At 48.9% G+C, this 72,089-nt stretch overlaps 1 protein-coding gene, 1 long non-coding RNA gene and 1 other non-coding gene across 3 annotated transcripts in view; 1 reads left to right on the top strand and 2 right to left on the bottom strand.

Moving 5' to 3' along the window:
* LOC119961499 overlaps nucleotides 1-6,181 on the bottom strand; it is an 8,256-nt gene extending 2,075 nt beyond the window's left edge. The window contains exon 1 of the long non-coding RNA XR_005459672.1: nucleotides 6,073-6,181. This is a non-coding gene — a long non-coding RNA (uncharacterized LOC119961499). The remainder of the gene's footprint in view (nucleotides 1-6,072) is intronic.
* A 40,562-nt stretch (nucleotides 6,182-46,743) lies between these two features.
* Nucleotides 46,744-46,816, bottom strand: trnak-cuu. Its single transcript has one exon. It is a non-coding gene; the product is annotated as a tRNA-Lys (tRNA).
* A 15,986-nt stretch (nucleotides 46,817-62,802) lies between these two features.
* LOC119961496 (gastrula zinc finger protein XlCGF49.1-like) lies at nucleotides 62,803-63,865 on the top strand. The gene is made up of 2 exons (XM_038788849.1): nucleotides 62,803-63,333; nucleotides 63,498-63,865. Exons 1-2 carry the CDS (start codon nucleotides 63,111-63,113, stop codon nucleotides 63,863-63,865), a joined length of 591 nt encoding a protein of 196 aa, XP_038644777.1. The 5' UTR covers nucleotides 62,803-63,110.
* The last annotated feature ends 8,224 nt before the right edge of the window (nucleotides 63,866-72,089 follow it).

Raw genomic sequence — 72,089 nt, 5'->3', positions numbered from 1 at the left:
GAAAGCGGGCAGCATAATCTCAGACCCCTCCCACCCAGCTTACTCACTCTTCCAACTTCTTCCATCGGGTAGGAGATACAAAAGTCTGAGAACACGCACGAACAGATTGAAAACAGCTTCTTCCCCGCTATTACCAGAGTCCTAAATGACCCTCTTATGGACTGACCTGATTAATACTCCACTCTTGTCTGCTTCACTCAATGCCTTTGTCTATATATCAACATTGTGTACCTTGTGTTGCCCTATTATGTATTTTCTTTTTAGTTTCCTTTCTTTTTATGTACAAAATTATCTGTTTGAGCTGCTCGCAGAATAATACTTTCCACTGTACCTCGGTACATGTGACAATAAACAAATCCAATCCAATCCAAATCGAGGGAGCAATCTGCCTCTCTTGCATTGGTGCACTGCATTTCCCCCATAACACAGTGGCATAGAAAGGTGACAGCACAAACAAAGGCACTCAACAAATTGTATCTGTGCCAACTTTCTGCAACAGTCACAATCCCCTGTCATTGGCCCTGAACTCTGCAGATATTTTTCTCCTCAAAAGATACGAACAGATGAGCAAGGAGCTGGAGTTGGCTATTCGGCCCAGTCTGCTCCACCATTTAATATGGTCATGGCTGATCTGATAGTAACAGATAGTTGTCCAATTCTCTTTTCAAGGCATCAATTGAATCTGCCTCCACCACATTTCCGAGCAGTGCATTCATGATCCCACATGCAGCACAGAATGTTTTTCTTCACATCATAAGACATAGGAGCAGAATTAGGCCACTCGGCCCATCGAATCTGCTCCGCCATTCAATCATGGCTGATATTTTTCTCATCTCCATTCTCCTGCCTTCTCCCCATGACCCCTGATCCCCTTAATAATCAAGAACCTATCTATCTTTATCTTAAAGACACTCAGTGATTTGGCCTCCATGGCTTTCTGTGGCAAAGAGTCCAACAGATTCATCACCCTCTGGCTGAAGAAATTCCTCCTCATCTGTTTTAATTTCTCCTCATCACCTGCGGAAGGAACTGTGCCCTGAAAGCTAGTGAGTAGAAACAAACCTGTTGGACTTTAACCTGGTGTTGTAAGACTTCTTACTCTGTTTTAAAGGATCATCCATTAGTCTGAGATTTTGTCCTCTGCTTCTAGTTTTACCTACAAGTGGAAACATCTTCTCCATGTCCACTCTACCCAGGCCTCGCAGTATCCTGTAAGTTTTAATAAGATCCCCCCATATCCTTCTAAACTCCATCGAGTACAGACCCAGAGTCCTCAACCATTCCTCATATGACAAGCTCTTCATTCCAGGGATCATTCTTGTAAACCTCCTCTGGACCCTTTCCAAGGCCAACACTGCCTTCGTTAGATACGGGGCCCAAAACTGCTCTTAGTACTCCAAATGGGGTCTGATTAGAGCCCTATATAGCCTCGGACGTATATCCCTGGTCTTGTATTCCAGCCCTCCCGACATGAATACATTGCATTTCCCTTCCTTACTTCCTACTGAACCTGCACATTAACCTTTTTAAAACATTTTTTAAAAATTGAATTACCCAATTCATTTTTTCCAATTAAGGGGCAATTTAGTGTGGCCAATCCACCTACCCTGCATATCTTTGGGTTGTGGGGGAGAAACACACACAAAGACGGGGAGAATGTGTAAACTCCACACGGACTGTGACCCAGAGCCAGGATCGAACCTGGGACCTTGAGGCTGCAGTGCACCTCCACGTTAACCTGAAGAGAATCTTGAACAAGGTCTCCCAAGTCCCTTTGTGCTTGTGATTTCCTCAGCATTTTCCCATTTAGAAAATAGTCTATGCCCCCATTTCTCCTTCCAAAGTGCATAACCTCACAGTTTTCCACATTGTATTCCATCTGCCACTTCTTTGCCCACTCTCCTAGCCTTGCTCAGCATTGCTTCTTATTCTAATCACTTTAAATGAATGCCCTTTTTATAATCTTGCCCTAAATATGGCTTGCTCGATCAAACATCTATTGCAGATCCTTAGTTTTAATGTGGTCAAGTGCCTTTCCATTTGAGAACTGTTCAATAAAGATATTAGAATTATTTGTAGCTAGGGCAGCAGGTAGATCAGTGGTTAGCAATGGAACTACTGCGCTGAGGACCCGGGTTTGAATCCCGACCCTGGGTGGAGTTTGTACATTCTCCACGTGTCTGCATGGGTTTCACCCCCAAAACCTAAAGATTTGCAGGTTGGGTGGATTGGCCAGGCTAAACTGCCCCTTAGTTGGAAAATAAATATAATAATTGGGTACTCTGAATTTTATTTTTTTTAAAAAGGATCATTTGTAGCTTCCCCACCAATCAGTTTTTTCCATTATCCTGAAGTGACCTTACTTTTATCGGGAATTAACTGAAGTGTGTTCCTAACCTCTCATTATCTAAATTTCCATTCACCACTTTTCTGTCCACCTGACCCAGTCCATGGCTTTCTCCCTCATTGTCTAAAACACATCAACAACTTTTGTATAATCCTGGTGCATACATTTCAGTCTAAATCATTGATATATACCGGAAACTGTGGAGCCCCACTGGAAACAGACGTCCAGGCATCATTCTGTCCCGGATGTGACTAACAGCAGCAACAACAGCTGAATCCAAACCCTGCTGCTGTCTGTGAACTTGCTGATATCTGTTCAGGTTGTTTGACTGAGTGAATCTCCTCCCACACACGGAGCAGTTAAACAGCCTCTCCCCAGGACCACTCCCACATGTGGGCGACGCAGCAGCACAGTGGTTAACACTGTTGCTTCACAGCACCAGGGCCCCAGATTTGATTCCCGGCTTGGGTCACTGTCTGTGCGGAGTCTGCGCGTTGTCCCCAGTGTCTGCGTGGGTTTCCTCCGGGTGCTCCGGTTTCCCCCAACAGTCCAGGTTAGATGGATTGGCCATGCTAAATTGCCATTTGTGTCTTAAAAGGTTAGGTGGGTTATGGGTTAGGTTGGAGGTAGGGGCTTAAGTAAGGTGCTCTTTGCAAGGGCCGGTGCACTCGATGGGCCGAACGCCGTCCTTCTGCACTGTAAATTCTATGATTCTGTTTCAGTGTGAACTCGCTGGTGTTTCCGCAGATTCTGTTTACTTTTAAATCTCTTCACAATCAGAACATTTAAAAGGTTTCTGATCAGTGTGAACAAGTTGGTGTGAAGTCAATTGGGATGACAGAGTAAATTTCTTCTCACACATGGGTCAAGTGCATGGTCTCTGTCCAGTGTGAACTCGCTGGTGTTGCAGAAGCTGGGATGAACATGTGAATCTCTTCACTCACACGGAGCAGGTGAATGGCCTCTCCCCAGTGTGAGTGCGTTGGTGTCTCAGTAAATTCTTTTTACTTTTAAAACTCTTCTCACAGTCAGCACATTTAAAAGGTCTCTGATCAGTATGAACAAGTTGGTGTCTCAGGAGAAGTGATGACTGAGTGAATCCCTTCCCACACAGGGAGCAGGTGAATGGCCTTTCCCCAGTGTGAGTGCGTTGATGTGTCAGTAAATGCTTTCTGCGTCTAAAGCTCTTTTCACAGTCAGCACATTTAAACGGTCTCTGGTCAGAGTGAACCTGACGGTGAGCCCGGAGGTTTGACGAATCATTAAATCCCTTCCCACATTCCAAACAGGTGAATGGCCTTTCCCCAGTGTGAGTGCGTTGATGGAACAGTAAATCCTTTCTGCTTTTGAAGCTCTTTCCACAGTCAGCACATTTAAAAGGTCTCTCATCAGTATGAACAAGTTGGTGTGTCAGGCAGTGGGATGACAGAGTGAATCCCTTCCCACACACGGAGCAGGTGAATGGCCTCTCCCCAGTGTGAATACGTTGGTGTGTCAGTAAATCCTTTCTGCTTTTAAAGCTCTTCTCACAGTCAGCACATTTAAACGGTCTCTGATCAGTATGAACAAGTTGGTGTCTCAGGAGGTATGATGACCGAGTGAATCCCTTCCCACACACGGAGCAGGTGAACGGCCTGTCCCCACTGTGAATACGTTGATGGGTTTCCAATTCAGATGGGTAATTGAATCCTTTCCCACAGTCCCCACATTTCCACGGTTTCATCATAGTTATCAACAAGTTATCAGGTGTAGGTGGGATGCTGATTTGAGGTCACTATCAGATCATCCGTGATGTTATTAAATGGTGGAACAGGCTCACGAGTCTGAATGTCCTATTGCTGCTTCTTGATTCCTTTGGTGCGAATGTCCATATGTCTCTCCAACTTGGATCATCAGTTGAAGCCTGAGTACGGTGTCTCCCTGATGTAAATGCTGCAATTTTGTTTCATGCTATGTGATTGGTTAAAGCTCAGTTCCTGCTAACTGTGGGAAATTACTTAGATGTCTGTGTCTCGATGCTTTTTCAATCACAGTGATTTTTGAAATTATTTCCAAAAGACAAAACAGACAAACATTTTTCCTTCCACGTTGAAAGACCGGTCCTGATGAATCAAGTGACTCTGTCAGATCTCGACATGATGTTTACATCTGCAAATATTCTGTAAAAGGAGATTATATTGAAATATTGTGAATATAAGACACAAACAGGCCATTTTGTCACAGATTCTGCGGCTGTCAATACTCGGCATACATCTCCGACTGTCACACCGATCAAACCTCAGCCTTTCAGATGATTTTCAATTCCATTTTCTCTCGTGCTTGTCCTGTTTCCTTTTGAAAACATCTCAGCACTTTCCTCAACTCCTTTCCATGGTAATGAGCCGCACATTCTGAACCTGTGATAAATAATTTTGTCCGTATTGTCCCTTTGGATTTATTCGTAGCTATCTTGTATTTATGACTTGTTGTTTATTGATGGTCACTCTCTCACATCGCCCCTCTCCAAACTACTGATATTTTAAAAGATTTATAGCAGGTCACTGCTTAATTTGTTGTTGTCGATAGAAGAAGGCCCCACTCCATTTAATCTTTCCTGAGAGCTGTAATCTCTCATGTTCCAAAATTCATCACTGTTAATGCAGGATAGAATTCACAAAGACACAAACCTTCCTGTTGGGTTCAGTTTGTTGTGTGCAAATTCTACAATTCTAACCCCCTGTAAATTCTGAACAGGCAATTCTAGTTTCTCTGGAACATTTTTTCCTCTCATGTTCTCCCAAAGCTGTAAATCCCCGTCCCCCACACACACTCCTTCCTGGGCTAAAATCCAAATCCATCTCACCATCTGCACCATTTCGTTCTTCCACTCCCAGTTTTCTCCCTCCCTCTCTTTTGCCTGGGTTCAGTTCTCCAGCTCCTGTCTGCAGACTGACAATAAAACCAATGGGTCTTATTGGGGGTTTGGGTCCTCCAGCGGGTGTTTGTGAATCCTCCCCGCCCACCTGCCAGGGTTTCCTTCCTTGCCAGAGATCAGAGTCCTCATTGATTTGAGTGCAAAGTGTCAGCCCTTATTTATTATTCCCCCCCCCTTCCTCTTCCTTTGATGTGAACCACCCTCCAGTGTGTGAAGCAGGATGGTGCCCGTTAACCTGGGCCTGTTTAGGGGCTGGTTTAGCTCACCAGGCTAAATCACTGGCTTTTAAGGCAGACCAAGCAGGCCAGCAGCACGGTTCAATTCCCGTACCAGCCTCCCCGGACAGGCGCCGGAATGTGGCGACTAGGGGCTTTTCACAGTAACTTCATTGAAGCCTACTCGTGACAATAAGCGATTTTCATTTTCATTCATTTCCCGGGAGGGAGCGAGAAGCTCCGCAGCTGCAAACCAGGGAGCTGACAATGATGGTGACGGGTTTGCTCCAGCTCACAATGCCCGGGGACTGATTGACGGTGGGTTCGGACCAATAGGAAGAGGGGGCAGAGCTGGAGGACCGAAGAGCTGCTGGTCCTCCAGGCAATCAGAGTGAATGGGAGGCGGAGCAAAGCCGGGGCTCTCCCTCCCTCCGCATCCACCCGGCCACCCGGGCCTGTCTCGGAGAAAAGCCCGAGCAGCTTTCGTCGGTTCAGTTGCTGTTTCCAAGCTTCGTCGTCGGGGCTTGGGCTTCACACGGAGTGTTTATGAAGCCTCCCGACCCACCCACCGGCTCCATCCCTCCCTCATGATTCACCCAACCGAATTTGATCAGCTAACGATTTCCGCCCAACCGCCTGAATCCAGAGTTGTCATCGGTACTGCGCATGCTCCAGCTCACGTGAGAGAGCGGGCTAGCCCCGCCCCTCATTCACTCCGATTGGTTGGAGGACCCGCAGCAACCACTCGGTCCTTCAGGCCCGCCCCCCTCTTCCTATTGGTCCCGAGCTGCCGTCAAACCTAATGCGCAGTGCCGATGCTGGGCTCGGCCGGGAGGTTTCAGTGAAACCCGGTGCAGGAAGATGTTTGCGGGCCCGGGTTTGCATCGAGAGCTGCGGCCTGCTCCCGGTGACAGGCCTGAGCAAACCCGCAGGGGGCAAAATATCAGAGATAGATCAATGGGATATTGTAAAACAGGAGGTCAGGGTTACAGTCAACAACAACAACTTCTATTTATATAACACCTTTAACATCATAAATCATCCCAGTCAACTTCACAGCAACATTATAAAACAAAGTGAGACACCCAGACACAAAAGGAGATATTAGGACTGGTGACCAAAAACTTGGTCAAAGATGTGAGTTTTAAAGAGAGTCTGAAAGGAGGTAAGTGAGGTGGAGACGGGGAGGTTTAGGGAGGGAATTCAGTGCTTGGGGCTGAGGGAACTTAAAATCATGGCATAGTAATTAGAATCGATGATGTGGAGATGCCGGCGTTGGACTGGGGTGAGCACAGTAAGAAGTCTTACAACTTCTGTGAATTCACCTGAGGAAGGAGCTGCGCTCCGAAAGCTCGTGTTTGAATCAAACCTGTTGGACTTTAACCTGGTGTTGTAAGACTAATTAGAATCGAGAGAGTGCAAGAGTCCAGGATCAGATCTGTGCAGATATCTCAGGGGGTTGTGGAGCTGGAGGAGATGACAGGGAGAGGTGAGGCCATGGAGGGATTTGAAAACAAGGGTGAGAAATGACTGGGAGTGAATGCAAGTCTCGGAGCACAGGGCTCATAGGGAAAAGGAACTTGCTGTGAATTAAGACATGGGGAGCAGACTTTTGGATCGCTTGACGTTTTCAGAGGTAGAATGTGGGAGAGCAGACAGATGTGTGATGGAATTGTCAAATCAGGAGGTGACGATGACATAGAACAGTACAGCACAGAACAGGCCCTTCGGCCCTCGATGTTATGCCGAGCAATGATCACCCTACTCAAACCCACGTGTCCACCCTATACCCGTAACCCAACAACCCCCCCCCCCCCCCCCCTTAACCTTACTTTTTAGGACACCGGGCAATTTAGCATGGCCAATCCACCTAACCCGCACATCTTTGGACTGTGGGAGGAAATCGGAGCACCCGGAGGAAACCCACACACATACGGGGAGGACGTGTGCACACCGCACAGACAGTGACCCAGCCGGGAATCGAACCTGGGACCCTGGAGCTGTGAAGCATTTATGCTAACTACCGTGCTGCCGTGCTGCCCCATGACCGAGGTTTCAGCCCCATGCGCACAGAGACAGAGAGAGGTCGGATAATGTAATTCAGTGGAAACAGGCGGTCCTAGTGATGGTACAAACATGAGTCCAAAGATGTGCAGGTTAGGTGGATTGGCCATGCTATTTTGCACCTTAGAGGGCAAAGATGTGCAGGTTAGGTGGATTGGCCATGCTAAATTGCCTTAGTGTCCAAAAAGGTTAGGTGAGGTTACGGGGATAGGGTGGGGTGTGGGCTTAGGTAGGGTGCTCTTTCCAAGGGCCGTTGCAGACTCAATGGGCCAAATGGCCTCCTTCCGCACTGTAAATTCTATGAGGTCAGAAGCTCATATTGAGATCAAATGTGAAACCAAGTTTACAAAGAGACTTGTGAATTCTCAGACTGTTGCCATGGAGAGGGATGGAGTCGGTATGTCTGGAATGGAGCTTGGAGCAGGGACCGAACTGTGGATTCAGTCTTCTCCATATTTGATTGAAGTTATTTAGTCAGCAGGAAGAGAACCAGAATGGACCCTGAGTCTGATATCCGCTTTAACTTAGTTCGAGAGGGAGAGGAAGAACAAAGGAAACCCTGGAAGATTTGGAGAAATGACCCTTGCGATTGTTCATCAAATCTCCACACAGTCAGTTCTGGACACAAGGTTAACATCTGTTATTCTGTCTGCTCAGTCAGGGTCATTCAGATTAATGTCTGTCACAAGTCATGAATGAAGTGACTTATAAAGCATACTCTTACCTCTAATTATATCACTTTGGTAAAAGGAAACAGAAATGATGATCCAATACTTTATTTGGATTTCAGCCCAGGGAAGAGGGAGATTGTGTGGGACGGGGATTTACAGCTTTGGGGAAAGAAGAGAGAAAAAATGTTCCGCAGGAACTGGAATTATCTGTTCTGAGTTTCTATCCTGTACTGATAGTGTGACCTTTGTGATGTGACCATCAATTCACAAGACATGTGGTTGGGAGTGAACAGTGGTTTTAATAGTCTTGCAACAGAGCCTGCCTGCGACGAGATGAACTGGCAGGCAGGTTCACGACTGCAAAGCTTTATACTTCCAGTTAGTGGGAAGAGCCATGGACGGAACCATGGGTGGAGCCCAGTACAAACTCCTCATCTCCCTCTACGGGCAGAGCCGCCCAACTGCTCGTATGCCGAGCTTACATAGATACAACACATCATATAATGACTGTGTGAATTACGAGGAGTGTGATTCACCACATTCACCCCCTGTAAAAAATCAAGTCCAGCGGGGGTGATGTGTTTACGGCCGAGTCGTCCCCTGAGATCGACGAAGCACCGGGGTTGCTGCCTCTGCTGGTGGCTGGGTGGTGGCGGTCGGCGAGGGAACCATGGCGGACTCCGGGGGTGATTCGGTCAGAGCTTCGTATCCGACTGTTTGGACTGGTGATGGGGAGCGCCGGAAACCCAAAGGCGCGGGGGCGCGGAGCACGGGCAGCGAACCTGCAGGCGTGGGGGCGCAGGGCACGGGGGTTGGGAGGGGTACCTCGGCGGATGTAGTGTCAGAGTTGAATCCTGCAGACGCCAGGTCCCGGAGGGAAACAGTGTCCTGACGGCCGTCAGGGTACTCAATGAATGCGTAGTGTGGGTTCGAATGGAGTAGGAGCACTCACTCTATGAGTGGGTCAGTTTTGTGGGTCCGGACGTGCTTCCAGAGGAGGACCAGGCCCGGTGTCTTCAGCCATGCTGGGAGCGAAACCCCCGTGGTAGTGCCCCTGGAAAAAACAAATAGCCGCTCGTGAGGGGTCTGGTTTAAAAAAATGAAAAAATGAAAATTGCTTATTGTCGCGAGTAGGCTTCAATGAAGTTACTGTGAAAAGCCCCAAGTCACCACATTCCGGCGCCTGTCCGGGGAGGCTGGTTGGTGGCCGTACATAGGAGGGACCTAATAGCATGGAGCACGTCGGTGAGGACTTCCAGCCAATGGGAGGTCAGGAGCTTCCTGGACCGGAGGGTCAGTAGGACGGTCTTCCAGACCGTCGCGTTCTCCCTCTCCACCTGTCCGTTCCCCCTGGGGTTATAGCTGGTAGTCCTGCTCGAGGCAATGCCCTTTTCGAGCAGGTACTGACGCAGCTCGTCGCTCATAAAGGACAAACCCCTGTCGCTGTGTACATAGCTGGGGAAACCAAACAGGGTGAAGATGCTGTGCAGGGTCCTAATGACTGTGTGGGAGGTCATATCGGGGCACGGGATAGCAAAGGGGAAGCGGGAGAACTTGTCTATTACGTTCAGGAAGTACACTTTCCTATTGGTCGAGGGGACTGGCCCTTTGAAATTGATGCTCAGGCGTTCAAAGGGCCGGGAGGCCTTGACCAGGTGGGCACTGTCTGGTCTATAAAGTGCGGTTTGCACTCCGCACAGATCGGGCAGTCCCTGCTGATGGCTTTTACCTCCTCGGTGGAGAAAGGCAGATTTCGGGCTTTGACGTAGTGGGCGAGCCGGGTGACCCCCGGGTGGCAGAGGTCATTGTGGATAGCTTTCAGGCGGTCGTCTTGCGCGCTGGTGCACGTGCCGCGGGACAGGGCATCTGGAGGCTCGTTGAACTTCCCCGGTCGGTATATTTAAAAAAAAATAAATTTAGATTACCCAATTATTTTTTCTATTAAGGGGCAATTTAGAGTGGCCAATCCACCTACTCTGCACATTTTTGGGTTGTGGGGGCGAAACCCACGCAGACACGGGGAGAATGTGCAAACTCCACACAGACAGTGACCCAGAGCCGGGATCGAACCTGGGACCTCAGCGCCGTGAGGCGGTTGTGCTAACCACTAGGCCACCGTGCTGCCCTTCCCCGGTCGGTATATGATATCGTACTTGTAGGTGGAGAGTACGATCCTCCACCGTAGGATCTTATCACTTTTAATTTTGCCCCTTTGTGAGTTGTGAAACATAAAGGCAACCGATCTTTGGTCAATGATGAGGGTAGTGCGAGGTACCTGCGAGGTAGTGCCTCCAGTGACGTATAGCTTCCACGATGGCTTGTGCTTCCTTTTCGACCGAGTAGTGTCGAAGTTCCGAAGCGGAGAGGGTTCGGGAGAAAAAGGTGACTGGTCTCCCTCCCTGATTTAGTGTGGCTGTGAGAGCTACCTCTGAGGCATCGCTCTCTACCTGGAAAGGGACGGATTCATCCATCGCCCGCATGGCCGCTTTGGCGATGTCCTCCTTGATACGAGTGAAGGCCTGATGAGCCTCATCCGATAGAGGAAAGAGTGTGGCCTTAAATAGTGGGCGGGCTTTGTCCGCATACTGAGGGACCCACTGGGCATAATATGAGAAAAACCCCAGGCACCTTTTGAGGGCCCTGGGACAATGAGAGAGAGGGAGTTGCAATGAGGGACCCAGAGCTGGTCCGGGTCGGGGCCCAGGACTCCGTTTTCCATGACACCGAGACCCCATTCGTGATGCCAAAGGGAACCCGGAGGAAGTGGAAGAGGTGGCTGTCGGCCTCAAACGCCATGAAGTGGCGGTCCTCCGGGCGGATTGGGAGCTGGTGGTATACAGACTTCAGATCCACGGTGGAGAAGATGCGATAGTGGGCGATCTGATTCACCATGTCTGCAATCCTGAGGAAGGGGTACGTATCAAGGAGCGTGAACTGATTAATGGTTTGGCTTTTGTCCACTACCATCGGAATTTCCCCCCGGTCTTGATGACCACCACCTGAGCTCTCCAGGGGCTATAACTGGCCTCTATGATCCCCTCACGTAGAAGCCTATGGACCTCGGTTCTGATAAACACCCTGTCCTGCAGGCTGTATCGCCTGCTGCGAGTGGCTACGGGTTTGCAGTCCGGCGTGAGATTGGCAAAGAGTGGAGGGGGGGTCGATTTTTAGTGTAGCGAGGCTGCCGATAGTGAGCAGGGGCAAGGGCCCGCCGAAGCTGAGTGTGAGGCTTTTCAGGTTGCACTGGAAATTGAGTCCCAGTAGGAGTGGGGCGCAGAGTTCAGGGAGCACGTACAGCTGGAAGTTCGAGTAGCTAGTGCCCTGGATCGTTAGGGTCGCGACGGTGCACCCTTGGAGGTGAACAGAGTGAGAGCCCGAAGCGAGGGAGATAGTTTGCCGTGCAGGGAAGATAGGGAGCGAACAGCGTCTTACCAGATCTGGGTGTACGAAGCTCTCGGTGCTCCCGGTGTCGAAGAGGCACGGTGTCCATTACCCGTTGATTTGAATGGTCATCATAGAGTTGCGGAGGTGTTTCGGACGCGACTGGTCCAACGTCACCGTGCTGAGTTGTCGGGTAGTCGACGGCTCAATCAGCTGTGCTGGAGTGGCCCCGTGATGACTGCCCTCTGAATTCGTAGTTTTCGAGGCGATTTTCTGAGTTGGAAGAGAAAAGATCCCAAGATGGTCGCCTGCGTGGATCACATGTGGTGGGCGGCGAGGAAGATGGCGCCCAAGATGGCGGTCCCCATGAGTCACACATGGCCAGGCGCGTGGAGGGGGGTTGCCAAGATGACGGCCCCATGAGTCGCACGTGTCGTTTGGGGGTGGAGTCGGAGTACAGGCCGCAGTATTCCGGGGCCTGCGGGCCTGTGGAGTTTGAAAACGAGTGCTCTGGGAGGCTGCGGGAGAGTTAGGAGATGGGGCCTGCTTTGTCAGGCAGACCTGGGCATAGTGACCCTTGCGGCCGCAGCTGCTGCAGGTCACGTTACGGGCCGGGCAGTACTGCCGCGGGTGCTGGGGCTGTCTGCAGAAATGGCACACTGGAGCTGCGTGATGGGTGGGTGGCCGCACGGCGCAGGCCTGGGGGAGTCGCCGGTCGCTAGCCCAGGATGGGGTCGCTTGGTCCGCGGGGAACGAGGTGAGGCTGCGGAACGAGACCTCCATGGTGGTAGCCAATTCTACCGTGTCCTCTAGATTCTGGGCCCCTTTTTCGAGCAACCGCTGGCGCACATAGTTTGACCTGAGCCCTGCCAAGTACACATCTCTGACGGCGTGCTCCATGTGCTGTTTGGCTGATACAGCCTAGTAATTACAGTCCCGAGCTAAAGTCTTTCATTTCCGCAGGAATTCGTCCAATTACTCCGCGAGGCACTGGCGGCGGGTCGTAAAAATATGGCGCGCTAGACCTCGTTGATGGGCCTCAAGTACATTCGATCTAGCATAGCTAGGGCTCCCGTATACGAGTTGGTACTATTGAGTTGAGTAGAGATACGGTGGCTCACCCTTGCGTGCAGTAGACTGAGTTTCTCTCCTCTGTAGTTTCTGGAGTACTTGATTCAGCCAGGTAGACCTTAAAACATCTGAGCCAGTGTTGAAAGATTTCTCTTGCCTCTGCAGCCTGCGGGTCGAGTTCCAGTCGGTCAGGTTTGAGGGCTGATTCCATAGTCATTTTCTTCAAGTTTCCAAAACTATTAAATTGATGTGACCATCAATTCACAAGACACGTGGTTGGAAGCGAACAGTGGTTTTAATAGTCTTACAACAGAGCCTGCCTGCGACGAGATGAACTGGCAGGCAGGCTCACGACTGCAAACCTATATACTTCCGGTTAGTGGGAGGAGCCATGGGCGGAACCATGGGCGGAGCCCAGTACAAACTCATCATCTCCCCCTACAGGCAGAGCCGCGCAATTGCTCATATGCCGAGCTTACATAGATACAACACATCATATAACGACAGTGTGAATTACGAGGAGTGTGATTACCACACTCTGTGACCTCATTTTACAGGGCATGACGGAGGATTTTCAGACAGGAAACACAAACCAAACATCAACATTAAGATCTGACAGTGTTACTTAATTGATCAGGACCTGAATATCCTTAGACTATGAATGTGGAATGAAAAATGTTTGTTCTGTTTGTGGGAAAATATTTCAAACATCAGTGTGACTGGAAAAGCACTGAGACACAAACGCACCTGAGTGAGTCTGTTCCAGTGAACTGACTGCGGAAAGAGCTTTAACCAGTTGCAGCCTGAAGAAACACACCATTCACTGAGGGGGGGAAACCATACACGTGTTCTGTGTGAGGACCAAGCTTCACTTGATTGTCTAAAGAGGAAACGGACAAAGACACTGACTCCATGGAGATACTGTGGAAATGTGGAGATTGTGGAAGTTGGATGTTCAACAGTTTAGTGAGAATCGGGTCAAAGGAGCAAAGGGTAAGTCTTACAGACAAGGTGAGCTCTGAGAGGGCATGATGGGAGACAGCAGGAAAAGAGGAGAAAGATGTGAGTTCAGAATTTGGACAAGAAAGCTCTTCGAGGCAGTTTTAGTGCGTGGTTGAGTGGAAGAGGAGCTGTAGAAGCAGCTGATCGGATTGTTTCAATGGGTGGGGTTTTCCAGACCTTCCTGCTGGCTGGATCTTCCAGTCCCACAGATCGCTCGGTCTGCTGTTCCGGTTCATTGGTTGTCTCATTGGGTTCACTGTGGGTCTCTTGGGGTCTGTGGAAGAACACCCTGAGACTCATTCGTCTGATGAATTCCCTGGAGTGGAGAAACTCGGATATAATTTTCACAGCCTTGAACACATCATCAATGAAGACGAACATCTTGTCAAAGGTATCCCCACACCCCCACTACTTGCCTTCAAACAACCGGGCAACCTCAAACACCATTGTTTGCAGCAAACTATCCACCCTTCAGGAGAACAGCAACCACGACACCACACAACCCTGCCATGGCAACCTCTGCAAGATGTGCCAGATCGACATGGGTACCACCATTACACGTGAGATCACCACCCACCAGGAACGTGGTACATACGCGTGCGACTCGGCCAACGTTGTCTACTTCATATTCTGCAGGAAAGGATGTCCCGAGGCATGGTACATTGGCGAGATCATGCGACAATGGATGGACTGACATTGCGCGACAAGCACGAGGCAGGAATGTTCCCTTCCAGATGGGAACACTTCCGTCAGTCAAGCGCATTCAGCCTCTGATCTCCGGGTTAATGTTCTCCAAGGCAGCCTTTAGGACGCACGACAACGCAGAATCATCGAGCAGAAACTGATAGCCACATTCCGCACACGAGTACGGCCTCAACCGGGACCTTGGATTCATGTTGCATTACATTCAGCCCCCCACCATCTGCCTGGGCTTGCAAAATCCTACAAACTGGCTTGGCATGAGACTATTCACACCTCTTTAACCTGTGATTATCCATCTCTCCTGTCGCACCATCTGGACCTTTAAAGACTTAATTACCTGCAAAGACTCGCATTCAAAGTACCATCTCGCATCATTGAATTTTTCTATGTATGTGTTTGTGGAATCCACCTCTTCATTAACCTGAGGAAGGAGCTGTGCTCCGTAAGCTAGGGATTCAAAACAAACTTGTTGGACTTTAACCTGGTGTTATAAGACTTCTTATTGTGCCCACCCCAGTCCACATCATAAATGAGAAGCATTTAATGCTTCAGCCAGTTTCAAACCAGGCACCTTTAATACGTTAGGTGAATGTGGTAAATGCTACACTACAGAAACATCTGGAAGCACAGTATCCAATGGCCCTGTGCAACATTCAACTGCACAGCCTTGCTGCAGCTTTCAATGGTTCAGCTGGGAGGCCAGGTCACTGATTACATGAAGACAGCTGTTCCTTTAAATCAGATGTCTCAACTTGTAAGACCATGAGATTTAGAACTTATATTGAACTTTAGCATTTGTTCAGCATTGTGGATAGCACAATAGCTTCACAGCTCCAGGGTCCCAGGTTCGATTCTGGCTTGGGTCACTGTCTGTGCGGAGTCTGCACATCCTCCCCGTGTGTGCGTGGGTTTCCTCCGGGTGCTCCGGTTTCCTCCCCCAGTCCAAAGATGTGCAAGTTAGGTGGATTGGACATGATAAATTGCCCTTAGTGTCAAAATTGCCCTTAGTGTTGGGTGGGGTTGCTCGGTTGTGGGGATAGAGTGGAGGTGTTAACCTTGGGCAGGGTGCTCTTTCCAGGAGCCGGTGCAGACTCGATGGGCCGAATGGCCTCCTTCTGCACTGTAAATTCTATTTTTTAATTTTAAAAAAAATCTCTAACGGAACAATGCTGTTCAATCGTTAATGCATCACAGGGCAGCACGGTGGCGCAGTGGGTTAGCATTGCTGTCTCACGGCGCCGAGGTCCCAGGTTCAATCCCGGCTCTGGATCACTGTTTGTGTGGAGTTTGCACATTCTCCCCGTTTTTGCATGGCTTTCGCCCCCACAACCCAAAGATGTGCAGATTAGGTGGATTGGACACGCTAAATTGCCCTTTAATTGTAAAAAATGAATTGGGTACTCTAAATGTATTTTTTTAAAGGCATTAATGCATTATTCTTATCTTCCAACAGAAAATTTCCACCAATTTTACTCATTATGTTTCTTTATTCCATGTTGAACCTCAATATATTTATTTGTTATACATGACTTCATTTTGAATTGAATAGCTCTTGAGTCTTCACTCTTAATAACTCTGAAATATACACCATTGAATTCATTGCAAACATGACTGACCAAGAAAAGAAAGTGTTTCACTGGGTCACAGAAATCCCATGAATCTTTGTTCAGTTTGATCATAGTCAGCTTTTAAACAAAGTGAAATATCGTTAAATGGAACAGAATTGAGAATTATGTGTTGCTTATATTTGACCCCTCTGTGTTTTGGTGGGAAACATTCTGCAGCCTAAGTCCCGTTCATGTTAACGAAAGGAGGGGTGACAGCAAATCCGCTCTGAGCCTGGATTTCCTCATCTCCCTGAGTGGCTTTTCCTGTTTCTCCATCATTAAGGCTAAATTTTTCAAAAAAGTGGTTCAGTTAAATCTCTAATTTCCTCCAATTCAGTTCTGTCTAGATGAGCACACATTACCATTAGATATGTTTCGGATGGTGATTAAAATGTCAATAAATTATTTAGTGAACTGAGCAAACTGCCAAGATCCGCACTTTGTTTTTTCATGTATGGAATGATCTGTCTGGACTGTAGAACAATACCTTTCACTGTACCTCATTAATAAATCAAATCCAATCAAAGAGACAGTTTCTTACTTATCTTCAAATTGAAAAGTGTCTTCTTAAAACTTATTTATTCATGGAAGGTGGGTGTCACTGGCTGGACCAGCATTTACTGCTCATTCCAATTGCCTTTGAACTGCATGTCTTGTGAGGCTATTTCAGGGGGCACATTCAAGTCAACCACGACATTGCCGTGGATCTGGAGTCACATGTGGGCCAAGACACGTACGGAGAGCAGATTTCCTAAAGTAATTTGTGACCCAGACAGGTTTTTCAAACAATCATGAGACTTTTAATTTGAGACTTTTATTCAATTTCAATATCTTTCATAGGCAGATTCGATCCCAGATCCCCAGAGCATTAACCTGGGTCTCTGGATTACTAGCCCAGTAACAATACCATTACTCCACTGCCCAGCCCACACAGTCTTGGCAGAATATGATGTCTTGTAACTTCTCAAAATTATAAAGTAATTTATTTTTTCCATTTATTTTTTCAAACAAATTCTAATAGTTCTGCAGTTTCTGGAAACATTTTGGTTGATCGTGTTTATTTTGTAAAATAAAGATAGAGTCTTTGCAATATAACCTCATACACCAATTCACTAATGATAATCAATGTTCACTACTGAATAATCATTAGTTAATTTATTTTTGCCATGAAATCAATACATAGTTAATATAGAAAAGGTACAGAAGGTGAAGTGGCTGCAGGAAGCCACATGTTAGAGGTATAAAAAGGCTTCCTTGACCTTGTTACGAATAACAGTGATTACACTATGTAAAATCAATTTTTAAACTAAATGTGATTACATATGCGACTTACAGCTTCCTACATTACAGCAGTGAATATGTTTCAAAAGTACTCCATTGGCTTTAAAACACTTTAGGAGGTCCAGTGGTCATGAGAGGTTTTATAGAAATGTACATTTGTACTAATTGTCCACAAACTCAGATACATTACACTCGGTGTCCTCACCAAAATCATTGAGAAAGATTCAGTCTTAATGTTGTGTAATAACCACAGCGCTGATACCATTTTGCAGACTGTGAACCTCCAGATACACTACATCCACAATTATCGGTTGTAAAACACAGCGAGTTGTTGTGATTTGGTATGCACTGTCCATAAATGGTGCTGGAATCTCATTGGACTGTAACTTCCAAAAGGAAATTTGGTATAGTCTGAAAAAAACAATAGTCGAACTATGGGATTAAATGGGTCATGGTACAATGCTAGCATGGAACAAAAGGGCCAAATAGACTCCTCTGTGCTCCACGAGCCTTGTATACATGTAAAGCGAGTGGTAACGACCTGGAAGCTACACCTATGAGGGCAGGAGATGCAGAGATGACAGAAGGATTGCAATAGGAAATTGGACAGGCATTGAGAGAAATAAACCCACAGCGATTCGGGGATAGAACGGGGCAATGGACAGACTGGCTTCCTCCACAGGGAGCCGACATGGTCTCAAAGGGCTGAATGGCCCCATTCCCCACCCTCCAGATGCTGTGATCTCAGGAGAGAAATTCAGCTACTCCAGTCACTCCAACTAACTGGAATCTCTCATCTCTGGTGCCATTCTCGCAAATGTTCTCTACACCGTCTCTAAGAACTTCACATCTTTCCTAAGGTGTGGGGCCCATATATAGGGTTCCATTGCAGAGGGAGAGAATTGAAAAGCGGAGGAAATGTTCAACTGGGGTAAGACTACACCGGGAGGACTGTCAACATTGGTGATCTCCATTTAGAAAAAGGAAATAGAGGCACTGGATAATGTGCAACAAAAATTCATAATATGCAGAACTGAGAGCATTTAACACTCAGGAAAGGCCGGGGCTGCTTTTTTCGGGAAAAGAGAAGACTGATGGGTGACCTGCTGGAAATCTTTAACATTATGAAGAAGCTCAATAATCCAATAGGAATTTCAGTAGAAACCTCTTTACCCAGCGAGTGGTGAGAATGTGAAACTCGCTACCACAGCGAGTGGTTGAGGTGAACAGCATGAATACATTGAACGTAACGATAGATACATACATGACGGAAAAAGGAATAGAAGGAGATGCTGATGGGGAGATGTAGAGGGGTGGGTGGATGATCACGTGGAGCATAAATACTAACACAGACCATGGCTACCCTCAGCCAGTATGGGAATTTAACCTGTGCTGTTGGTGTCACTCAGCACAAACCAGCCATCCAGCCAACTGAGCTAACCAATCCCCGTGTAAATCTGTAATAATTCCTTAAATATTAGCGATTGCCTGCCTCCCACCATACTATTTAATGTACTTTTCCAGTGCACCTCAGATAACTTGCCCCTCATACCCTAATAAATTTCTTCTGTGAGAAGCACTGAGATAAATTAAAGAAAAGAACCATGTAACCACCACAGCCCATTTTCATGGCAATGTGGCATGATGTTTGGAGTTTCCAAACAGAAATGGTAATGAAACATCTTGTGGTAATGAAACCTCCAAACACCCTTTCACTCTTTGATCCTTGTGAAATGTGAAACCAGATATTCGCAAGAAGGCTCAGAGAGAATCAGCCCACTGGACACGAAGCCGTGAGACCGGCCAGTCCAGCAGAAAGAAACCCTCTGACCATCCCCATTGACCAACAGAATGAACAAAATGCAGTCCTGGATGTAATTGAGGACAGAAACAATAACAGCAGAATCCAATCCCTGTAATCAGTTGTGAACTTGTTGGTGTCTCAGAAAGTGCGATGAATTACAAAATCCCTTTGCACATTGAGAGCAGGTGAACGGCCTCGCCCCAGTATGGGTTCCCTGCAGATGGCATAACCGAGTTAATTGAGCAAATAGACATAAACGGGTGCAATATAATCGGGATTATTGAGACATGCCTGCATGGTGATCAGGGATGGGAATTGAATATATTCAGTATTTAGGAAGGACAGACAAAAAGGAAGTGGCAATGCTGGTTAAAGAGGAAATTAATGCAATAGTGAGGAAGGATATTAGCTCCGACAATGTGGAATCTGTATGGGTAAAGCTGAGAATCAGCAAGGGGCAAAAAAAAATAATGGGCGTCGTATATCGACCCCCAAATTGCAGTGGTGATGTTGGGATTAGCACAAACAGGAAATTAGGCTGATTGTAAAAGTTTCTATAGGTATGTGAAGAGAAAATGATTGATGAAGATAAATGCATCTTCCTTACAGTCAGAAATAAGGGAATGTATACTAGGGGACAAAGAAACGGCTGAGCAAATAAATACATAATTTGGTTCTGTCTTCACAAATGAGGGCACATATCAGATACCAGAAATGTTGGGGAACGCAGGATTACTGAGAGGGAGGAACTGAGGGAGATCAATATTAGTAAAGAAATGGTGTTGGGGAAATTGATGGGATTGAAGGCTGATAAATCCCCAGGGCCTCAAAATCTGCATCCCAAAGTACTTAAGGATGTGGCTCCAGAAATAGTGGATGCATTGGTGTCATCTTCCAGGATTCTATAGACTCTGGAACAGTTCCTGCAGATTGGAGGGTGGACTATGTAATTCCACTATTTAAAAAGGGATCTAGAGAGAAAACGGAATTATAGACCAGTAAGTCTGACATCGGCAGTGGGGAAATAGCAAGAATTCTTTGTCAAAGATTTTATAGCAAAGCACTTGGAAACCAGTGGCAGGATCAGACAGTCAGCATGAATTTATGAAGAGGAAATCATGCTTGACAAATCTACTGGAATTCTTCGAGGGTGTAACTGGTAGAGTTGATGAGGGGCAGCCAGTGGATGTGGTATATATGGACTTTCAGATGGCTTTTGACCAAAGTCCCGCATAAGATATTAGAACATAGAACAGTACAGCACAGAACAGGCCCTTCGGTCCTCGATGTTGTGCTGAGCAATGATCACCCTACTCAAACCCACGTATCCACCCTATACCCGTAACCCAACAACCCTCCCCCCACTTAACCTTACTTTTTTTTTTTAGGACACTACGGGCAATTTAGCATGGCCAATCCACCTAACCCGCACATCTTTGGACTGTGGGAGGAAACCGGAGCACCCGGAGGAAACCCACGCACACACGGGGAGGACGTGCAGACTCCACACAGACAGTGACCCAGCCGGGAATCGAACCTGGGACCCTGGAGCTGTGAAGCATTTATGCTAACCACCATGCTACCGTGCTGCCCCATTATTGTGTAAAATTAAAGCACATGGGATTAGGGGCAGTATATTGAGATGGATAGAAAACTGGTTGGCAGGCAGGAAACAAAGAGTAGGAATTAATGGTATTTTTCAAATTAGCAGGTAGTGACTAGTGGGGTACCGCAGGGATCCCTCCTGGAAGCCCAGTATTCACAAGATATATTGATGATTAAAAAACTTTTTTTTTTAAAGTAACCAATTCCTATTTTCCAATTAAGGGGCAATTTAGTGTGGCCAATTCACCTACCCTGCACATCTTTGGGTTGTGAGGGTGGGACCCCTGGAGACAGGGGGAGAACTTGTCTCCACACAGTGACCCGGGGCAGGTTTGAACACTGGTCCTCAGCACCGTGAGGCAGCTGTGCTAAACACTGTGTCACTCTATATATTAATGATTTAGATGAGGGAACAAAAAGCAATATCTCCAAATTTGCAGATGACACAAAGCTGGGTGGAGGGTGAGCTGAGAGGAGGATGCAAAGATGCTTCAGTGTGATTTGGACAAGTTGAGTGAGTGGGCAAATGAATGTCAGATGCAGTATAATTTGCAGAAATGCGAGGTTGTCCACTTTGGGATCAAAAATGAGAAGGCAGACTATTAGCTGAATGGCCATAGATTAGGAGAGGGGACTATGCAATGAGACCTGGGTATCCTCATACACCAGTCACTGAAGGTAAGCATGCAGCTACAGCAGGCAGTAAAGAAGGCAAATGGTATGCTAGCAGATTTGAGTACAGGAGCAGAGTTATCTTGCTGCAATTATACTCATGATACTCATAGAATTATTCTGAGATAGGGTCTATGCACATTTGGAAATGAATGATCTTATTAGTGCCAGACAGCATGGTTTTGTACGAGGGATGTCATGTCTCACTAATTTGATTGAATTATTTGAAGAGGTGACAAAAATGATTGATGAGGGAAGGCCTCTGTATGTTGTCTATGTGGACTTCAGTAAAGCATTTGATAAGGTCCCTCATGGGAGGCTGGTGCAAAAGATTAGATCACCTGGGGTCAGGGGTGAACTAGCTGGATGGATCCAGAACTGGCTTGCCCACAGAAGACAGAGGGTAGCAGTGGAAGGGTGCTTTTCCAAATGGAGGTCTGTAATTAGTGGATTCCTCAGGGATCAGTTCTGGGACCTCTGTTCTTTGTAATATATATAAATGACTTGGAAGAAAACATAGCAGATCTGATCAGCAAGTTTGCGGATGATACTAAGATTGCAGGAGTTGCGGACAGTGGTGAAGATTGTCAGAGAATACAACAGGATATAGATAGGCTGCAAAATTGGGCAGAGAAATGGCAGATGGAATTTAACCCGGACAAATGCGAGATGATGCATTTTGGTAGATCCAATGCAGGTGGGAGCTATAAAATAAATGGCAAAACCATCAGGAGCAGTGACACCGAGAGATCTGGGCATGCAGGTCCACAGATACGTAAAAGTGGCAGCACAGGTGGAATGGTGGTGAAGAAAGCAGACAGCATGCTTGCCTTCATAGGACGGGGTATCGAGTATAAAAGCTCGAAAATTATGTTACAATTACATAGAATCTTGGTTCGGCCACATTTGGAATACTGTGTCCCAATTCTGGTCACTGCACTACTAGAAGGACGTGGAGGCTTTGGGGAGAGTACAGAAAAGGTTTACCAATATGTTGCCTGGTATGGAGAGTATTAGCTATGAGGGAAGATTGAACAAACGGGATTGTTTTCCCTACAGAGACGGAGGCTGAGGGACGACCTGATAAAAGTTTATAAGATTTTTAGGGGTATAGATAGTGAACAATTGGAGGCTTTTTCCCAGTGCGGAAATGACAATTACAAGAGGGCACAAATTCAAAGTGAGGGGGAAAAAGGTTCAGTGGAGATGTGCGGGGGAAGCTTTTTACACAAAGGGTGGTGGTGGCTTGGAATGCACTGCCAAGTGAGGTGGTTGAGGCAGATATGTTAGCGACCTTTAAGACTAATCTGGATAGGCACATGAACAGATGGGTTCTAGAAGGATGCAGGCGGTTGGTCTAGATAGGACACGTGACCAGTACAGGCTTGGAGGGCCGAAGGGACTGTTCCTGTGCTGTATTGTTCTTTGCTCTATGCAGGGCCTTGGTGAGGCTGTACCTGGAATATTGTGAGCAGTTTTGGTCTCCTTGTCTGTGGAAGGATGTTCTTGTTCTAGAGGGAGTGCAGCGAAGGTTTACCAGACTGATTCCTGGGATGGTGGGACTGACATATGAGAGATTGAATTCGTTGGGAATGTATTCGCTGGAGTTCAGAAGAATGGGGATCTTATAGAAACCTATAATATTCTTTTTTTTTTTTTTTTTTAAATAATTTTTATTGAATTTTTCAAAATACAAACATTTTAACCCCCCCTACATTTACATTTAAATTATAACAAAACAAAGTCAAACCCCCCTACTTAACAAGAAAAAAAAAAAAAAAAAAAAAAAACCCCCCCCCCCCCCCCCCCCCCCCCGCCGGCGAACCGACAGTCAGACCAACTTATCATTTCTAGCAGCGTCCTCGGGCAGGCCTTGCCCGTGCCACCGCCGCTACCGTACTTCCTTCGTCGTTGTCCCCCCTCCCCCCCCTCCCGCCCTCCCCTCCCCTCCCGGGTTGCTGCTGTCATGGCCTCAGTTTCTATCTCTGATCCAAGAGGTCTAGGAAGGGTTGCCATCGCCTGGAAAACCCCTGCACCGACCCTCTCAGGGCGAATTTGATCCTTTCCAATTGGATGAAGTTTGCCATGTCGTTTAACCAGGTGTTAACACTCGGAGGCCTTTCGTCCCTCCACTGAATCAGGATCCTCCTCCGAGCCACCAAGGATGCAAAGGCTAATATTCCAGCCTCCCTCGCCTCCTGTACCCCCGGTTCCACCCCAACCCCGAAGATCGCAAGTCCCCATCCTGGCTTGACCCTGGACCCCACCACTCTCGACACCGTCCCTGCCACCCCCTTCCAGAACTCCTCCAGTGCCGGACATGCCCAAAACATATGTGCATGATTCGCAGGGCTTCCCGAACATCTAATACACCTGTCTTCACCCCCGAAAAACCGACTCATCCTTGTCCCCGTCATGTGGGCTCTATGCAGTACCTTAAATTGAATGAGACTTAGTCTCGCACATGACGACGACGAGTTGACCCTCTCCAGGGCGTCTGCCCATGTCCCGTCCTCTATCTGTTCCCCCAGCTCTAACTCCCACTTATCTTTCAGCTCCTCTACTGGTACCTCCTCCACCTCCTGCATAATCTTATAGATGTCCGAGATCTTCCCCTCCCCGACCCAGACCCCTGATAGCACCCTATCACTCACCCCCCTGTCGGGGAGCGCGGGGAACCCCGCTACCTGTCGTCTGGCAAATGCCTTCACTTGGAGGTACCTGAACGTGTTCCCCGGGGGGAGCCCAAATTTCTCCTCCAGCTCTCCCAGGCTCGCAAACCTCCCCTCTATAAACAAGTCCCTCAGTTGTCTAATACCCGCCCTCTGCCAGCTCTGGAATCCCCCTCCTGTGTTTCCCGGCGCAAATCTGTGGTTCCCTCTTAGTGGTGCCCCTATCAGACCTCCCACTTCCCCCCTGTGTCGCCTCCACTGCCCCCAGATCTTGAGGGTGGCCGCCACCACCGGGCTCGTGGTATACCTCGTGGGAGGGAGCGGCCATGGTGCCGTTACCAGTGCCCCTAAGCTTATGTTGCCGCAGGACGCCCTCTCCATGCGCTTCCAGGCTGCCCCCTCCCCTTCCATCATCCACTTTCGTACCATCGATGTATTTGCCGCCCAGTAATATCCTGAAAGGTTGGGTAACGCCAGCCCTCCACTATCCCTACTCCGCTCCAAAAAGACCCTTCTAACTCTCGGGGTGCCATGTGCCCACACATACCCCATGATACTACTCGTTACCTTCTTGAAAAAGGCCCTGGGGAGGAAGATGGGCAGACACTGGAACAAAAACAAGAACCTCGGGAGGACCGTCATTTTAACTGACTGCACCCTCCCTGCCAGCGACAGCGGCACCATGTCCCACCTCTTAAACTCCTCCTCCATCTGCTCCACCAGTCTGGAAAAGTTCAACTTGTGTAGGGTCCCCCAGTTCTTTGCCACCTGCACCCCCAAATACATAAAACTTTTAACTGCTCTTTTGAAGGGGAGCCTCCCAATTCCCTCCCCTTGGTCTCCCGGGTGTATTACAAAGACCTCACTTTTCCCCAGATTTAATTTATATCCCGAAAAGTCCCCGAACTCCGCTAGTATCCCCATTACCTCCGGCATTCCCCCCTCCGGGTCTGCCACATACAACAACAAATCATCCGCATAGAGCGAGACCCGATGTTCCTCCCCTCCCCTTGTCAGTCCTCTCCACCCCCCTGAACCCCTCAGTGCCATCGCCAACGGCTCAATCGCTAATGCAAAGAGTAAGGGAGATAGGGGACATCCCTGCCTAGTACCTCGATGGAGCCCAAAATATTCTGACCTCCTCCCGTTTGTTACCACACTTGCCATCGGAGCTGAATAGAGCAGTTTTACCCACTTGATAAATCCCTCCCCAAACCCAAACCTTTCCAACGTCTCCCACAAGTATTCCCACTCCACCCTGTCAAATGCCTTCTCCGCGTCCAGCGCTACCACTATCTCCGCCTCCCCTTCCACTGCTGGCATCATAATCACATTTAACAATCTCCGGACATTTGTGTTAAGTTGGCGTCCCTTCACGAACCCCGTCTGGTCTTCATGGACTACCCCTGGCACACAGTCCTCTATCCTGGTTGCCAGGACCTTTGCTAACAGCTTGGCATCTACATTTAAGAGGGAGATAGGCCTGTAGGACCCGCACTGGACCGGGTCCTTGTCCCGCTTCAAAATCAAGGAGATCAGGGCCTGCGACATTGTTGGAGGCAGAACCCCCCCCTCGCGCGCCTCATTGAAGGCTCGCACCAGCACTGGACCCACCAAGTCCACAAATTTCCTGTAAAACTCCACCGGGAACCCATCCGGCCCCGGCGCCTTCCCCGCCTGCATCTGGCCTATCCCTTTAATTAGCTCCTGCAGCTCTATCGGCGCCCCCAACCCTTCCACCAGCTCCTCCTGTACCTTTGGGAACCCCAATTTGTCGAGAAAGTTCTTCATTCCCCCTCTCCTCTTCGGCGGTTCAGACCTATACAATTCCCTATAGAAGTCCCTAAAGACCCTATTCACCTCTTGCCCCTTCTGCACTACATCCCCACCCCTCTCTCTCACTCCCCCAATCTCTCTGGCTGCATCTCGCTTACGAAGCTGGTGTGCCAGCATCCTGCTCGCCTTTTCCCCGTACTCATACGCCGCACCCTGCGCCCTTCTCCACTGCATTTCCGCCTTCCTAGTGGTCAGTAGGTCGAACCTGGCCTGCAAGCTACGCCGCTCCCTTAATAGCCCCTCCTCTGGCGCCGCCGCATATTTCCTATCTACTTCTAGGAGCTCCCCCACCAGCCTCTCCCTTTCCTGCCTCTCCTTCCTCTCTCTGTGTGCCCTTATGGAGATCAGCTCTCCTCTAATCACTGCTTTCAAGGCCTCCCAGACCGTCCCCACCTGCACCTCACCTGTGTCATTCGTACCCAGATAGTTCTCAATGCCCGTTCTCACCCTTCTGCACACCTCTTCGTCCGCCAACAGCCCTACATCCAGGCGCCACAACGGGCGTTGGTCCCGCGCCTCCCCCATGTCCACGTCCACCCAATGTGGTGCATGGTCCGATATCGCAATGGCCGAGTACTCCGTGTCCTGCACTCTCGGTATCAGCCCCCTGTTCAATACGAAAAAATCGATCCTAGAGTACACTCTGTGGACGTGGGAGAAAAAAGAATACTCCCTCGCCCTAGGCCTACCAAATCTCCATGGGTCTACCCCTCCCATCTGCTCCATGAACCCCCTTAACACCTCTGCCGCTGCCGGCCTCCTATTCGTCCTGGAACTCGATCTATCCAGCCCAGGGTCTAACACCGTATTAAAGTCCCCTCCCATGATCAGGCCCCCTGCCTCCAGTCCCGGGATGAGGCCCAGCAGGCGCCTCATAAAACCCGCGTCGTCCCAGTTCGGGGCATACACATTTACCAGTACCACACTCTCTCCCTGCAGCCTACCCCTCACCATCACGTACCTGCCCTCCTTGTCTGCCACCACCTCTGCCGCCACAAACGACACTCTCTTTCCCACCAAAATCGCCACCCCCCGGTTCTTGATATCCAAGCCTGAGTGGAACACCTGTCCCACCCACCCCCTTCTCAGGCGGACCTGATCTGCTACCCTCAAATGAGTCTCCTGCAGCATTGCTACATCAGCCTTCAGTCCCTTCAGGTGTGAGAAGACCCTTGATCTTTTGACCGGCCCATTCAGCCCCCTTACGTTCCACGTGATCAATCGGGTCGCAGAGCGACCCGTCCCTACTCCCTGTCGATTAGCCATGTCTTGTCCCTTGCTTGCCCCGGGTCATCCCTTCTTTTCTGACCCGCTTCCCATAGCGATGGCCCCCCCCCCCCACCCCCCCCGGCTCTCCCCTTCTCGTCCCTGGTCTTTCTAGCAGCAACCCGGTGTCCCCCCCCCATTCCCCCCCCCCCTTCCCCCCCCCCCCCCCCCCCCCCCCCCCCCCCTGGCTAGGACCCCTCCTAGCCGCGATGTACCCCACATCGTACTCCCGAGAGTCAGCTGGTCTCCGCTGACCCGGCTGCTCCTGCCACATTCCGACTCCTCCCGGTTCACCCCATCTGCGCCCGTGAAAGATCCCCTTAAAACCCCCGAGAAAGACCCGCATAATCAACCCGCTCCCCCCCGTCCCGTCTCCCCAACTTAACGATATAAATACAAATACCCAATGGCAACTAAATACATAAATACTTAACTACATACTTAAATAACAAAATAATTAACTAACTATCAACTAACAGTGTGCCCAACCATCACCCTCCATCAAACAGTATAAATAACCGCAGATAACCATAACCCGAAAAGAAAAAAAAGAACAAAAAACCCCCCCAAGCACCCAAAGAAAAAGGGTAAGAGGGGTAAATAACTAAGGGAAATTGGAAACGGGAAAAAACACCCCATAAGAAGCCAACGACCCACAATAGAGATTTCAACAGTACAAATATACAGAAACACCCAACAACTCGAAACCTTCAAAATATTCAGAAAAGTCAACCGTTCGAGAAAAAACACCCCAAACACTCCACGAAACTGTTACCCAGTTCCGACCTGGCCTGAAAAAGAAAAGGGCCACTTGCACAATCAAGAGTCCCCCGGCGGCTACGACCGCCGGTGCTCCCAGGTTTTAGTTCGTGTCCAACTTTTCCTCTTGTACAAAGGTCCAGGCCTCCTCTGGGGACTCGAAATAATGATGTTGGTCCTTGTAGGTGACCCACAAGCGCGCCGGTTGCAACATTCCAAATTTGATCTTTTTCGCGTGTAGCACCGCCTTTGTCCGGTTGTACCGGGCCCGCCGCTTTGCCACCTCTGCACTCCAGTCCTGGTACACCCTTACCGTCGAGTTCTGCCACTTGCTGCTTTTCTCCCTTTTAGCCCACCTCAGGACTTTCTCTCGATCACTTAGCCGCTGGAACCGCACCAGCACCGCCCTCGGGGGCTCGTTTGCCCTAGGCCTCCTGGCCATGACCCGGTATGCCTCTTCCAATTCCAGGGGCGCCGGACCGGCCCCTTCCCCCATCAGGGAGCTCAACATCTCCGCCACATATCCCGGGAGATCCGACCCCTCCAGGCCTTCTTCCAGGCCCAGGATCCTCAAATTTTTCCTCCTCATCCGAGTGTCCAGCTCCTCGAAGCGGCTCTGCCACTTCATGTGGAGTGCCTCGTGCACCTCCACCTTTGCCCCGATGACTGTGGCCTCCTCCTCCCTCGCGGCCATCTCCTGCTGCAGATCTTTAATCGACGCCTCTTGGATCGCCTGGGCTCCCACCAACCTGGTGGCCGTCGCGTTCATGGACTCTAAGAGTTCCACTTTCATCTCCGTGAAAAAACGGAGGAGAGCGGCCTGCTGCTCCTCCGCCCATTTCTTCCACTCCTCCGGTGCACCGCCGGCCGCCATTTTGATTTTCTTCCCCCGCTTTTTTTGGGGAGCTGCTGCCGTTTTTCTTGCCGCTCCACTCCGGGTACCGACCATAAAATCGGTCTAGTTCTCCTCAGGGGACCTTCCCCCACCGGGATTCGTTTTTTCAGCGCCGTTGGGGCCCTCCAATTGGCCCAAAAACACCTTTGTTGCAGGAGCTTCCAAATGTGCGGCTTAGCTAGTCATAGCCGCAACCGGAAGTCAGAAACCTATAATATTCTAACAGGACTTGACAGGGTAGATGAAGGAAAGATTTTTGCGATGGTGGGAGTGTACAGAACCAGAGGTCGCAGTCTGAGGATACGGGGTGGACCATTTCGGACAGAAATGAGGAGAAATTTCTTCAACCAGAGAGTGGTGAGCCTGTGGAATTTGTTACCACAGGAAATAGTTGAGGCCAATACATTGTATGTTTTCAAGAAGCAGTTAGATATCGCACTGAGGGCGAAGGGGATCAAAGGATATGGAGGGGAAATCGGGATTAAGCTATTGAGTTGGATGATAAGCTATGATCATAACGAATGGCAGAGCAGGCGCAAAAGGCCAAATGGCCTCTTCCTGCTCCTATTTTTTATGTTTCTATCTAATCTCTTCCCACATTAAGAGCAGGTGAACGGCCTCTCCCCAGTGTGAACTCGCTGGTGTGTCTGCAGACTGGATAACTGTGCGAATCCATTCCCACAGAGGGAGCAGGCAAACGGCTTCTCCCCAGTGTGAACTCGCTGATGTCTCTGCAGGATGGATGGATCAATAAATCCCTTCCCACACTGAGAGCAGGTGAATGGCTTCTCCCCTGTGTGAATTTGCTGGTGTGTCTGCAGGGTGGATAAATCACTGAATCTCTCCCCACACTGAGAGCAGGTGAATGACGTCTCCCCAATGTGAACTCGCTGATGGCTCCGCAGACTGGCTAACCAAGTGAATTCCTTCCCACACTGAGAGCAGGTGAATGGCTTTTCCCCAGTGTGAAGTCGCTGGTGTGTCTGCAGGATGGATAACGAAGTGAATCCCTTCCCACACTGAGAGCAGGTGAATGGCTTTTCCCCAGTGTGAATTCGCTGATGTGTCTGCAGGATAGATAACAAAGTGAATCCCTTCCCACACTGAGAGCAGGTGAATGGCCTCTCCCCAGTGTGCACTTGCTGGTGTGTCTGCAGACTGGATAACTGTGCGAATCCATTCCCACAGAGGGAGCAGGTGAACGGCTTCTCCCCAGTGTGAACTCGCTGATGTCTCTGCAGGATGGATGAATCAATAAATCCCTTTCCACACTTAGAGCAGGTAAATGGCCTCTCCCCTGTGTGCCTGCGTCGATGAATCTCCAGCCTCGATGGGAATCTGAATCCCTTCCCACAGTCCCCACAATTCCACGGTTTCTCCATGTTTTGGGTCTCGTGTCTCTCCAGATTGGACAATCAGTGGAAGCCTTGTCTATACACAGAACGTGTTCACTCTCTCTCCTCACTGTGGATGTTGTGATGATTTTTCAGGCCGTGTAACTGGTTAGAGCTCTTTCCACAGTCAGTTCACTGGAACACTCTCACTCGGGTGTGTGTTGTGTGGGTCTCGGTGCTTTTACAGTCACACTGATGTTTCCACAGTCAGTTCACTGGAACTCTCTCACTCGGGTGTGTGTTGTGTGGGTCTTGGTGCTTTTCCAGTCACACTGATGTTCCCACAGTCAGTTCACTGGAACACTCTCACTCGGGTGTGTGTTGTGTGGGTCTCGGTGCTTTTCCAATCATGCTCACATTTAAAATCTTTTGAAGCCGACATTTCCCCTTCTCGCCGATGATATTCAGATCAGAAGGAATCGAGTGAATTTGTCACATCGAAACGTGATGTTTGAGATTCCTCCTCTTCCAATATCCTTTAAAAACAATTTACAAAAGTCATCATTGTTAGTACTGGTAGAAATTCAGAACAGACAATTCTAGTTCCTGTGGGACATTATTTCCTATCTCATTCTCCAAAAGCTATAAATCTCAATCCCACACACTCTCCCTCCATTCTCACTCTGCTGTATCTAATATTCATCCTCCCAATTCTCCTGAAGGTGCTGATTCATGTTGATTGACAGATCCAAGCTCAGCTCACTGCTTCCTGACCAGGACACAGAGATTATAATAGGAGCAAGAGTCAGCCATTCGGCCCACCGAGTCTGCTCAACCATTCAATGAGATCCTTGGCCGATCTACCTCAGCACCATTTCCCCCACACGATCCCCATGTCCCTTGATATCTTCAATATCTAGAAACCTGTCAATATTTGTCTTGAACATACCTGATGACTGAGGCTGCACATTCCTCTGGGGTAGAGAATTCCAAAGCTTCACCACATTCTCGAGTGAAGAAATTCCTCCTCATCTCAGCTTTCTCTCTATTTTCCTACCTGTTCCCCATAACCCTTAACTCATTGTCAATAAAATATCTGTCAAACTTGTGCTTCAATATATTCAATGACCCCCAGATACAACTGGTCCCTGTGGAAGAGAAATCCAAAGACTAACAACCCTCTGAGGGAAGAGATGACTGGAAATTAGGGCAGCAGGGTAGCATGGTGGTTAGCATAAATGCTTCACAGCTCCAGGGTCCCAGGTTCGATTCCCGGCTGGGTCACTGTCTGTGTGGAGTCTGCACGTCCTCCCCCTGTGTGCGTGGGTTTCCTCCGGGTGCTCCGGTTTCCTCCCACAGTCCAAAGATGTGCGGGTTAGGTGGATTGGCCATGCTAAATTGCTCATAGTGTCCTAATAAAAGTAAGGTTAAGGGGGGGTTGTTGGGTTACGGGTATAGGGTGGATACGTGGGTTCGAGTAGGGTGATCATGGCTCGGCACAACATTGAGGGCCGAAGGGCCTGTTCTGTGCTGTACTGTTCTATGTTCTATATAACGTAGCTACAGTCTTATATTACAGGACGAGAAATAATAATACATTTACTTTATTACAAATGGTAAATAATATATCTAACCTGTACCATGTAACAACACGAGACATATCTCTGTCCATTATTAATTTAATGTCCCCTGAAATGTCAGCCAGCTCCTGGGGGAACCCACCCCTTTAATTGTGAACATTACGAAAGAGACAATCCTTTTTTGAACTAAATTTAGAGTAATCAATTATTTTATTTTACCCTGCACATCTTTGGGTTTTGGAGGTGAGACCCACGCAGACACGGGGAGAATGTGCAAACTCCACACGGACAGTGTCCCAGGGCCGGGATTCGAACCCGGGTCCTCAGAGTCATAGGCAGCAAAGGTAATCACTGTGCCGTGTGCCTCCCCAGAGAAACTAGAATTGTCTGTTCAAAATTTCTATCCTGGATTGACAGTGATGACTTTTTTTTTTAAATTACAAAAAAATTACATTTAGACTATCCAAGTCTTTTCTTCCCCCCGATTAAGGAGTAATTTTAGCGAGGCCAATTCACCTGCCCTGCACATCTTTTTGGATTGTGGGGGCCAGTCCAACACAGAGAGAATGTGCAAACTCCATACAGACAGTGACCTGGGCCGAGATCAAACCCGGGTCCTCAGCTAACCACTGAGCCACCGTGCCTGCCCCTAATGATGACTTTTGTGAACTCCTTTTACAGGATATTACAAGGGGAGGATTTACAGATGGAAACTCAAATCAAACTTCACATCAAGATTTAACAGTCACTCCATTCATCAGGACCTGAATATCATTGGCCCGTGAATGTGGAAGAAGAAATGTTTGTCTGGTCTGTCTGTAGGAAAAGATTTTCAAGATCAGTGTGACTAAAAAACCCGTTATACACATGACTCGAGTGAGAGTGTTCCAGTGAACTGACTGTGGAAAGAGCTTTAACCAGTCACACAGTCTGAAAAAACATCACTCCGTTCAGAGTGGGGAGAGACCGTAGACATGCTCTCTGTGGGGACAAGACTTCAACTGATCGTCAAACTTGGAGAGGGACAAGGACACCAGCAGCATGCTGAAACCATGGAAATATGGGGACTGTGGGAAGGGATTCAGATCCCCATGTGAGCTGGAGACTGATCACCGTAGTCATACCGGCGACAGACCATTCACCTGTTCTGAATGTGGGAAGGGATTCACTCAGTTATCCTGGTGAGGATTTATCCTCGAGGTGGACAATATCATCGTTCTTTTTCTTCTGAGAGGGGCTGCCCCACCAGAAGTGAGCTGGTGAATGAGAGTAAGATGGGGGCTGCAGTTGTTGAACAAGTTTTGGCTGGTTTTGTCTGGGTCAGGGCCGTGGGGGGGGGGGGGTGGCGTTGGTTTCAATTTGTGTATCTGGGTGGGGCATAGGCAGGAAATGGGGGTGGGAGAGAGGGGTTAGCTTGCTGGTGATGACTATAGAACTGTTTTTGTTTTTCTCTCAGGGTGTGTGTGGTGGCCATCTTGTGTGGGCCCTTGGCCTGTACTTTTTGAAGATTTACTCGATCGTCCCTCACAGTGGAAACGGCTGATTCGATGATGGGGAATTGGGGGTGGGAGACCCCGGATTCGGCTGGTCACCTAGAATATAAGGGGATTGGGTGGAACAGTGAAGGGGTCGAGTTTTTTCGCTCACTGAAGGAATCTAAATGCTGGTGTGGTGTTCTTGCAGGAGACTCAGAGTTCAGACCAGGGTGGCACGGTGGCGCAGTGGTTAGCACTGCTGTCTCATGGCGCTGAGGTCCCAGGTTCAATCCTGGCCCCGCATCATTGGCTGTGTGGAGTTTGCTCATTCTCCCCATGTCTGCATGGGCTTCGCCCCACAACCCAAAGCTGTGCAGGTTAGCTGGATTGGCCACGGGAAATTGCCCCTTAATTGGAAAAAAAAATAATTGGGTACTCTAAATATATATTTAAAAAAATAAAGATCAGACCAGATGGTGGAGGGGTGAGCCAAGTGTTTCACTCGGGGTTTGACAAAGGGCTCAAGCTGCTGCAATTCTAATCAATAAACAGATTCCTCTTTCGGTCACTGGGCTTGTTGCTGACACTAATGGGAGATACGTGGTGGTCAGTGGGTCATTGGCAGGTACATTGGTGGTGCTGGTGTATGTCTCTGACCCTAACTGGGACGATGGGCGGCACAGCAGCCCAGTGGTTAGCACTGTTGCTTCACAGCACCAGGGACCAGGGTTCAATTCCCAGCTTGGGTCACTGTCTGTGCAGAGGTTGCACATTCTCTCCGTGTCAGCGTGGGTTTCCTCCGGGTGTTCCGGTTTCTTCCCACAGTTCCAAAAAACGTGCTGTTAGGTAATTTGAACATTCTGAATTCTCCCTGTGTACCTGAACAGGCGCTGGAATAGATGACCAGGAGATTTTCACAGTAACTTCATTGCAGTGTTACTAATAAAGAATGTGGCAATAATAAAGATTATTATGTGGCAATTGTGAAAACATTGTTGGGATCCATCCCAGACCTGGATCCAGATCAATTGATTCTTGGAGGAGACTTCAATTGTGTTCTGGACCCTAAATGGACTGGTCCAAGCTGATTCAACCACAACAAAAACATGAAAAAGGAATGAAACCAGACGGACCACCCGGCATCGACCCAGGCACCAGAAACAACAACGGCAAACCCAGCAACAGATTTTTTTAAACTGTTCCCATCAGCAGATTGTAAAAGGATTATGGGACACAGATTTAAGATTGTGAACAAGATCTACAGGGGAGATAGGAGGTAGACATTTTATACAGTGGGTGATAATTATCTGAACAAAGGTCGATAATCTCCAGGTCCTGATAACCCGAATGGTGCTGTCAGAATTTGACGTGAGGATTGGTTGTGAGTTTCCTGTCTGCGAATCCCTTTCTAATCTCCTGTGAAAGAAGTTTACAACGGCATCACTATCAGTCCAGAAATGTAACTCAGGAAAGATAAATATTTCTCCTGGTTTGTATTTGTTGTGTGTAAATCATACAATTTACAGTGCAGAAGAAGGCTATTCGGCCCATCAAGTCTGCACTGGCTGTTGGAAAAAGCACCCTTCCCAAGCCCACAACCCCCCCCCCCTCCCCTCCCCTCCCCTCCCCCCCCCCCCCCTATCCCCATAACCCAGTAACCCCACCCAGCACTAAGGACAATTTTGGACATTAAGGGCAATTTAGCATGGCCTATCCACCTGACGTGCACATCTTTGGACTGTGGGAGGAAACTGGAGCACCCGGAGGAAACCCACGCACACACGGGGAGGATGTGCAGACTCCGCACAGACAGTGACCCAAGCCGGGAATCGAACCTGGGACCCTGGAGCTGTGAAACAATTGTGCTAACCACTATGCTACCATGCTCCTCTCCTACTAACCCTCCATAAAAGGGGTTTCCAAAATTTATCACCGTCAGTCCAGGATAGAAATTCACAACATTCTCCCCTCCTGCTCCCTTGCCCAGGATGACCGCTCATGCCCCTCCCCGGTGCAAACTGACCACTTTGCTATGTGCTGTCCCTTGATTTGAGGGTGATGTTGATTCAGGATTGTGAGTTTCTGCCCTGGGTCTTCATGTGGCTGAACAGAGCCGCAGAGCTTTGGACACATGGGGCAGGATGTCCAATGAGATAGTGAAATCCGGAGAGCAGGATTGGCTTCCTTTTCTTTCCATCTCTGCCACCACTTTGCATTCACCTGAAGAAGGAGCCGTGCTCCGAAAGCTCGTGTTTGAAACAAACCTGTTGGACTTTAACCTGGTGTTGTAAGACTTCTTACTGTGCTCACCCCAGTCCAACGCCGGCATCTCCACATCATGACCACTTTGCATCATCAATAAAACATTGGGACTGAAAGACTAATCCAGTTTGATGGACAAGTTGTCTCCATTCTGAAGAATGGGGAACAAGCTCCTCCCACTCATTGAAACATCGGCCCCGACAGAGATGAGAAACGCGCATGCGCCCTGATGCACATCCAATAAAGATGGCGGCCGTCAACTCGAGCCGAATATGAGCTGCAGCTCCGCTCCGTACAAACTGGGTCCCGGAAACTATTTTCCGCGGTTTGCGGCTCACAACAGTTTTACACAACGTTTCCGCGATCTCTCGCTCCCTCCACATTGTTAAATGCCTCTCACCAATTTCCGTCCGAAAAACACTTCCTTCGACATCGCCATTACCCACACTGCGCATGCTTCAATCACAGCCTGGCCCCGCCTCTCGTTCACTCCGATTGGTTGGAGGACCAACTGCTCCTGGTCGGTCCTCCAGTCCCGCCCCTCCTCTTCATATTGGTCGGGACCTGCCGTCAATCATCCGGGCATTGTGACGGTAACAGCCTCAGGCTGATACGTGATTGTTCCTGTCTCTGCCCAGCCCCCTCCCCAATCCTGCTGCCCTCTGACCTCACCCCTCTGCCTGAGGTGGGACCACCTGGGGCTTTTGTGAAGACGAAGGGCTTTGTTTTGGGCCCCACAGGGCTGAAGAGCGCCGTCCGCCTGCCTTTCACCGCCTGTGGTGACTGTGGGGCAGCCTGGGACATTGTTTTAGGCCCCTCCAGGGCTGAAGAATGCTGCCCCGCTCTGCTGTTGCCCTGCAGCACCTTCCCTTGTGGCACCTGCTGTTGTGGTGCCACGTCCATCCCCCTCTTCCCATCCTTGCCCTATTACCCTGGTCTTAGATACATGGCCAGACCGTACCAGGGGTGGGCATGGCCAATACCCCAGGGGCATCCTCCACTCTGCCAGGGGCAGGGCAGCCAAGAACCTTTGTGGGGACGGGAGCCTGTCGACCCTCCGCTGCCTCCGAGGCGCCCTCGCCTTTCCACCTACTAACACGGCAACTTAGGGTCAAATGTTATGCCCACCCCACCATGACCATCGAGGTGGGCACTCGTGCGATGGCCGGGGTCTTCGGCCCCTCGACCATCGTAGCCGCCTTCCGGATGTACGGCAAGGTCGTGTTTTTCCTGCGGGCCGAGCAGACGGTCCACCATGTCCTGGAAAGGGGGCTCATGGTGTGCGGGACACATGTGGCGCTGGACCCGCTGGAGTCCATCGCCGAATGTGTGGTTATTTCAAATGTCCCGCCCTACATCCCCACCGAGCTCCTCCTCCCCAACTCAACCTCCTGGGGGAGGTCAGGTCCGGGGTGGCGCTGCTGTCGCTCGGCCTGCGGGACCTGCCCCTCCGCCATGTATACTCCTTCTGGCATCAGTTTTTGTCCGCCTGACCCGGGAGGAGGTCACAGAGGGAGGCTTTGTGGTCTCCCACCAAGGGAAGGACCGTAAAGTGTTCTGGTCTGTGGATGGCCTGTGGTGCCATGCCTGCAGAGGGCTGGAGGATATTCGCCGGAACTTCCCCACCCTAACGGCCACCACCAACACCACCTCCAGGGTGGCCACAGCTGGCACTGCCGCCTCTCTCCTCTGCCACTTCTTTGCCCAGCAGCCGGCCCCTGGCAACACCGTGGCTGCTGGCGGGGGGCGGGGGGAGGAGAGGGAGCCTCCGCTAGACCAGAGGCAGCATAAAAAGGCCAAATGGAAGACGGCACGGCGGTCAGACCGGGCCCATCCACACCTTGGCCCCATCATGGGTACTGACCCCGTGCCCATCCCAACCAACTTGGAGGCCGCAACCTCACCACAGGACACCACTGCCACCTCGCCTGGAGAGACCTCCACACAGGCTCCGGAGGATGGTGGGGACCCTGTGTACGGCCCCGGGCTGGAGGCTGTTACAGCCTCGCCACAATCCCAGGGGCTGGGCGTGCAGGGAGGGAGGGGGGGGGATGCTGCTGAGGGCCCTCCAGCAGTGGAGACCCTGCAGCGAGGTGACCCTGCCCCCCACAAGCGGCGCCTGTCCGGGCCGGAGGATTTTGCTACCCCCTCCCCAGGCGGTCGGGGTTGGGTGTCTCCTGTGTTTATTCCCATCATTCTGATGCCCAGCCCTGTTAAAAATGAAGGTCAAGGTGGTCTCCAAGGCCACTGAGGTGCCCATTCTGCCGTCCCCTGAGCAGGGAGGCCTGGGGTCGGGGGGAGACGTGACCCCCGAGGCCTCGTCCCGCCCGGTACAATTTTACTCCCCGGTCACCTCCTTTTGTTCATCGCTGGGGGCTGGCGGCAGCCACCAGTGTCCTTATATATTCGGCTCATGGGCGGGCGGCGGCGAGGAAGGCTCCCCGCTCATAACACCCAAGCAGATGATGCCAGGTTCCATCCTAGAGCTGTTCCCGGGGGTCTTCCGTGGTCTCTCCAAGGGCCCGGCATCGACAGCGGAGGCGGGTCTGAGCTGCCGCCATCCACGGACCCTGAATCGTGGGGGGGGGGGGGGGGGCTGCAGGGAACCCACCTCAGGACGATCATGGGGGTGGGATGAAATGAAAATCGCTTATTGTCACAAGTAGGCTTCAAATGAAGTTACTGTGAAAAGCCCCTAGTCGCCACAGTCCGGCGCCTGTTCGGGGAGGCTGATACGGGAATTGAACCGTGCAGGTGGCCTGCCTTGGTCTGCTTTAAAAGCCAGCTATTTAGCCCTGTGCTAAACCAGCCCCGGCCTACTTGGGTCAAGGGCATGTCGATGGCCCCGCAGCGCCTGCTACGGGGGCTCGGGCTCAGCCAGTGACTGCTCGGAGGAGGAATGCTGCTCAGTGGTGGGTGAGGAGGAGGATTTAGATGCTGTCTGCAGTGAGGCAGAGGGCAGCCTCATGCCCGGCACCGAGTCTCCCCTCATCCCTTACGGGCATTTTTGAAAAGCATCATGGTTACCGGGACTGTGCGCGGCTGGACCTGGACATCTGGAGAAATCTGGGGCTGCTCCTCGAGTCCAAAGCAGAGAACTGATATGTCGAGCGCCTTCCTGTCCCTTGACCAGGAGAAGGGGTTCGACAGGGTGGGTTCGAGTATTTGCTCAGGACTCTGCGAGCTTTCGGGTTCGGGACACACTTTGTCACCCGGATCCGATTACTGTACACCGCCTCGGAGTATCTGATTAAGGTTAACGGGTCCCTGACGGCGCCCCTTCGCTTTGGGAGAGGAGTGCGTCAGGGGTGCCCCCTGTCCGCCCAACTTTATTCTCTCTGCGTGGAGCCTTTCCTGTGCCTCCTGCGGAGGAGGTTGTTGGGGCTGGTTCTGCAGGAACCAACCACGTCGGTGGTTCTTTCGGCTGACGCTGATGACATGCTCCTCATGTTCACTGATCCCGGTGGCCTGCGGAGGATGCAAGAGTGCCAGGCTGTGTACTCCGCCGCGTCTTCTGCTAGGATGAACTGGACTAAATGTTCCGGACCCCTGTTTGGTCCGTGGCAGATGGACCCCCTTCCAGAGGAACGCAGGCCCTCCAGCTGGACCCGGACCAACATCCTCTACTTGGGAGTCCATCTTTACCCAGCAGAGGAAGCCTGGCCGGCGAACTGGCAGGAGTTAGAGACTGAGGTCACCGCTCGCCTGGGACGCTGGACAGGACGGCTCAGAGTGCTGTCCTGCAGGGGTCGAGTTCTCTTCATAAACCAGCTGGTTGCCTCCATGCTGTGGTACCGGCTGGTCACTTTGACTCCTCCCCCTGACTTTGTCGCATCCAGAGAACTCTGATTCGGTTTTTCTGGGACAATGGATTGCACTGGGTCGCTGCAGAGGTCTTGAATCTCCCGATTGCTGAGGGCGGTCAGGTGCTGGTGTGCCTTTGCACCCAGGTAGTGACTTTCCGCCTTCAGAGTCTGCAGCGTTACCTGTACGTTGAGCCTTCTCCACGATGGTGTGTCCTGGCGACGTATTTCTTCTGCCAGTTGTATGACCTGAACTACGATGTGCAGCTTCTGTTCGTTGACCAGCAAGGTCTTCGAAGTTCATTGTTGGCACTGCCCGTCTGTACCAGGACCTTCTCAAAGTCTGGAGCATGGTCGCAATGCCCCACAGCTCTCCCCCGTTAGGAGTAGTGGTTATCGTAAGGGAGCTGCTGCTCAGGAATCCGCACCTCCGCCAATATCCATTCCAGTGGCTGGCAGAGCGGAGGGCTGTGGATCCGGGGTGACCAGGATCGGTGACGTGCTGGGTGGTGGAGGAGTGGGCTGGATAATGCCCTACGAGCTTGCGGAGTGCGGAGCTGTGTCCGTCCAGCGCACGGCCAAAGCTATCCGAGGCCTCAAATCAGTGATGCTCAGCCCCGTGGGCACACTTAAACACGAGACGGTGCAGTTGTCCAGGGGCATCCCATCTGGGTGGATGCCAGCTTGGACCCCCCATCCCCCCCTCCGGGTGCCGGTGCCCCACCACCTCAGCTGCCTTGTGAAAATACCCTCCTTTTCGCACCGCGGGAAGGGGTTTCCTGTACGGCCTGCAATTGCACACTTTCCACCTCTTTTTAAAAAAAATAAATGTAGAGTACCCAATTCATTTTTTTTTCCAATTAAAGGGAAATTTAGTGTGTTCAATCCACCTAACTTTCTCATCTTTGGGTTGTGGGGGCGAAACCCGCGCAAACACGGGGAGATACTTTCCACCTCCTTGCCCTCGCCCGCCGTCCGGACACGTCTTTGTGTGCCATGTTGCCGTCGGGCGGTGGAGGACCCTCTTCAGACACGTCCTCCCCATAAAACTTGGGGATTTGGGGTGGAGGCTGTTGCACAGGGCAACCGGAGTATATCACTTAGTCTGGCATGATACACGGTGTGAAAACTAAGTAAAGTTAAGACACCACATGGCCTCCCCAGAGACCTGCCACTTTTGCGGCCTGGTGGAGACCGTGGAGCACGTGTATGTTGCCTGTCCTGGGCTGCACTTCCTTTTTGCTTTCCTGACAATGTTCTTGTTGGAATTTTGTTTGCAATTTAGCCCCACGCTCCTGATGTACGGATACCTGGTGCGGAGGGAGGCGGGGAAGGCAGAGAACCTCCTTGTGAACCTGCTCCTGGGCCTGGCCAAACTTGCCATTAATAGGTCCAAGCAGCGGGCGAGCGAGGGGGTCATCCGACCTGACTGTTTGCCCCTCTTCCGCAGCCTTGTTCGCGGCCGGGTGACCCTAGAGCGTGCGGTGTCCACGGGCTCACTCACTCGAGGCCTTCCGTGCTTGGTGGGAGCCGCAGGGTGTCCCTGGAGCATGCGGTGTCCATGGGCACATTCAAGGCCTTCCGTGCTCGGTGGGAGCCGCAGGGTGTCCCTGGAGCATGCGGTGTCCACGGGCACACTCAAGGCCTTCCGTGCTCGGTGGGAGCCGCAGGGGTTGGGCTGCCTTATAGACCCTGATTTTCACACTTTGATTTGATGGGTTTTGTTAAGTTTCTGTTTCCTTTCCAGTTCCTTTTGGGCTGTGCTCCATTTGTTGTTTGGGAACAGCCCCCTTTGTTTTGTCCATCTGTTAATGTTTGTTCCTTTACTTAGTTTTCACACCGTGTATCACGCCAGACTAAGTGGCGGATGCAGAATATACTCCTGCTGTGGGGAGATAAACATCGCAGGTCATCACTCACAAAACTCAAAACACAAAATAAAAAAGTTATAATTATCTGCCTTTATCATATGACAGTCGTTAAACCTTATAAAACCACAGGGTCTCAGACAATAACAGTGGAGATGGGGCCCAGAGGATAACCAGCAAAGGATTCACTCACTTTGAGAGTAACCAACACAGTGTCTGTTACAATAATAAGTCAGACACAGCCGGTTCTGTCCGGGAATGGAGACTCTGAACAGAAATAACCGGTTCATTTGTAAATGTCACCACAATGTGATCTGTGTGACTCTGCCCTGACTCTGTGGACAGATATAGGCCGCACTGACAGATGTTCTCACCAGATTGTGGTCCCTGGATTTATTTTCTGCTCAGAAGTGAGATGTGCGGTTTGGAACCGGCAGCAGAGAAACAGGAAGTTGTGTTACCTGAGAATGAAACAGCAGGCGTCAGTTTCATGTTATCACCGTGAACAGTCTTCCTGCCTGTGAGGGTGAACTCACTCTGACAGCATCAAGAACACCCACACAGATTGCTGCCGGCCTCAGCATTACATTCACCTCCATTCCAATTTTAAACATCAAAATATGAGGTTATTTAGATTTTTAACACTTTCACTGAACTGGAAGATGGACTGAGGATATCACTGGGAGAAATGAGGGGACATCACAGAAACTTAAATTTTCCTCAAAGAGGGTTATTAGAAAATAGGAGATTAAAAGTGAGTCAGGGCCAATCAGGGAGAGAGAGAAAGTGAGAGAAAGGATTGAGTCTCCAGAAATGAGATGTTCACTCAGAAAGCAGAGAGGAGGGCAGCACGGTGGCTCAGTGGGTTAGCACTGCAGTCTCACGGCGCTGAGGTCCCAGGTTCGATCCCGGCTCTGGGTCACTGTTCGTGTGGAGTTTGCACATTCTCCCCGTGTTTGCATAGGTTTTGCCCCCACAACCCAAAAGATGTGCAAGGTGGGTGGATTGAACACGCTAAATTGCCCCTTAATTGGAAAAAATTAATTGGGTACTCTAAAATTTAAAAAAGAAAAAAAAGAAAGCGCAGAGGTTCAGTGTGTTCTTCAGAGAGAGATAATGAGAGAGAGAAAAGTTTAGTGAATTTAGGCGCTCTGTGAAATAGAAAGGTTAAAGGAGAGAGTGTCAGAGAGAAAGATAGAGAGAGGTGGGAGGTATGTGGAATGAGTGAGTGTGAGAGTGGAGAGAAGTGAGAAACTGAGAGAGAAGGGAGATGCCTAGTGAATGAGAGACAGGAGAGCAGGTTCACATACCCGAGGATCACTGAGAATGATCAGAATAAGGAGATCACCCAGAAAACGGCCAATAGGAATCTTCAGCTGAGCACATCACTCATTCTTAAAGGAATAGTCGGGGCTCTGACACTGCTCAGCTCCCAGTTAAAGGGGCAGACACAGCTCCGCCCTTTTCTCTGTTATTTTTCTGATTGTTAAAGGCCCGTAGGGGTTAGGTTTATTTAAAAGGACAGAATGTGGGAAGCACACATCAATAAAACTGGGCATTCTTGGACACAGATTGCAGCTCCTTCTTTATCCAGGAATGAAACTGTTGTCTAATTGTCCCAGCAGTTAACAGCTGCTATTTTAACGCAGACTTGTTGTAAAGGAGCTTCTGTTCCGTGTCTAGGGGTTCTGAGATATGGAAGAGAGCGGCTGGACCACATTTCTTAGATGCCTCAGGATTAACCCACACGGGGACTTTGCTGTCAGTGAAGAGAGATGAGAAAGACCCAAGTGTTGTTTGTCCCTCTCAGTGTGACCCTGAAGGACTGTGTCCAGGCTGAAGTTCTGTTCCTGCCGTGTGATCCTCCCCCAGATTGTCCTTTCTGAGCTCCAGACAGGTGATGTTCAGTTCGGAAAGACAAAAATCTGCAACAACGTTTCAAACACATTTATTCAGAATAATAAACCTCATCAGCAGATTAAGACTGTCAGAGTGAACATTACTCAGTCCTGTACATGAGTAACAGCATCAATAAGGGTATAATCTAAACCTTGTGGTTTCTTGTGAACTCGCTGGTGTGTTAGCAGGTGGGATGACTGAGTAAATCCCTTCCCACAGACATTACAGTTGAATAGCCGCTCCCCAGTGTGAATGCGATGGTGTTTCAGAAGATAAGATAAATGAGAAAATTCCTTCCCACATTTGGAGCAAGTGAACGGCCTCTCCCCACTGTGAACTCACTGGTGTGTCAGCAGGTTGGATGACTGACTGAATCCCTTCCCACACACTGAGCAAGTGAACGGCCTCCCCTCATTGTGAACCTGCTGATGTGTCAGAAGATTGTATGAACGTGTGAATCCCTTCCCACATTCAGGACAGGTGAACGGTCTATCCCCTGTATGAAGTTGCTGGTGTATCAGAAGGTTGGATGAATTAATGAATCCTTTCCCACAGTCAGAGCAGCTGAATGGCCTCTCCCCAGTGTGAATTCTCTGGTGGTTCAGTAGGGCAGATGGACGGCTGAATCCTTTCCCACACACCGAGCAGGTGAATGGCCTCTCCCCAGTGTGAGCATATTGGTGTGTTAGTAAATCCTTTTTGTTTTTAAAGCTCTTCTCACAGTCAGGACAGTTAAAAAATTTGTTATCAGAATGAACAAGTTGATGTGTCTGCAGGTGGGATGACTGAATGAATCCTTTCCCACACACGAAGCAGGAGAACGGTCTCTCTCCAGTGTGAATACGTTGATGTGTCAGCAGATCCTTTTTACATTTAAAACTCTTCTCACAGTCAGGACATGTAAATGGTCTCTTATCAGTGTGAACAAGCTGATGAGTCACACTGTGGGATGACCGAGTAAATCCCTTCCCACACACAGGGCAGGTGAATGGTCTCTCCTCAGTGTGAACTCGCTGGTGTGTCAGAAGGTTGTATGAATGGGTGAATCCCTTCCCACAAATGGAGCAGATGAACTGTCTCTCACCAGTGTGACTGTGATGATGAACTTCCAGTTGTGATGGGTAACTGAATCCCTTCCCACAATCCGCACATTTCCAAGGTTTCTCCATGGTGAGCGTGTCCTTATGTCTCTCCCACTTAAAGCCTTGTCGACACACGCAGCAGGAGTATAGTTTCTCCCTGCTGTGAATGGTGTGATTTTCTTTTAGGCTGTGTAACTAGTTCAAGCTCTTTCCACAGTCAGTGCAATGAAACACTCTCATTCGAGTGTGTGTGTGTCTCGGTGCTTTTCCAGTCACACTGATCTTTGACATTTTTTTCCTTAAACGGAAGAGACAAATATTTCTCCTTCCAGTTTCAAAGACTGATGATATTCAGCTCCTGATTAATCGAGTGGCTGTCAGATATCGATGTGATATTTGGTTCTGTCGGCCAATCCTCCACTTCCAATATCCTGTAAAAGGACTTTACAAAAGTCATCACTGTCAGTCCAGGATAGAAATTCTGAACAGACAATTCTAGTTTTCTCTGGAACATCTTTTCCTCTCTTGTTCCTCCAAAGCTGTAAATCCCCGTCCCACACACTCTCCCTCCTCCCTGGGCTGAAATCCAAACCCATCTCACTATCTGCATCATTTCTTTCCTCCACTCCCAGTTTTCTCCCTCCCGCTCCTCTGCCTGGGTTCAGTTCTCCAGCTCCTGTCTGCAGACTGACAATAAAACCAATGGGTCTTATTGGGGGGGTTTGGGTTCTCACCATTGTCCCCGCTCGCGGCGGCTCTCATTCAACTTTTGGGAGCCGCACTCACTCTCACTGCGGCTGCGCTCAGGCCGGAGCTGCACCGCGCATGCTCCGCACAGAGAGGAGACTTCCGGGGGCGGGGCAACTGGCGCCTGCGCGTTCTGACTCCTGAGATGGAGATAGGGTGTATTCGATCACGCCGGGCATTCCGGGTAGCATTATCCGCCATTATTCCATTTTGTTCCTCAGGGTGATAAATTGGTTCCAGCACTTTTGATTACGTTCGTTGTTTGTACCGCATGTGCCAGCCGCATCGGTGTTTTTCTCTCTGATCGGCCCCTGTTAACGGCTGTCATCTGTTTCGTGGGCGATATGCCGCAGGGCGCCTGCGCGGCCGCCATCTTTCTCAGCGGAAATGTGCAGCAAGGCGCATGCGCGGGCATCCATGAACCGGAAGCCGGAGGAGAGAATCTTGTTAATTTCTCTCCTGGACTGAGAGTGAAATTCCTTTAGAAACAGGAGGATTTGCCAACGGGAACTTCAAACCAAACATCACATCATCATCATCTGATTGAGTTACTCGATTCATCAAGACCTGAATATCATTTGGAGATAAAATAGTTTGTTCTGTCTGAGGACAAAGATTTCAGATATCAGAGTGACTGGAAAACTTTTAATGACCATTCCAGGTTAAATTTGAGACTAATTACACCGATCACATTGGGGAAGTTAAATAATCTGCTGTTGTACTCTTATGTGTGAAGCTACATTTTAAAATTGCCACATTAGCATACTTGGCAGCTAAACTGGGCAAACTGCTGACCTTGTTAGTAGTGAGAGTTACTATCCCGGATTTTATCAAAATTTATTGTTCCTGTTGCATTTCATTCAGCTCATTGTGGCTACAAAGTAGGTATTCAGCCTAATCTCAATTTCCAGATTGTGAGGGCAGCATGATGGCACAGTGGGTTAGCCCTGCTGCCTCACGGTGCCGAAGTCGCAGGTTTGATCCTGGCTCTGGCTCACTGTTCGTATGGAGTTTGCACATTCTACCCATGTTTGCGTGGGCTTTTCCCCCACCACCCAAAGATGTGCAGGCTGGGTGGATTGGCCATACTAAATTGACACTTAATTGGAAAAAAAATTGGGTACTCTGAATGTATATTAAAAAAAATAAAATTCCAGATTATGGTCTGTAGCTTTTTAAGTTACATCAATTCAAATGTCTTACCAAATTACTTTTTAAATATTACGAGGCTTTCTGCCATAATTTCAGGCAGCATATCACAGATCCTCACCACCCTCTAAACATCCTAGTCCTTCCCTTAATCTCTGCCCCCTTTTATATGTAGCCCTCAATCAAAGAGAATAGGACCTTCCTATCCAATCTATTTCAATTCCTCAGAATTTAAAAAATATATAAATTTATGTTTTTTTCCAATCAAGGGGCAATTTAATTTGGCCAAGCCACCTAACCTGCATGTATTTGGGTGTGGGGGTGAAACCCACACAGACAATGGGAGAATGTGCAAACTCCTTGTAGACTGTGACCCGGGGCCAGGATGAAACCCGGATCCCCATCACACAGGCACACAGCCACTGTACCACCATGATCCCCCAGAATTTTATACATTTAGAATAATCTTCATTATTGTCACAAGTAGGCTTACCTTACTTTAACATTGCAATTGAGTCACTGTGAAAATCCCCTGGTAGTAACACTTATTCAGGTATACAGAAGGAGAATTCAGAATGTCCAACTCCCCTAACAAGCACGTCTTTCGGGACTTGTGGGAGGAAACCCATACAGACACTGGGAGAACGTGAAGACTCTGCGCAGATAGTGTCCCAAGTAGGAATTGAACCCGGGACCCTGGCGCTGTGATGCAGCAGTGCTAACCACTGTGCCACCCATAAAACAGTTCAGCTCAATCTTCTCAGATTAAAGAAGCTGAAGCGCCCAACGTGGGTCTTGCACCCACGGCCCTGGGATTAAGACTCCCATGCTCTACCGACTGAGCTAGCCGGGCTGCTTTTCATAATTTCATTTTTGTCTCCCCTCAGTCTTTTCTGTTCCAAAAAAAACAGCCTCAGTTTATCCAAACTTTCCTCAGAGCAAACATTGTCAATTTCTGGCTGATGTTGTTAAATCTCCTCTGTACTCTCTTTAGTGCAGTCTTCCTGTGCAGAGGAATCTAGCTCTGGCCTAACTAGTCCTGTCCTGCCATTTATCATGTAATCCTTTGCCTTGTTTCCCCTCCAGCTTTCTTCCTCACTATCAAGTGTTTAATCATTTTTGTGTCACATGTAAACTTGTTATTCATGTTCCTACATTTACTTTCAAATCAATGATGTAACCAGGAGTGAAGGGCCCAGTACTGATTCCTTCGAAACCGGCACTGGAAACAGCCCTTTGATTTTCTCTCTTCTTTATGGGATGTGAGTGTCACTGGCAGCCCAGCTTGGTTGCCCATTCCTAATTGCCCTTAAATTGAGTGGCTTGCTAGACAATTTCAGAGTGCAATTCAGAATTAACCAGTTGAGTTGGCCAGATCAGGTAATACCGGTGCCGACTCGATGGGCTGAATGGTCCCCTTCTGCACTGCAGATTCTGTGACTAATTCCGACCTAGGGTCACTTTTGAAGTTTGTACATTCTTCCTGTCTATACATTGATTTCCTCCGGATGCACTGGTTTCCTCCTGCAGTCCACAGATGTGCCGGTTAGATGGATTGGCTGTGTTAAATTGTCACTGGAGGGGTTGTGGGGATAGGGTGGGGAATTCGCCAAGGTAGGATGCTCTTTCAGAGGGTTGTTGCAGACTCGATGGGCTAAATGGCCTCCTTCTGCATTGAGGGGATTCCATGATTCTACATTTGATCCAATGATGTGTTCACTCACACACACTGCAGCCTGACTCTTATTAAGGGAACAGACACTGTTTGTTACTCTCAAAGTGAGTGAATCCTTTGCTGTTTCCCCTCTGGGCCCCATCTCCACTATTATTGTCTGATTGTCCCACTGAGACTCTCACTTATTATTGGACAATCAGTGAGTCAGCCTGAGCCTGTGGCCGCTCTCACCATCTGGTACCGTCACAATGCCCAGGTGATTGATGGCAGCTCACGACCAATAGGAAGAGGAGGGGTGGGACTGGAAGACTGACCTGGAGCTGCTGGTCCTCCAAGCAATTGGAGTGAATGAGGGGCGGGGTCCTCGAACAGGCGCCGGAATGTGGCAACTAGGGGCTTTTCACAGTAACTTCATTAAAGCCTATTTGTGACAATAAGCGATTATTATTATTATTGTGCATTGCGAGCCTGGACCGGATGCCAACTCTCCCGGATTGACTGACTGGAGTAACCAGGATTTTATTTGAATAATTTGTGGGTGTCACTGGCTGGGCCAACATTTATTACCCATCCCTGTGGATCTGGAGTCACATGTAGGCCAGACCAGGTAAGGATAAAATATTTCCTTCACTGAAGGACATGAGTGAACCAGATGGGTCTTTGCAACAATCAGCAATGGTTTCATGGTCATCAGTAAACTTTCAATGAATTCAAATTTTACCTTCTGCCTTGGTGAGATTCATACCTGGGTGTCGAGAAAATCATTGGGAGAGTAAAAATTATTTGTGTGACTCTGGGACATGATTAGGACAGTAAAAATATTAATTGTAGGTCTCTGGAAAATCATTAGGACAGTAAAAAGGATGCTGTTTTGTAAGCCGTATGTTTTGAGATGACCTGAGGTTATGAGAATGTTGAAATCCTTCATTTAAAATGGGTAAAACTGGGGCTTAATATTTATCCTAAATAGCTATCTTTTACCTATTAGGTGTGTTAGGAAATAGGTGACTTCTACACCCGAGCTTTATAAAGATTCACAGGATAGAATTAGAACCATAGAATTCCTATAGTGCAGAAGGAGGCCATTCAGCCCATCGAGTCTGCACTGATTCTCTGAAAGGGCACCCTGCCTAGGCCCACACCCCTACCCTGTCCCTGTAACCCCATAGCCCCACCTAACCTACACATCCCTGGACACTAAGGGGCAATTTATCAAGGCCAATCCACCTAACTTGCCCTTCTTTGGGATGTTGGAGGAAACCTGAGCACCGGGTGGAAACCCACGCAGACACGGGAGAAAGTGCAAACTCCACACAGACAGTCACCAAGGCCGGAATTGAACCCAGGTCCCTGGCACCGTGAGGCAGCAGTGCTAACCACCGTGCCACCAGGGGCATAGTTTCCTGTCAATATTACTCTTGATGAAGCTCAGATCGAATTTGCTTTGCGAACTACTCTCTTAATATGTCTTGTAGATATACAAAATCCCTCTTCACCTCTTTCTCTCTCCTCCCAAAGAGGTCAGTTGGGTTTTTGTGACAATCCAGCAGTTTTCTTGGTCACTTTTTCCCAGTGTCGGCCCCACAAATGACCAGATTCATTCAGCTCAATTTCACAACCTGCCTTTGTGTTTTTGTGGGTTCTCTCTCACTCTCTAATTTTTCTTTTTAATCAGTTTCACAGGGTGTTCGAAGGGGAGGCTTCAAAGTCCGAAAACTCAAACCAAGCATCACATCAGGATCTGACAGATTCCTCAATTTATCATATCCTGAATATCAGCAGATTTTGAATATGGAAGGAAAAAGCATCGTTCACAGTGGGGAGAAACCGTACATGTCATCAGGCCCCATGAGACAGAAATGCAGCCGCACTGAGGAGAAACTGTGGAAATGTGCGGACTGTGGGAAAGGATTCACTTACCCATCCAGCCTGGAAACTCATCGACGCAGTCACACTGGGGAGAGACCGTTCACCTGCTCCACGTGTGGGAAGGGATTTACTCAGTTATCGGCCCTGCGGAATCACCAGCGAGTTCACACTGGGGAGAGACCATTCACCTGCTCCGAGTGTGGGAAGGGATTTACTAAGTCATCCGGCCTGCTGAAACACCAGCGAGTTCACACTGGGGAGAGACCGTTTCAATGTCCAGACTGCGGGAAGTACTACAAAAGTTCTGGGAATCTAATGTGCCATCAACGTATTCACACTGACGTGAAACCATTTAGGTGCTCTCACTGCAGGACTGGGTTCAGACACTCATCTCACCTCACTGTACATCAGCGAATTCACACTGGGGAGAGGCCATTCACCTGCTCCAAGTGTGGAAACAGATTCACTCAGTTATCCCACCTGCTGAATCATCAGCGAGTTCACACTGATGAGAGACCGTTTCAATGTCCAGACTGTGGGAAGTGCTACAAAAGTTCTGGGAATCTAATGTACCATCAACGTGTTCACACTGATGAGAAACCGTTCAGGTGCTCTCACTGTGGGACTGGATTCAGACAATCATCACAGCTCATTGTACATCAGCGAATTCACACTGGAGAGAGGCCATTCGCCTGCTCTCAGTGTGGGAAGGGATTCACTCAGTCATCCTCCCTGCAGAGACACCAACGAAGCCACAAGTAACCATAATGATTGGGTTTTGCTGTTCCTCACATTCAGGACTGAACCATGTTCATTTAGGTCTCTTTCTGCTGATAACAATTCCAGCCCATTTACAGGGACTAATATTCTGGCTAAAAGTCAAATAAATTAGATTTGTGTTAAATACGCAGTGTGTTGAAACTTTGTTTTTGAACAAACAATTTTAATGAGGTATTTTCCGGCATTGTAAACAGTAGAATTACAGAACATGAAAACAAAAGGACTGTACAGTAACAAAGTACATAGTGCAATTGCAGTAGCCCACCCCACCCAGATCTGCCTAGATTACCCCCTATACCACATTACCCTAAACCCCCCCACCCAGCTGACAATTAATTATCCGCAAAGAAGTCAATGAATGGTTGCCACCTCCGGGCGAACCCTAATAACGACCCTCTCAAGGTGAACTTGATTTTCTCAAAGCTCAGGAAACTCATCATGTCTGACAGCCAGGTTTCCGACTTCGGAGGCTTTGAGTCCCTCCAAGCTAGAAGTATCCGTCTCCGGGCTACCAGGGAAGCAAAGGCCAAAACGTGGGCCTCTTTCTCCCCCTGGACTTCCAGGGCCACTGAAACCCCAAAAATCGCCACCTCTGGACTCATTGCCACCCTCGTGTTCAATACTCTGGACATGACGCCCTCGAATCCCTGCCAGTATCTCCTCAGTTTTGGACATGCCCAAAACATGTGGACATGGTCTGCCGGTCCTCTCAGACACTTTATATATCTGTCCTCCACGCCGAAGAATCTGCTCATCTGGGACACTATCATGTGGACCCGGTGGATGACCTTAAATTGAATCAGGCCAGGCCTGGCACATGTTGCAGTCCAATTAACCCTGCTCAGCGCGTCGGCCCACAGGCCTTCCTCAATTTCCCCTCCTAACACCTCCCATTTATGCCTCAGCTCCTCGGTCTGCGTCTCCTCTGTCCCCATGAGCTTCTTGTAAATATCCGAGACACTTCCCTCCCCCAACCATCCTCTCGACACAACTCTATCTTGGATCCCCCTCAGTGGCACAAGTGGAAAAGATAGCACCTGCCTGCGCCCCCAGACTGGTACCCCTAGCCCTACATGAGGTTGCCTCCACCCGCTCCCAAGCTGACCCTCCTCCCACCACCCACTTCCTTATCATGGCTACGTGAGTCGCCCAATAATAGTTGCTGAAATTCGGCAGTGCAAGCCCCCCTTCCCTCTGGTTCCGCTCGAGCATCACCCTCTTCACTCGCAGGGACTTGCCCGCCCACACAAAGCCCAAAATGATCTTGCTTACCCTCTTAAAAAAGGAACGTGGAATGAAAATGGGGAGACACGAACACGAATAAGAACCTCGGGAGGACCATCATTTTAACTGTCTGTACTCTCCCAGCTAACGACAGCGGGAGCGCGTCCCACCTCCAGAACTCCCCTCGCATTTGATCTACCAGCCAGGACAGGTTCAGCTTGTGCAGTCGACCCCAATCCCGCGCCACTTGTATTCCCAGGTACCTGAAACTTTCCCAACTAACCGGAACAGCAGCTCCCTCAACCGGTCCCCTTGGCCCCTCTGCTGAACTACAAATATTTCACTTTTTGTCATATTCAATTTGTACCCCGATAACCGGCTGAATTCCCCCAGGGTCGCCTGATTCCGTCCATCCCCACCATCGGGTCCGAAACGTACAAGAGCAGGTCATCTGCGTACTATGAAACCCCCCCCCCCCCCCACCCCCTCGAACCAGCCCCTTCCAACCCTCTGAAGCCCTCAGAGCAATTGCCAGCGGCTCTATAGCGCAAACAGCAGTTTTAAATAGTCACAAGTCGTCCTGTTTGTCCTCACACTCGCCTCTGGGGCCTGATATAGCAGCCTGACCCAGTCGATGAAACCCACCCCAAATCCAAACCGTTCCAGCACCTCCCATAAATAGTCCCACTCTGACCGGTCAAATGCCTTCTCCGCATCCATTGCCACCACTACCTCCACCTCCTTTCCCACTGGGGACATCACGATCACATTGAGCAATCTTCTTATATTCGCCCCCAGTTGCCTACCTTTAACAAACCCGTTTGATCCTCCCTAATAACACTTGGCACACAATCCTCAATCCTGGTGGCCAAAAGCTTTGCCAGCAGTTTAGTGCCCACGTGAAGAAGGGAGATTGGCCTATAAGACCCACACGACTCTGGGTTCTTGTCCCGTTTTAAAATCAAGGAGATGGTGGCCTGCGACATTGTCTGGGGCAGCACCCCTCTGTCCCTTGCCTCATTAAAAACCTTGACCAGCAGCGGCCCCAATATCCTGGAGAACCTTTTATAAATTTCTACCGGGTACCCATCCGGCCCCGGGGCCTTACCTGACTGTATGGCCTTTAAGTCCTCAAATATCTCCTCAGCTCCGATCGGGGAGCCCAGCCCTTCTATTAGCTCCTTACCCACTTTTGGGAATGTCAGGCCATCTAAGAAGCGTCTCATCCCCTTTGGCCCTGCGGGGGGCTCCGAGCTATAGAGTTTGCTATAAAAGTCCTTGAAAGCCCTGTTCACACCCGCCGCATCCCCCACCAAGTTACTGCCTCCATCCACCACTTTACCTATTGCCCTAGCCGCCTCCCTCTTTCTGAGCTGCTGGGCCAGCATCCTGCTGGCTTTCTCTCCATGTTCATATACCGTACCCCTCACCTTTCTGAGCTGCTGGGCCAGCATCCTGCTGGCTTTCTCTCCATGTTCATATACCGTACCCCTCACCTTTCTGAGCTGCTGGGCCAGCATCCTGCTGGCTTTCTCTCCATGTTCATATACCGCACCCCTCGACTTTCTGAGCTGCTCCACTGCCTTACCCGTGGACACCACCCCAAACTCCGCCTGCAGCCTCCTCCGTTCCCTCCAGAGCTCCGCACTCGGGGTCCCCGCATACCTCCTGTCAATCTGCAGGATCTCCGCTAACAGTCGGTCCGTTTCTGCCCTGTCCATCTTGTCCCTGTGAGCCCGGATTGAAATCAGCTCCCCTCTCACCACTGCCTTGAGCGCCTCCCACACCACCGCTGCTGAGACTTCCCCTGTATCGTTGACCTGCAGGTAGTTTTGTGTACACTTCCTCACCCTCTCGCACACCCCTTCGTCCGCCAGCAGTCCCACATCCAGCCTTCACTGCGATGCTGGAACCTCTCTACACTAACCTGTAGCTCGACCCAATGTGGGGCATGGGCGGAAATGGCGATTGCCGAATACTGAACATCCACCACCCCTGTCAGTAAATCCCTACTCAGTATTTTAAAAAATCGATCCGAGAGAATACCCGATGGACGTGCGAGAAAAGGAGAACTCCTTCCCTGTCAGCCTTCCAAACCTCCACGGACTGAACCCCACACCCCCCCCACCCTCTCCCCCAATCTATTCCATGAACTCCCTCAGCTCTTTTCCCATTGCTGACACTCTGCCTGTTTTTGAGCACGACCGGTCCAGGCCTGGGTCCATAACTTTATTGAAGTTCCTTCCCATAACCAGCTTGTGGGAATCCAGGTCAGGTATCTTCCCCAGCACCCTCTTTATGAAATCCACATCATCCCAGTTTGGCGCATATATGTTGACCAGGACCACCTTCCTCCCTTCCAGCTTACCGCTAACCATAATGTAGCAAACTCCCCCCTCCCCCTGTCCGAAACAATACTACCCACCTCAAACTGCACCTCGCTTGTTCACCAGAATCGCGACCCCCCCCTGGTCATAGTATCTAGCCCTGAGTGGAATACCTGACTAACCCAGCTCTTCCTCAACCTAAGCTGGTCCGCTACCTTCAGGTGCGTCTCCTGCAACATTATCACGTCCATCTTTAGAGCCCTAAGATGCGCAAACACCTTTGCCCTCTTCACCGGCCCGTTTAGCCCCCTAACGTCCCACGTGACCAGCCTATTTGGGGGGCACCCCCCCCCCCCCCCCTTGCCGGTCAGCCATCCCCTTTCCTGGGCCTGCCCCCAGCCCCTGTCCCGTGCCTCTGTAGCCCCGCCGCCTGGCAGCGCCCATCCCTGACCTCTTCTCCGCTTCTAAAATCAAGTCCCTCCCTTGTCAGCCGAACAACCCCCACCCCCCTCCCAGCAACAACACTCTGTAACCTAACCCCATCCCTAATCTGATTATAATGATGTTGGTCCTCATGCGTAACCGGCCATCTTGTCCGCTGCTGCAGCCAACACCCAGCTCGAGCCTGTCTTTTTGTTTGTTCCTTTTCAATCCCTTCGGGCTCTCTGTTCCAGAAACCAGTATAGATACAACAGACCCTTGTTCGCTGTTTCTTCAAGTCCAGCACTGAAAAACGCAAAAAAAGTTGGGGGGGGGGGGAAGGTCCGAATGTCCAGCCAGAGCGAGAGCCACCAAATGTGTGACTTACTCCCACATAGTCGCCACCGGAAGTTTTCGAAAAGGTTTTTTTTTTCAGAAACATCAAATTAATCACCCAACACGCAACTCAAAATGATGATCCTGAGATTAAAGCCTCATTATCTACCCGTTCAACTCCATGGACTGTGACAAATCTCCCTCCACAAACGCTTACCTCACTATATCCAGCCTAAGGAGCTGGACACAAATAAAGTCTCATTGAGATTTCAGCCCTATCACAGTTGGGATTTGGGAAAATTGTTGTCATAGAATCATAGAATCAGAATTTACAGTGCAGAAGGAGGTCATTTGGGCCATCAAGTCTTCACTGGCCCTTGTAAGGAGCACCCCACTTAAACCCACGCTGTCGATGAATTATGTTTCTTTCTGTATGTTACAGTGCCACACTGAAATGCTTCGGAGAAATTTCGATCACATTACCACTTGCTGTGTTCCAGGCAACATTCAGACATGTTAAATGTTGCATTTTAGCATTGGAACGCCCAAGGGAAATGCACGTTCCAATGCAGTATGTGAGACCACAGAGCTTTTGTTAGATTTAAACTCCCTGACCACAAAATCTTGAAGAATAGTTGTACATATGTGGGTTAAGTACATATGCACAATTGCTTTCCAATTGGTTGTCAGGGGTTCCAATGGGCAAATATTAACTGATTGCACATATCCATGGTGGGTCATTTACCCAGCATTCCTGGCAGTGGAGAAAGCCCCCTATCTACAATACAGGGGACCGGGATGCGTGCGCAGTCTCACACAGTTTGGAGCATGCACAGAGTGAGGGATGACGCTGAACAGAGGTTGGTTTGTTGCTCGGCCGCCGGTGAGAGGCGGCGGAGGGGAAGCGGCGGGTGGGTGGAGAGGGTTCATTAACACTCAGTGTGGGCCACAAACCCCGAATAACAACCTGCAGGTCCCGCGGTTCCAGCTCCCAGACTTTCCCCCGGAAATAGGCCCAGATTAAAGGCCACCATCTTCATTCCGTGGCGAACACGGTGTCTGAGGGGCCATGGTGGTGACGCAGAGAGTGGGCGGGGCTTCTGGGTCCTAGTGACCAGGAGAGAAAATGATTGTATCGCTGATTTTGTTCTCGCTCTGCCCAGAACTGCATCCAGGCAGAGGCGAGGAAGTGGGGGGTAGGGTGGGGGATCTTGGAGTTGATGAAATAAAGGGTGAGATGGGTTTGAATTCAGCCCAGGGAGGAGAGAATGTGTGCGGGCAGGGATTTACAGCTTTTGGGGAAAAAAGACAGGAAAAATATTCCATAGAACCTAGACTTGGCTTTTCTGTGTTTCTGTGCTCCACACTTGTTGTGGAAAATTTTGTAATCTGCATTTCCAGGCTATTGGAAGGGGAGGATGACTGGAAGGAACATCATTGCAAGATCTGACAAGATTTATCCAGATCTGAATATTTTTTTAAGAAAGAAGGATCTGAATATCATTGGCCTTTGAATGTGGAAGGAGAAACATTTGGTTGTTCTGTCCGTGGGAGAAGATTTCAAACACCAGTGTGTTTGGAAATGAACCGACACACGTACACCTGAGAGACAGTGTTCCAGTGAACTGACTGTGGAAAGAGCTTTAACCAGTTCACAGTCTCTAAAAAATCACACCATTCACAGTGAGGAGAAACTGTACATGTGTTCTCTGTTGATAAGATTTCAATCGATCATCTAACCTGCAAAGACAGGAAGATACAGGCACCATGGAGAAACTGTGGAAATGTGATGACTATGGGAAAGGATACAATTATCCATCCCGGCTGGAATACCATCGACGCTCTCACACTGGGGAGAAGCCGTGGAACTGTGGGGATTGTGGTAAACTATTCAATTCTCAATACCAGCTGGCAAACCATCAACGCAGTCATACTGGGGAGAGGCCATTCACCTGTTCTCTGTGTGGGAAGGGATTTACCCAGTCAGCCTGTCTCATGTCACACCAGCGATTTCACACGGAGGAGAGGCCCTTCAGCTGCACCGACTGTGGAAAGAGGTTCAGGCATTCATCCCATTCAGTAAACACCAACGTGTTCACACAGGGGAGAGACTGTTCACCTGTTCAGTATGTGGGAAGGGATTCACTCAGTCAGCCAACCTGGTGGTACACAAGCGAATTCATACTGGGGAAAGGCCATTTAGCTGCACTTCCTGTGGAAAGAGGTTAAGGTCGTCATCTGAACTCACTGAACATCAGCGAGTTCACACAGGGGAAGAAACCATTCACTTGCTCTGTGTGCGGGAAGAGATTCGCTCAGTCATCCCACTGCCTGACACACCAGCGAGTTCACACTGAGGAGAGGCCGTTCACCTGCTCTTCCTGTGGAAAGAGGTTCAGGCATTCGGGCAACCTCAAAGCACACCAGCGGGTTCACACAGGAGAGAGACCGTTCACCTGCTCTGTGTGTGGCAAAGGGTTCCATTGGCTATCCAGCCTGCTGACACATCAGCGAGTTCATAAACAACTGCAGGGGTTGGGTTCTGCTGTTATTACTGCTGTTAATCACATCCAGGATTGATAGTCTGACAATAATGTGTTTGTTTTTGCTGATGTTAACAACCCTAAAACAAGCTGGAGTTTCATATACTGGAGATGTTGTCACTGGTTTTCGAGCCTTGCAGTGTCTCTTTTTAAAAACACCATCAGCGATCAGAGCTCTCAACATGATTCTGTTTATAATAAAATTCTAAACTTTTACTTCAACCTTAACTGACCTCCAGGAAAAGCAGATTACAAAATGTTTGTAAAATCTACAAATCAACATCTGAAAGGCTCCACTGACCAACATCTCCAATTATAAAGTGCTGATTAATTCATGCCGACAGTTCTCACTGACTTACACATTGCACACATTTCTGTCATCAAATTAAATGATCGAGATATGGGAAACAAACCAGTAACATTTTTCACACACATCAATAAAAGCTTCAACTATCAACATTGATATTGATGAAGTTTGGAAGGTGCTGAGTTGAATAATTTCTGACACAGCAGCAGCAACATTTGGTAAAGGTGGAACCCACACACAAACTGGTTTGAGACCCACTCAGTACAGATGGACAAGGGCTGCTTCATTATTTGAGGAGTTGCGAATGGTGCTGAACATTGTGCAGTCATCCACAAACATTCCCACTTCTGACCTTCTGATGAAGGCAGATCATTGATGAAGCAGCTGAAAATGGTTGGGCTGAGGACACTACCCTGAGGAATGCCTGCAGTGATGTCCTGGAGCTGAAATGGTTGGCCTCCAACCACCACAACCATCGTCCTTTGTGCCAGGTACGACTCCAACCAGCGGAGAGTGTTCCCCCTGATTCCCATTGAGTCCAGATTAGCTGGGGCTCCTTGATGCCAGACTCGGTCAAATGTTGCCTTGATGTCAAGGGCAGACACTCTCACCTCACCTCTGGCATTCAGCGCTTTTATCCATGTTTGAACCAAGGCTGTAATGCCTGCAGGAAGACATCAATAGACTGATCAGTGGGCCAGAAAAGTAGCAAACTGAGGTCAATCCAGAGAAGCGTGGGATAATAAATACATTTGGGGAGGACAAACACGGCAAAGGGAAAGAATATGAATTGTATGACAGTGAGGTGTAGAGGGACAGAACGGCATTAGAGTGCATGTCTACAGGGACTTCCGGTGACGTCGGGCGGGAGGCAGCCGCACGTTGGAGGGCTCCCGTTCAGGTACGGTATTGTCGGGGTGTAACGCCCGGTCCTAAGGAAAGCGGAGGCAGCAAAAGTCAGGAGACAACACAGGAAGGGGAAATGTCAAAAGGTCAGCAAAATAACAGCCGTGAAAAAAGCGGCTGAAAGTCGGTCAGGGAGTGGAAAGGTCAACGTGGGGTCATAAAAGAAAATGGAGGCTGGAGTACCAGGGGAGGCCGCATTGGTTACGGCTGAAGAAATAACTAAGGTGATGGCCGTGGAAGTCAAAAGGCAGTTTACAAAACACGTGGAGGCAACGAGGAAGGAGATGGGGGCGGTTTTGAAAGTGCAGGTGGAGTAGATTTCCCCGGTGAGGACGGCGGTGGCGAGCGCAGTGGCAGAGGTGAGGGAGCAAGGCGAGGCGCTGAAGATAGTGTAAGAGACATTACTGCAGCAGGGTGATCAACTTACCTCGATGGGGAAGGAGATGCGGAAGGTGACGGAAATCAACAAGGATCTGTGAGGCAAAATGGAAGACCTGGAAAACAGTTCCAGGCAACAGAATTTGAGGATTGTGGGGCTGCCCGAAGGAGTGGAAAGACCGAGGCTGACTGAGTATTTTGCCACGATGTTGGCAAAGCTATTGGTGAGGGGGAGGATCCCTCCCGATGTGAGCTGGATCAGGCTCATCAGTCGTTCAGGCCTGTACCAAAGGCGAGTGAGCCGCCAAGAGTACCGACTCTGTGCTTCCGTAGGTACAGTGTAAAGGAGACGATCCTGTGCTGGGCCAAGCAGAAGCAGATGGTGCAGTGGGCTGGAGCTGGTATACACATATACCAGGACTTTACAGCGGAGCTGGCGAGGAGACGGGCTGCCTTCAAGCGGGTGAAGAGGGCACTGTACATTAGCAAGGTGCAGTGCGGCTTTGTGTATCCAGCGAAGCTGAGGGTGACCTACAAGTTCAAGGACTTTTATTTTGGGACGGCGGAAGCAGCGGAGGAGTTTGCGAAGGCAGAAGGACTGTGGCAGAATTGAGAAATGGTCATGTACCGATGTAGTCTCATGACTGTATTCTTCTTTTATTTTGTTTCACTGCGTGCTGGTGTATGGGCTATAGGAGCCAACGTTGTATATATTTGGACAAGGGAAGAAATGGGACTTTCAGTCGTAATGTGGGTTCTTTGGGGTGTGGGTGTGTATGCGGGGTTTGTGTGCTAAAGGGGATCGTTGTTGATGTTAAGGGGATTGACTTTGTATTTGTTACCGTTTACTGCTTGTTGGTGGGTCCCAAATTTGCTGGTCTGGGGCTTTTTCCCGGGAACCGTCGCAGGCTAATGGCTGCCATCTTGATTCAAGGAGTACAGGGAGAAGTCTTACACCAGGTTAAAGTCCAACAGGTTTGTTTGGAATCACTAACTTTCGGAACACTGCTCCTTCCTCAGGTGAATGAAGAGGTAGGTTCCTGAAACATATAAAGAAAGTCAAAGATGCAAGGCGATACTTTGAATGTGAGTCTTTGCAGGTAATGAAGCCTTTACAGATCCTGTAATTATCTGCAAAGGCTCACATTCAAAGTCAGACTTCTTACTGTGCTCACCCCAGTCCAACGCCGGCATCTCCGCATCATGGTTCAGGGAGTAGCAGAGCTCATGTACGGCCATCATGGTGAGGCAACAGGAAGTGGGTGGGGCTTCAGTGACCAGAAGAGAAAATGATTGAGTCATTAACTTCACTCTGTCTGTACAAAGGTTAGAATTGAACCAAACCAGAGTAGAGGATGGGAGAAAACTGGGAGTGGAGGAACAGAATGGTGGAGATGGGTCAATGAGTCAATAATAATCTTTATTAGAGCCACAAGTAGGCTTACATGAACACTGCAATGAAGTTACTGTGAAAAGCTCCACCTCACCACATTCCAGTGCCTTTCCGGGTACACAGAGGGAGAATTCAGAATGCCAATTAACCTAACAAGCGCGTCTTTTGGGACTTGTGGGAGGAAACTGGAGCGCCCGGAGGAAACCTACGCAGACATGGGGAGAACATGCAGACTCCGCACAGACATTGACCCAAGTGGGAATCAAACACGGGATCCTGGCGCTGTGAAGCAACAGTGCTACCCACTGTGCTACCGTGTGCCTTCACGGCTAACAGTTATTCGATTCATTAGGATCAGAATGTTACAGACATTGAATATGGAAGGAGGAATGTAAAGTCGATTCTGCCCACGGGAAAAGATTTCAAGCATTATTGTGACTGGAAAAGTGCCGATACACACACAATCAAGTGAGTGTTCCAGTGAACTGACTGTGAAAAGAGCTTCACCCAGTTACAGAAACAGCCTGCAGAAAGATCATACATAGGGTAAGTCAGCGGGAGATATTTGGCAGATAAAGTATAATTTGGGGAAAGAGTGAAGTTGTCCCATGTTGGGAATAATAATAATAATTTAAATCGAGAGACTGCAGAATACCACAGTAGAGAAAGTTCTGTGTGTCCTTGTACATGGACCACAAGTGTATTTATTACCTCACACTCCTCCAGATTGATCTCCATTTGCTTCTTTGCTGCCCAGCTGATCAGTCTACTGATATCTTCCTGTAGTCTCCAACTTTATTCCTCACTGTCAACCACAAGACTGCAAATGTTTCAACCATGTCCCTTTGTTAAAGTCTAAATCATTCATATATAACACACAAAGCAGGGAATCTTGTCCTGAACAATTCAGAACTCCGCTTGAAACAGTCTTCTGATCACAAAAATACCTCTGGACCAATCCCCTTTGCTTCCTGCTGCTCCAGCTGATGACATTCCAGCATAATGGAAGTGCCCTGGTTTTCCCACGTGGAACTGGATGTGTATTCCACAGGGCTGGGATGTGCTGTCATGTCTTTATTTATTTCATTATTAACTGACTGAAGTAAATAAACTTCAGAATAAAACAAATATTCAGCAGATACGCACCAATCATTATCCTGAAGTCACCGTATTTTTATAGGAAGTTAACTGTTTGCCAAACCTCATTATCTAAATGCCTCAGATTTTTATTTACTGAAAAATTCAGATTAGGTCACTGTTCAGTCACTTGTTATTTAGCTTCCTCTTCACCCCTAGATTTGATTTATTAAACACAGACTGTAATTAAAAGATTAATTTCAGTTTTAAGCTATTTAACGAATTTGGTTTTCATTTATAGTTGATTCCAGCAGTAACCAGAACTGTGTTCAGTCCTCTAGCTGTGCACGAACAAGTATTTTATGAAGTTTTAACATTATCTCCCTGCTCTTATATTCTGGTCCTGCGACAAGAAAGGCAAGTGTCCCAAATGCCTTCTGGACCACCTGATCTACCTGTCCAGCCACCTTCAGGGATCTGTGGATATGTTCTCCAAGGTCTCTCTGTTTCCCAACACTTCTCAGCATCATCCCATTTATTGGTCATTATTGGTCATATGAATTATGTTTCTTTCTGTATGTTACAGTGCCACACTGAAATGCTTCGGAGAAATTTCGATCACATTACCACTTGCTGTGTTCCAGGCTACATTCAGACATGTTAAATGTTGCATTTTAGCATTGGAACGCCCAAGGGAAATGCACGTTCCAATGCAGTATGTGAGACCACAGAGCTTTTGTTAGATTTAAACTCCCTGACCACAAAATCTTGAAGAATAGTTGTACATATGTGGGTTAAGTACATATGCACAATTGCTTTCCAATTGGTTGTCGGGGTTCCAATGGGCAAATATTAACTGATTGCACATATCCATGGTGGGTCATTTACCCAGCATTCCTGGCAGTGGAGAAAGCCCCCTATCTACAATACAGGGGACCGGGATGCGTGCGCAGTCTCACACAGTTTGGAGCATGCACAGAGTGAGGGATGACGCTGAACAGAGGTTGGTTTGTTGCTCGGCCGCCGGTGAGAGGCGGCGGAGGGGAAGCGGCGGGTGGGTGGAGAGGGTTCATTAACACTCAGTGTGGGCCACAAACCCCGAATAACAACCTGCAGGTCCCGCGGTTCCAGCTCCCAGACTTTCCCCCGGAAATAGGCCCAGGATTAAAGGCCACCATCTTCATTCCGTGGCGAACACGGTGTCTGAGGGGCCATGGTGGTGACGCAGAGAGTGGGCGGGGCTTCTGGGTCCTAGTGACCAGGAGAGAAAATGATTGTATCGCTGATTTTGTTCTCGCTCTGCCCAGAACTGCATCCAGGCAGAGGCGAGGAAGTGGGGGGTAGGGTGGGGGATCTTGGAGTTGATGAAATAAAGGGTGAGATGGGTTTGAATTCAGCCCAGGGAGGAGAGAATGTGTGCGGGATAGGGATTTACAGCTTTTGGGGAAAAAAGACAGGAAAAATATTCCATAGAAACTAGACTTGGCTTTTCTGTGTTTCTGTGCTCCACACTTGTTGTGGAAAATTTTGTAATCTGCATTTCCAGGCTATTGGAAGGGGAGGATGACTGGAAGGAACATCATTGCAAGATCTGACAAGATTTATCCAGATCTGAATATTTTTTTAAGAAAGAAGGATCTGAATATCATTGGCCTTTGAATGTGGAAGGAGAAACGTTTGGTTGTTCTGTCCGTGGGAGAAGATTTCAAACACCAGTGTGTTTGGAAAAGAACCGACACACGTACACCTGAGAGACAGTGTTCCAGTGAACTGACTGTGGAAAGAGCTTTAACCAGTTCACAGTCTCTAAAAAATCACACCATTCACAGTGAGGAGAAACTGTACATGTGTTCTCTGTTGATAAGATTTCAATCGATCATCTAACCTGCAAAGACAGGAAGATACAGGCACCATGGAGAAACTGTGGAAATGTGATGACTATGGGAAGGGATACAATTATCCATCCCGGCTGGAATACCATCGACGCTCTCACACTGGGGAGAAGCCGTGGAACTGTGGGGATTGTGGTAAACTATTCAATTCTCAATACCAGCTGGCAAACCATCAACGCAGTCATACTGGGGAGAGGCCATTCACCTGTTCTCTGTGTGGGAAGGGATTTACCCAGTCAGCCTGTCTCATGTCACACCAGCGATTTCACACGGAGGAGAGGCCCTTCAGCTGCACCGACTGTGGAAAGAGGTTCAGGCATTCATCCCATTCAGTAAACACCAACGTGTTCACACAGGGGAGAGACTGTTCACCTGTTCAGTATGTGGGAAGGGATTCACTCAGTCAGCCAACCTGGTGGTACACAAGCGAATTCATACTGGGGAAAGGCCATTTAGCTGCACTTCCTGTGGAAAGAGGTTAAGGTCGTCATCTGAACTCACTGAACATCAGCGAGTTCACACAGGGGAGAAACCATTCACTTGCTCTGTGTGCGGGAAGAGATTCGCTCAGTCATCCCACTGCCTGACACACCAGCGAGTTCACACTGAGGAGAGGCCGTTCACCTGCTCTTCCTGTGGAAAGAGGTTCAGGCATTCGGGCAACCTCAAAGCACACCAGCGGGTTCACACTGGAGAGAGACCGTTCACCTGCTCTGTGTGTGGCAAAGGGTTCCATTGGCTATCCAGCCTGCTGACACAGTCAGCAACTTCATAAACAACTGCAGGGGTTGGGTTCTGCAGTTATTTCTGCTGTTAATCACATCCAGGATTGATAGTCTGACAATAATGTGTTTGTTTTTGCTGATGTTAACAACCCTAAAACAAGCTGGAGTTTCATATACTGGAGATGTTGTCACTGGTTTTCGAGCCTTGCAGTGTCTCTTTTTAAAAACACCATCAGCGATCAGAGCTCTCAACAGGATCCTGTTTATAATAAAATTCTAAACTTTTACTTCAACCTTAACTGACCTCCAGGAAAAGCAGATTACAAAATGTTTGTAAAATCTACAAATCAACATCTGAAAGGCTCCACTGACCAACATCTCCAATTATAAAGTGCTGATTAATTCATGCCGACAGTTCTCACTGACTTACACATTGCACACATTTCTGTCATCAAATTAAATGATCGAGATATGGGAAACAAACCAGTAACATTTTTCACACACATCAATAAAAGCTTCAACTATCAACATTGATATTGATGAAGTTTGGAAGGTGCTGAGTTGAATAATTTCTGACACAGCAGCAGCAACATTTGGTAAAGGTGGAACCCACACACAAACTGGTTTGAGACCCACTCAGTACAGATGGACAAGGGCTGCTTCATTATTTGAGGAGTTGCGAATGGTGCTGAACATTGTGCAGTCATCCACAAACATTCCCACTTCTGACCTTCTGATGAAGGCAGATCATTGATGAAGCAGCTGAAAATGGTTGGGCTGAGGACACTACCCTGAGGAATGCCTGCAGTGATGTCCTGGAGCTGAAATGGTTGGCCTCCAACCACCACAACCATCGTCCTTTGTGCCAGGTACGACTCCAACCAGCGGAGAGTGTTCCCCCTGATTCCCATTGAGTCCAGATTAGCTGGGGCTCCTTGATGCCATACTCGGTCAAGTACTGCCTTGATGTCAAGGGCAGACACTCTCACCTCACCTCTGGCATTCAGCGCTTTTGTCCATGTTTGAACCAAGGCTGTAATGACTGCAGGAAGACATCAATAAACTGATCAGTGGGCCAGAAAAGTAGCAAACTGAGGTCAATCCAGAGAAGCGCGGGATAATAAATACATTTGGGGAGGACAAACACGGCAAAGGGAAAGAATATGAATTGTATGACAGTGAGGTGTAGAGGGACAGAACGGCATTAGAGTGCATGTCTACAGGGACTTCCGGTGACGTCGGGCGGGAGGCAGCCGCACGTTGGAGGGCTCCCGTTCGGGTACGGCATTGTCGGGGTGTAACGCCCGGTCCTAAGGAAAGCGGAGGCAGCAAAAGTCAGGAGACAACACAGGAAGGGGAAATGTCAAAAGGTCAGCAAAATAACAGCCGTGAAAAAAGCGGCTGAAAGTCGGTCAGGGAGTGGAAAGGTCAACGTGGGGTCATAAAAGAAAATGGAGGCTGGAGTACCAGGGGAGGCCGCATTGGTTACGGCTGAAGAAATAACTAAGGTGATGGCCGTGGAAGTCAAAAGGCAGTTTACAAAACACGTGGAGGCAACGAGGAAGGAGATGGGGGCGGTTTTGAAAGTGCTGGTGGAGTAGATTTCCCCGGTGAGGACGGCGGTGGCGAGCGCAGTGGCAGGAGGTGAGGGAGCAAGGCGAGGCGCTGAAGATAGTGTAAGAGACATTACTGCAGCAGGGTGATCAACTTACCTCGATGGGGAAGGAGATGCGGAAGGTGACGGAAATCAACAAGGATCTGTGAGGCAAAATGGAAGACCTGGAAAACAGTTCCAGGCGACAGAATTTGAGGATTGTGGGGCTGCCCGAAGGAGTGGAAAGACCGAGGCTGACTGAGTATTTTGCCACGATGTTGGCAAAGCTATTGGTGAGGGGGAGGATCCCTCCCGATGTGAGCTGGATCGGGCTCATCAGTCGTTCAGGCCTGTACCAAAGGCGAGTGAGCCGCCAAGAGTATTGACTCTGTGCTTCCGTAGGTACAGTGTAAAGGAGACGATCCTGTGCTGGGCCAAGCAGAAGCAGATGGTGCAGTGGGCTGGAGCTGGTATACACATATACCAGGACTTTACAGCGGAGCTGGCGAGGAGACGGGCTGCCTTCAAGCGGGTGAAGAGGGCACTGTACATTAGCAAGGTGCAGTGCGGCTTTGTGTATCCAGCGAAGCTGAGGGTGACCTACAAGTTCAAGGACTTTTATTTTGGGACGGCGGAAGCAGCGGAGGAGTTTGCGAAGGCAGAAGGACTGTGGCAGAATTGAGAAATGGTCATGTACCGATGTAGCCTCATGACTGTATTCTTCTTTTATTTTGTTTCACTGCGTGCTGGTGTATGGGCTATAGGAGCCAACGTTGTATATATTTGGACAAGGGAAGAAATGGGACTTTCAGTCGTAATGTGGGTTCTTTGGGGTGTGGGTGTGTATGCGGGGTTTGTGTGCTAAAGGGGATTTCTAGGTTTTTCCTGGGGCTGGGCAAGGGGGAAAGAGACCCGGGCGGGGGCCTCCACGCTGGCCGGTTTAAGCAGGCCAGTGAACGGGGGTGAGGTGGGGGGAGGGGCTGTGGCCATCGGAGCCTGGCAGAACAGGGTCCGAGTGGTCTAGCCAGGGTGGATAGTTGGGGGGGGGAAGGAACCGAGGTGGGGGGGAGGATTTTTACAAGAGGAAGTGGAGGGGCGGAGTTGTGGGGGGAGGGGAGGTTTACAACTCTTGGGTGTCATTTACGGTACTCTTTTGGAGGTTGGATGGCATTGAGTGTCATTGGAGGGAGGGGGGGGGGGCTCTATAGGTTAATGGTGACCATGGGAGATTCCGGACTCCTTTCTCTTTCTCGCCTTTGTTTTTTTTCCACCGTGAGAGAGTTTGTTTTATTTGATGCAGATATTGACAGGTGGGCCGTTGGTTGGGGTGGTGGGAGGATGGGATCGTTGTTGATGTTAAGGGGATTGACTTTGTATTTGTTACCGTTTACTGCTTGTTGGTGGGTCCCAAATTTGCTGGTCTGGGGCTTTTTCCCGGGAACAGTCGCAGGCTAATGGCTGCCATCTTGATTCAAGGAGTACAGGGAGAAGTCTTACACCAGGTTAAAGTCCAACAGGTTTGTTTCGAATCACTAACTTTCGGAACACTGCTCCTTCCTCAGGTGAATGAAGAGGTAGGTTCCTGAAACATATATACAAAGTCAAAGATGCAAGGCGATACTTTGAATGTGAGTCTTTGCAGGTAATTAAGCCTTTACAGATCCTGTAATTATCTGCAACGGCTCACATTCAAAGTCAGACTTCTTACTGTGCTCACCCCAGTCCAACGCCGGCATCTCCGCATCATGGTTCAGGGAGTAGCAGAGCTCATGTACGGCCATCATGGTGAGGCAACAGGAAGTGGGTGGGGCTTCAGTGACCAGAAGAGAAAATGATTGAGTCGTTAACTTCACTCTGTCTGTACAAAGGTTAGAATTGAACCAAACCAGAGTAGAGGATGGGAGAAAACTGGGAGTGGAGGAACAGAATGGTGGAGATGGGTCAATGAGTCAATAATAATCTTTATTAGAGCCACAAGTAGGCTTACATGAACACTGCAATGAAGTTACTGTGAAAAGCTCCACCTCACCACATTCCAGTGCCTTTCCGGGTACACAGAGGGAGAATTCAGAATGCCAATTAACCTAACAAGCACGTCTTTTGGGACTTGTGGGAGGAAACTGGAGCGCCCGGAGGAAACCTACGCAGACATGGGGAGAACATGCAGACTCCGCACAGACGTTGACCCAAGCGGGAATCAAACACGGGATCCTGGCGCTGTGAAGCAACAGTGCTACCCACTGTGCTACCGTGTGCCTTCACGGCTAACAGTTATTCGATTCATTAGGATCAGAATGTTACAGACATTGAATGTGGAAGGAGGAATGTTAAGTCTATTCTGGCCATGGGAAAAGATTTCAAGTATTATTGTGACTGGAAAAGTGCCGATACACACACAATCAAGTGAGTGTTCCAGTGAACTGACTGTGAAAAGAGCTTCACCCAGTTACAGAAACAGCCTACCGAAAGATCATACATAGGGTAAGTCAGCGGGAGATATTTGGCAGATAAAATATAATTTGGGGAAAAAGTGAAGTTGTCCCGTGTTGGAAAGAATAATAATTTAAATCGAGAGACTGCAGAATACCACAGTAGAGAAAGTTCTGTGTGTCCTTGTACACAGACCACAAGTGTATTTATTACCTCACACTCCTCCAGATTGATCTCCATTTGCTTCTTTGCTGCCCAGCTGATCAGTCTACTGATATCTTCCTGTAGTCTCCAACTTTATTCCTCACTGTCAACCACAAGACTGCAAATGTTTCAACCATGTCCCTTTGTTAAAGTCTAAATCATTCATATATAACACACAAAGCAGGGAATCTTGTCCTGAACAATCCAGAACTCCGCTTGAAACAGTCTTCTGATCACAAAAATACCTCTGGACCAATCCCCTTTGCTTCCTGCTGCTCCAGCTGATGACATTCCAGCATAATGGAAGTGCCCTGGTTTTCCCACGTGGAACTGGATGTGTATTCCACAGGGCTGGGATGTGCTGTCATGTCTTTATTTATTTCATTATTAACTGACTGAAGTAAATAAACTTCAGAATAAAACAAATATTCAGCAGATACGCACCAATCATTATCCTGAAGTCACTGTATTTTTATCGGAAGTTAACTGTTTGCCAAACCTCATTATCTAAATGCCTCAGATTTTTATTTACTGAAAAATTCAGATTAGGTCACTATTCAGTCACTTGTTATTTAGCTTCCTCTTCACCCCTATATTTGATTTATTAAACACAGACTGTAATTAAAAGATTAATTTCAGTTTTAAGCTATTTAACGAATTTGGTTTTCATTTTCATTTATAGTTGATTCCAGCAGTAACCAGAACTGTAAGCATAAATGCTTCACAGCTCCAGGGTCCCAGGTTCGATTCCCGGCTGGGTCACTGTCTGTGTGGAGTCTGCACGTCCTCCCCCTGTGTGCGTGGGTTTCCTCCGGGTGCTCCGGTTTCCTCCCACAGTCCAAAGATGTGCGGGTTAGGTGGATTGGCCATGCTAAATTGCCCGTAAGGTTAAGGGGGGGGGGGGTTGTTGGGTTACGGGTATAGGGTGGATATGTGGGTTTGAGTAGGGTGATCATGGCTCGGCACAACATTGAGGGCCGAAGGGCCTGTTCTGTGCTGTACTGTTCTATGTTCTATGTTCTAACTGTGCTCAGTCCTCTAGCTGTGCACGAACAAGTATTTTATGAAGTTTTAACATAATCTCCCTGCTCTTATATTCTGGTCCTGCGACAAGAAAGGCAAGTGTCCCAAATGCCTTCTGGACCACCTGATCGAACAGTCCAGCCACCTTCAGGGATCTGTGGATATGTTCTCCAAGGTCTCTCTGTTTCCCAACACTTCTCAGCATCATCCCATTTATTGGTCATTCCCGTGCCTTCTTTACCCTCCTGAATTCATTATCTCCACTGCCCCAGACTGAATTCCATTCACCATTTTTCTGTCCATCTGACCCAGTCCATGGCTTTCTCCCTCATTCACTAAAACACATCAGCAACTTTTGTATAATCCTGGTGCATACATTTCATTCTAAATCATGGATATATCCCGGAAATCTGTGGAGCCCCACTGGAAACAGCCGTCCAGGCATCATTCAGTCCTGGATGTGACTAACAGCAGCAACAACAGCTGAATCCAAACCCTGCTGTTGCCTGTGAACTTGCTGATGTCTGTGCAGGTTGTTTGACTGAGTGAATCTCCTCCCACACATGGAACAGTTAAAAAGCCTCTCCCCAGTACCACTCCCACGTGTGGGCCACACGGTAGCACAGTGGTTCGCACTGTTGCTTCACAGCTCCAGGGGCCCAGGTTTGATTCCCGGTTTGGGTCACTGTCTGTGCGGAGTCTGCACGTTGTCCCAGTGTTTGTGTGGGTTTACTCCGGGTCTCCGGTTTCCACAGTCCAAAGATATGTAGATTAGGTGGATTGGCCATGCTAAATTGCAATTAAGTGTACAAAAAGGTAAGGTGGGGTTATGGGTTAGGATGGAGGTATGGGCTGAAGTCGGGAGCTTAAGTCCAAGGGCCGGTGCACTCGATAGGGCCAAATGCCCTCCTTCTGAACTGTAAATTCTATGTTACTGTTTCAGTGTGAACTCGCTGGTGTTTCAGCAAATTTGGTTTACTTTTAAATCTCTTTTCACAGTCAGAACATTTAAAAGGTTTCTGATCAATGTGAACAAGTTGGTGTCTAGTCAGGTGGGATGACTGAGTGAATTTCGTATCACACACGGGGCAAGTGTACGGTCTCTCCCCAGTGTGAACTCGCTGGTGTTTCAGAAGCTGGGATGACCGAGTAAATCCCTTCCTACACACAGAGCAGGTGAACGGCCTCTCCCCAGTGTGAGCGCGTTGATGTAACAGCAAACAACTTTTACTTTTAAAGCTCTTCTCACAGTCAGAACATTTGAAAGGTCTCTGATCAGTGTGAACAAGTTGGTGTGTCATGAGATGAGATGACTGAGTGAATCCCTTCCCACACATGGAGCAGGTAAAAGGCCTCTCCCCAGTGTGAGTGCGTTGATGTGTCAGTAAATCATTTCTGCTTTTAAAGCTCTTCTCACAGTCAGCACATTTAAACGGTCTCTGATCAGAGTGGACCTGATGGTGAGTCTGGAGATTTGATGAAGCATTAAATCCCTTCCCACATTCCAGACAGGTGAACGGCCTCTCCCCAGTGTGAGTGCGTTGATGTCTCAGTAAATCCATTCTGCTTTTAAATCTCTTCTCACAGTCAGCACATATAAAAGGTCTCTGATCATTATGAACAAGTTGGTGTTTCAGAAGGTGGGAGGAACAAGTGAATCCCTTCCCACACACGGAGCAGGTGTACGGCCTCTCCCCAGTGTGAGTGCGTTGATGTATCAGTAAATCCTTTCTGCTTTTAAAGTCTTTCGCACAGTCAGCACATTTAAAAGGTCTCTGATCAGTGTGAACAAGTTGGTGTGTCAGGAGTTGTGATGACTGAGTGAATCCCTTCCCACACACGGAGCAGATGAACGGCCTCTCCCCAGTGTGAGTGCGCTGATGTGTCAGTAAATTAATTCTGCTTTTAAAGCTCTTCTCACAGTCAGCACATTTGAAAGGTCTCTGATCAGTATGAACAAGTTGGTGTTTCAGGAGGTGTGATGACTGAGTGAATCCTTTCCCACATACAGAGCAGGTGAATGGCCTCTCCCCAGTGTGAGTGCGTTGATGTAACAGTAAATCATTTCTGCTTTTAAAGCTCTTCTCACAGTCAGCACATTTAAACGGTCTCTGATCAGTATGAACATGCTGGTGTGTAATCAGATTGGATAGCTTAGTAAATCCCTTCCCACACACAAAGCAGGTGAATGGCCTTTCCCCAGTGTGAATACGTCGATGAGTTTCCAATTCAGACGGGTAATTACATCTTATCTCACAGTCCCCACATTTCCACGGTTTCTCCATAGTTATCGACAAGTTACCAGATACAGGTGGGATACAGATTTGACGTCACTGTCAGGTCAGCCGTGATGTTATTAAATGGTGGTACAGGCTCACGGGGCTGAATGTCCTATTGCTGCTTCTTGATTCTTATGGTGCGAATGTCCTTATGTCTCTCCAACTTGGATCATTAGTTGAAGCCTGAGTACGGTGTCTCCCTGATGTAAATGCTGCAATTTCTTTCCATGCTGTGTGATTGCTTAAAGCTCAGTTCCTGCTAACTGTGGAAAATTACTTAGATGTCTGTGTCTCGGTGCTTTTCCAATCACAGCGATTTTTGAAATCTTTTCCGCAAAGACAAAACAGACAAATATTTCTCCTTCCACGTTGAAAGGCCGGTCCTGATGAATCAAGTGACTCTGGCAGATCTTGACATGATGTTTGCATCTGCAAATATTCTGTAAAAAGAGTTAAATTGAATTACTGTGAATATATAAACAGGCCATTCTGTCACAGATTCTGCTGCTGTCAATACTCAGCACACATCTCCAACTGTCCCCTGATCTTATCTCAGCCTTTCAGCTGATTTTCGATTCCATTTTCTCTCATGCGTTTGTCCCGTTTCCTTCTGAAAACATCTCAGCACTTTCTTCAGCTCATTTCCATGTAATGAATAACACATTCTAAATCTGTGATGAATACATCTGTCAGTATTGCCCCCTTTGATTTATTCGTAACTATCTTGTATTTATGACTCAATGT

This window comes from Scyliorhinus canicula, unplaced genomic scaffold (genome assembly GCF_902713615.1).
Source record: "Scyliorhinus canicula unplaced genomic scaffold, sScyCan1.1, whole genome shotgun sequence".
NCBI classification, from domain to species: domain Eukaryota; kingdom Metazoa; phylum Chordata; class Chondrichthyes; order Carcharhiniformes; family Scyliorhinidae; genus Scyliorhinus; species Scyliorhinus canicula.
The sequence above is the reverse complement of the archived record's forward strand: the minus strand, read 5'-3'. Positions and strand labels throughout refer to the sequence as shown.

Bases quoted from the DNA above. Each gene is read 5' to 3' on its own strand.
- LOC119961496 (XM_038788849.1), top strand. From the start codon at position 63,111: ATGGAGAAACTGTGGAAATGTGATGACTATGGGAAGGGATACAATTAT. The intron at 63,334-63,497 runs GTCTCATGTCAC...TCACTCAGTCAG, and splicing joins GGGATTTACCCAGTCAGCCT to CCAACCTGGTGGTACACAAG.